Genomic DNA, 66,521 nt, shown 5'->3' with positions numbered 1-66,521 from the left:
CAAAGCATGCATTCATACGCATGCAGAGATAAGCACGTGCGCAGACCCACCGACTCGTGCATTCTAAAGTATGCAAGACCAGGCAGAGACATAATTTATAATTTTTTTTGGAAATAACAAATAAGTGAAGCCAGGATGCTCACGTGAACGTAAATCTATTAGGTTGAATCTCAAGTAAGATCAGACTGCATCGGAAACAGACGAGCATAACTTGCACGGTACAACCAACTGAAAAGTGAATAGCCATTTCTGTAAGAAACCCTAGACATTTGCTCCAACCTCAAAAAATATGGACTCTTATTCAAGCTTACGTGGCATATACTTTGGAAGAATATTTGTTATACTATCCTTTTGAACACGAATGCGTTTTAAGGTTTTGCAAGTTTGTTGTAGTTTATGTGAATCACAGCATATTCTGAAAGCATTCCTTGAATGTTATTACCGAGAGAGAGATGCTAAACTACCGATAAACGCTCATGAGCCATTTGAGGTTGTAGCTGTTTGATGTATATAGACATGCTGGGTGGTGTACCCCTACATAAGAAACAATTTTTAAGTGCCGTCCCTATTGTATGTGAGACTTGCTTGTACAGCACTGCTCTGCCACTCGCCAAACTAATTGTTCCTTGTATGTAACAAGACATGGTAAAATGTTGATTTCAATAAAAATTCGAATAAAAACTAAAGAGCGCCTTCATTATGCCTTCATTATATGCTGAATTTTGAGGTTGAAGTTGTTACGTAATATAAGTTATTATGTGATCTCCAAAATCACTCTAATAAAATCATGCTAATAAAGAAAAATAATATAGACTGATATGGAATCACATTAATAAAAAAAAATATTATGAACTGATATAGATTGTTACATGATTTCTGAAATTACGCTAATAAATATCTTCCTCTCTCATGCCCCATGATCTATAGTCCGTCTCCATCCTCGAATCTCTTTCAAGTCGGCTGGACTGGGAGCTTAAGTTAAAGGTTAGCTTGGTCGATTGGGAGTGAAAGCCAGAAGACCAAGTTCATCACTTGTAATGACTAGTTCTTCATCTGAAAAGGATACTCATAAGGTATGATTTGAATTCTTTGATTTTATATAAATATCCAACATTTCTCTAGTGCGTAACTGATGTGACCCAACACATATCTATATAGAGCTTTACGCACTCCCATCCATTTAAGTTTTAGCACCCTTGGAAGGCTAAAGGTTTAAATTTCAAATCATGGGCCGGCTTCGCCTTGATATCATTTGTAACGATCTAAGATGCCGCTAGAAAAGGCTAACAAAATAATTTATTTAGGTTCTTTAGTCCTTTATAACTACTAGAGATATTCTCAATGCACAACTAATGTGGAATTAAACACGTAGTCACACGGGCTCTCAAATAGATATTAATCTTGTATATTTTTTCTCAAAAAAATATCATATGAAAATAAGCATTATGCTTTAATTATACTTTTCAGTAAAGATTCTAAAGTATGGATCAAGCATAGATATAACTTAATAAGACATTCTAGCTAAATTAATCATGTTGTAAATGTATTAAAAGAACTAGTTAGAAGGGTTTCTCATGATGGAAGTATTTTAAATAAGATTGTTGAATTATGTGATGGTAATACGTTTGAAAGCTTAAAAGCATTTGGAAAATTAGAAAATTGTGTAACGCTAAAATTTGTGTTGCCCAAGCTAGCAAACGAAAAGGAGGATACATTGGTTTCTTTTAAAAAATTTAACTACAGTTAGATTATCTTAGATGCCATGAGTATAGTGTTGTAACGGAGCAGAGCAATGAAGAATTATGTAAGAAACAAACCAATGGAACGGTAAACAAAAGAAAAGAAAGAAGAGCCTACAGAGAACCCACAAAGTTTTATAGTGATTTGGAGCAACCCAGTTCTATGTTCACTCTCCAAACTTTTTCTTAAAAATTTTACTATGTAATTTACATGATTTCATAGCCAACCAACTTCAGAATATGGCCAAAGCTTTTATGCTAGAGTTTCCTTCCTGAAACTCTCAAACGTACCAGCTAATTTGCGAATGCTGGCCAAGCCTATCCCACGAGATCCTACCCTGAATCTTGTAGCTTACAACATAGTAAATAGACTACAGAGCAAAAGCTTCTCCGTAGAAAAGAAGTGGATATCTGCAGTATATGTTTGTCCCTCTTTTTGGCTTTAAGCGCTCTCGCAAATGTTTTTGTGTTCTTGATCTTTTCTTGCTAGTTCTCTTTTTCTTCCACTGTTTTTTTTGTTTTTCATTCTCTTTTTAAATGCAGAGGTTGCATGTACATATAGAGAAGGTCTCGAAGTAGCCGCCGGAGTATATTAAATGCCATGTCGTGCTTTCAATTTTTAGTCGACTAGCCGTTGAAATGGTCAGCGTGCTGCAGAAGGGACGACTTCGGTTGCTTGGGGGGCGACTTTTGTTGCTTGGGGGCCCCTGAAGTTGCAGTGCCGGCTCCCGATGCGTGATGGATCCTGGTCTTGCACAGGTCGACTCCTCGACTTGGGAGTTGACTCCTTTTGAACAGGTCCACTCCAGATTTCAGGAAATAGCTCCTAAGTCTTTACAGTTCGGCTCCTCTATTTAGAGCGTTTCCTCCTATTCTGATGATCAGCTCTTATGTTCGGAGATGACTTCTATGACTCTGCAGCTCAGTTCTCTTCATTAGAGATGACTCTTCTTAGGTTGGAGATGACTTCTTGCCAAGCTAGCTATTTTACTCAGCCCTTGAGACAACTCTAAAAATGTGGAGACTCCTGAGCCTCCTAAACACTATAGTACTTGAAGCATCCTGCATTTTTTTAATTTCGCTCCAATTTAAACTCATCAATAAAGTACTCAAACATTCTTTTATTATCAAAATCAATCCTTTATGAGCATCAATTTGTTTTAAATTTGGCATGGTTGAGGGACATCAGAGCCCTTCATCCAGATGATCCTGAGCCCCCGGATTGAGCCAGACCCGTTTATTTGCATATTTATTTTATTATTTTATTTTTGGGCTTATTTGCATTCTAGGGTTTATTTGTGGTTTATTTTATTTCTGGGCTTATTTGCATTTTAGGGCTTATTTGTGTTATTTGTGGGTTCATTAGGATTTATTTCTGTGTAAGGGGGGTTTATGCAAGTTGTGTATTTGGGCCCTATATATAGGGAACTATTTTCATGATTAGGGTTTAATGAATGATTAAGAATTTCTTTTCCCCCTAGATCTTATTCTTCCTCCTCCTCCTCCCCTTCTCTTCTTCCTGTGTCTCTAGAACCTCTTCTTCCTTCTTCCTCTCTTGTTCTTCCTTCTTCTCCTCTTTTTCCGCATTTGTGCGGCATCAACTTGGTATCAGAGCAAGGCTGGTTTTGCCCCTGCTGCCAAAGCCCCGATCCATCTCCCGGCTACTTCTTCCAAACCGAGAGGAAAAAAAAAAAAAAAAAAAAAGGAATCTCTCTCTTTCTCTCTCGGTTCAAACCAGAGGAGAAAGGAAAACCCCTTTCCACCGTCAAGCCGCACCGCCTCCATCCTCCGCCTGCGCCACCGCCAGACCTCACCCGAGCTCCAGACGTCACTCGAGCTCTTGTGCAACCTGCTCGTGCCGCCGCTCTCTTCCACGACCGCCTTCGCCGACGTCCCAGTCGACGCCGCCGCCCGCCGCGCTCCGCCTCATCTTCTGCACCACCGCCGCCATCTGTCGCCAAAAGTCCGCCACCGCCACCAGCCGGAGCTCGTGACCGGTTGCCGTCCGTGCCTGTGACCGCCTACCCGAGGTCGGCCGCCCCCGTCGCCGCAGAGCCGCGGCCGAGATCTCCGCTCCGCCCGCAAGCGCCGCCGCGAAGCGCGGCACGCCCTCCCGAATCCGTCGGGAGGTTGAAGAAGACCGGCGTTCACGGGTAAGAGCCAAACCCATTAGCCCATTACCCGCTAGCCCGAGTCCGGCTCCAACAAATCAAAAAAAAAAAAAAAGTTTCACGTGACCCACACGTGACGGGTCCGTAAAGGGTATCGGATCGGGTCAAACCCGTTAACCCGAATCCTAACGGGTCTGAGTTAAAAAAAAAGTAAAAAAAAAAAGAAAAAAAAAAGAAAAAAAAAGAAAAAAAAAGGAAAAAAAAAGAAAAAAAAGAAAAAAAAAAAGGGTACCTGTTCATCTTCCTTACCGTGAGCACCCTCGCCACCGCCTTCGTCCGCCGTCGCCGCCCGCCTCGCCGCCTTGCCACCGCCTTCGTCCGCCTTCGTCACCGCGGCCGTCCGCAGCTCCACCCGTCCTTGCCGCGACCGCCGTCGCCGTTCCACCGCTTTAGCGCCGCCTCCGCCGGGCCCTCCGCCGAGCTTTCCCTCCGAACGCCGCCTTCCCCAAGCAGACCGCCCGCAGCACTTCTTCGTGCCCTCCGAGCACGCCGCCATCGAACTACCGAGCCGCCCCACCTCTGTGCCTCTTTCTCAGCGCCAAGATCCATCTCCCTGCCTCTGCTCCGCTGCCTCGCCGCTTCTCGCTGCTTCCGCTCTCGCCCCAACCCGCGTCTGGCTCCCTTTGTCCCTCTCCTCCCCCACTTCCGCCGCCCCCGCCCCGCTCCCCTTTCCCCTCCCTTCTTCTCCGATCAAAACCCCTCTTCCCTTCAAACTCCCACGGGCCGACTCCACAGGGGTTTCATCAGGCCCCACACCCTCACACTCGCCCGCCCCTTCCTCAACCTTCGGGCCAACAAGTCTCAGGTCCGCGCCACCACCATAAGCATAATCCACCCCACCCCCTTCATCAGGCCATCACAAAACAGTATTCGGCCCATTCCTCCCCATCAGACCCAGCCTGGAAACCACCCTTTTCTTCGCAATCGGGCCACTGTCGCCAAGCACGCCACTCCTTTTCAGAGCCGCTGAGTATAGGCCTACTAATTAGAATTATTCAAGTCTGCAAATTGCTGAAGTCAAATTCGGTCCGCCAATTGAAGAGCCTACCAGCTGCATTCGTGCCCCTGATCGTCGCCCCAGTCCACAAGCACACGATTTTGGTCGACTACTTCACGACAGGTGATAGGTTTCTACTTTTTCTAGCTTGTTCATTTAATTATGTTCTAGTTCTCTTGCATGATAGCCATATTCTTGAAAATTTATATTGTTGTCAAAATTCAGAACATTAAACCTTTCACTTCCGAACCCATCCCATTACCCTTTAAATCTTAACATTAAATTAGCACACCCTAGTAACAGGACGTTTCTCAATATTATCCGATCAGATTACTTTAGGATCAGAACAACTGTACTACTTGATTGCAATCTAATTTCTTAAATTGAATAATCTTAATCCTTAATTCTGAATAACCGAAGTAAAAATCAGCAACATTTAAATTTTAAGTTATTTTGTGAAAACTTGCTGATTTCTGAAATCATAATAGATTGCATTAGTAGGTTGTCCTGCATCAAATCTGGTCCTGCATCATACTTATAAGGGTTTCATTAGTGACACTACATTTCACATCATCACCCAGTGTCATCAGTGCAAGCCAACCTGTAGTGATATGGAGCACTATCTCAATCAACCTAAAACCCCTGTAGCTACCATGAATTCCGACATTTTGAGGTCTCTCTTAGAACAGATCATTGCCATGCGGGCTGGATACAAGGAATTCCAACAAGAGATCCGTGAGCTCGTGCAAAATTCTAGGACCCCTAAATCGCCAACCCCTGTTACAGCCCAAACTAAAATCGGTTTGGTCGCACCACCTGTAGTCCTTCCCCACTCTCCTAGGCACCAAACTCAATACTCTAGGTGTCAACAATTCGGCCATATAGCGCCCCAATGTTCCACTAAGACCTACCCGATTACTGAACCAGAAGTTAGGAACCAAGAGGCCGAATATGTCGAAGAAGTCTATGAACCAAATATAGAAGACTATGAAGAAGACTTTGAAGACGAACCTACAGAATTAGACTTTGTCCAAAATGATTCCCAAAGGGAGACTAGTGATCTAAGTACAACCAAGCCACTTCACATCACAACTGTGGAAGAGGTAGTGACAGATATTGAGAGCCAATCATCTGAATTGGCACTTGTAGCTAAAGTTACCCATGCGGAGTCCAACCTTGAACATTCCCCGGTAGTAGTTTCCCTTCTAGAGGAGTTTCATGATGCACTCCCTGATGATCTTCCGGATGCACTTTCTCCAATGCATGATATCCAACGCGCAATCGATCTAGTTCCCGGAGCATCTCTGCCCAACCTTCTACATCATAGGCTCAGACCGAATGCATATGCTAGGACCTGGAATTTAATGTTACCGACAGTTGAGTTTGCATGTAATAGTTCGGTTAACAAGTCCATAGGTATGAGTCCATTCGAAGTAGTGCATGATTACAAACCTAGGCAACCCATAGACCTGTTTTTCATGTCTTATCAGTATAGAGTCTTTGAGTCTGCACAATCAATTGTATCACATCCACATTCATTGCATCGAGAAATCAGCAATTGTAGTCACTTTAATAACTTAAAATATAAATCCTTTGCTGATTTACACAGACGTTATAATGAGTTAAGTGAAAGAGATTACATCATGATAAGAATTAGGTTTGAACGACTTTCTTCGGAAACGTATAAGAAATTGCAAATTTGTAGTACAGAACAGTTCAAAATCTTAAAGAAAACCTGTTCGAATGCATATGTTGTGGATCTTCCTGATGACTATGGGATTAGTGCGACATTTAATATTGAAGATTTAGTCCCATACAAAAAGATAATATTCCTGCCTTCTGACCCCTTTATTGATATACCTGCCCATGTTGGACACCCTGCCCTATTACCTGCTGTTGAGCCACCACCTCCCAAATTTCATGCACGCAGAGAACAAATAGAACATATATTTGATGAGCAGGTTATTTCAAGCAGGAACGGTGGTTACCAACGTTACCTTGTTCGGTGGAAAGGTCGACCAAAGTCTGATGTGACGTGGATTTCCAAAGCACAGTTGCAGCGCATTGACCCCGATCTTCTGGAGCAGTACGACAGCCGGCCAGACCTATACTCGACGGGGTCGAGTTTTTCTCACCCGGGAGGAGTTGATGGGGACATCAGAGCCCTTCATCCAGATGATCCTGAGCCCCCGGATTGAGCCAGACCCGTTTATTTGCATATTTATTTTATTATTTTATTTTTGGGCTTATTTGCATTCTAGGGTTTATTTGTGGTTTATTTTATTTCTGGGCTTATTTGCATTTTAGGGCTTATTTGTGTTATTTGTGGGTTCATTAGGATTTATTTCTGTGTAAGGGGGGTTTATACAAGTTGTGTATTTGGGCCCTATATATAGGGAACTATTTTCATGATTAGGGTTTAATGAATGATTAAGAATTTCTTTTCCCCCCAGATCTTATTCTTCCTCCTCCTCCTCCCCTTCTCTTCTTCCTGTGTCTCTAGAACCTCTTCTTCCTTCTTCCTCTCTTGTTCTTCCTTCTCCTCTTTTTCCGCATTTGTGCGGCATCAATGGTACTTGTGAATTGGATTATGTGAGAGCCCATACTGGTATGTATTTAGTTCTACATCAGTTGTATATTAAGAAGATGTTGAGTATTTGTATAGAGAAGAAATCCAAATAATATCTTCGAACTAGCTTTTTGGTTAAAATTCTAAGGCTCCGTTTGGAGGAGCTTTTGGAGGGCCAAAAAGCACTTTCTGGCCCTCCAAAAGCACTTTTAGATAAAATAGAGGTATTTAGTAAAAATTTTGAAAAGCTGTAGACATATAATTTTCTCAATTTATTTATCAAACACATGTTAAAATGATACGGTATCTTAGAAATATATTTACCAAGCCTTTTCGGTACCGGCCAACAAAGACGTTACCATGGGGACCACCGGTATCAACCATTGCTGCCTCCTGCCACGTCAGTAAGTGGAGGCTTTTTGAGAAAGAGGATGACAGCACGAAGCAACCTCTATATTTTTTTTTAACTTTCATTAAAAAAAAATTTAACATCACAAGTACAAGTGCTTTGTATAATAAAAAAAATCTATGAGCCATATGATATCATATATCACATCCAGCACAAAACACCAAAAAGCAACCAATAAAAAAATAAAATAAATCTTTCTTAACTTGGTTTACTAACGCCTGAAGCAAAGCGGATGTATGAGCCCCGCCAAATTAATCTCTAAATTTATATTCTTGCTGCTGCTGTTGTGTTTGAAATTAGATAGGTGTGGGGGGAGTAGGACTGGATGTCTTACGCCTCTTATCTGTGGAGGCAACTTGAAGTGGGTTATCATTGGGGTCTCTAATGTGGAGGAGGACCCTAGGATTGATCGAGTGTTGGAAATCATCAAGTGCTATCTTGGTGGCTATCTTCACTTCTTTTCTAAAGGAGCTACAATCTAGAAGGGCATCTATGTTGTTTATGAAATTGTAACAATTCAGAACTCATCCAAAATAACTAGTCGGAAGATATTATTTGAATTCATTGATCCTGTATAAATACCCAAGATCTACCCAACGAATAACTGATATGGAACTAAATACATGTCCGCACGGGTTCTCACAGAAATAGCTTCTAGAAATGCTATTTTTGGCAACAATTTGAATGGCCGTTAATAGAAGGTGGAGAACAAATAGAGGAAGGGTGTTATGCTTGCAGAGCGAAGGGGGTTGACCCATGAAGCGCCAGTGGGCGGGCTTCGCTACATTGTAGTTGATCTCATGGGATTTAAATTAGACTTGAGAACCAAGCCCCTACAAAACCGCCGCGCAAGCCCAGCCTCAACAAGCCCACCTCTTAACCCAGCCCAAGACGCTTAGAAGCATCTCTCCCCCAAGAGGATTAGATGATCGATTGGTGAGGCAACGTTCAAATGTGAGCCAAACTTGTTTGACGAAATGCCAGCGAAAAAATAGATGTTCGGCTGGGCATGAACATGACTATTCATTCATGGGTGTGCCCACAGAGCTAATCCCTCTATATGCTCCAGCATGCAATGTTATGACCCTCTCACATTCGCCTGAACTCTCGCTCGGCAAAAGTTTGTGGAGAGAATTTCCCCTAATCGCCTTGATGGAAAAACATATCCTATTAATCAATCCTTGGTATTGCAACCACCCATTTCATATCTTCATATATTGGAAAGAAAATGTACACGGTACATACCAAGTACTCGTAATGGAATGATGATAAGTATGTATTGATGTTATGCTAGAAGCATGGCCTGATGGCCAGATGATTCTGGTGACTTTGATCTTTAGCAAGCTGCAAGGAAATTGCAGTCTAATTTCTTAGGATTCCTTGAGGTTTAATTAACTTGTAATCAGGTGGACTGCTAGATTCTTTATGTTAAGATGGCCTCCAAAGTACTAAAATATGATCACTAACCACGTTGTTTTCAGAAATACGAAATGAGGGAGCATAACTTGATGAATTCATCACCAAACCACCCCGAGAAGCCATGTAATGTTCAAGTTTGTTTGGTGGACCATGAACTTATTAAAAATGGAATCCTTTTATAATTTTGGGCGCAAACGAAGAACGTTCTCTGAAGTAAGTATTCTCTGATGTATCTAGATGACTGCTTACATTGTCTATATGTGTGTGTGTGTGTGTGTGTTCTTAAACATGATCTGCGCTTATTGCTCGGTCAAATTTTGACATTTCTCTTTTTCTTTTTCTGAAAAAAGGATGAGAAAATCCATCAGATTCGGTAAAAGATGGATGTCAAATTTTGGCATTTTTCTGGGCTTCTGGATGTAAAAGCAATTGATGCTGAAATCAATGAACGATGATTCCACGGGTTTTTTTATTTTAAGAATTTAATGAATTTAAAGGAATTAAATGGGTAGCTAACCTTTTTTTATCAAAAACCAAAAAATTATAGCCTGAGTTTTTTCTTTCACCGTCATCTTGCGAAGAATTGGATCAGAACATATAATAAATCTGATTGTTCTTTTCATGTTAAACTCTTAGAAGTCAAACTCCACTGCGCCTGCAACAATGACATGCCTAGGGGGTTAAAGGAATGTACGATTCCATTGTTCACCATTTTCTTTATGCTTCGGTTGGATGGTGGATTCCTCTTCAGAGATGACTTGACGTTTGGCCCTTGGTCGGAAGAAAAAAAAATAGAGAAAAAATATTATACTATAAAAAATATAGAACTAATTTCTATTTTTAGTATTTTAATAATAAATTTTTGAAAATATCCAGAAGAATAAAAGAAAGTTTATTTTTTTTTCATTTTCAATTAAAGAAAAAAAAAATTGATATCGAAGTATCAAAACTTATAGTAAATAAGTTTGTTAGATAATGCATCACAAAAAATATAAACAATGGCGGCTAGTGAAATTATATTGAGCTAAAGGTTGGACTCTTTTTTAATTTGTTAATATAATTTTAGAGATCACGTAATAACCTGTATCAACTCGTATTATTTTTTTTATTAGTGTGATATCGTCAGTATTATTTTTCTTTGTTAGCATGATCATATATCGGTCATTATTATTTTTCTTTATAGGCATGATTTTATTAGAGTGATTTTAGGAATCACATAACAACTTATATCAATGAGTATTATTTTTCTTTCTTAGCATAATTCTATATCAATCTATATTATTTTTTTTGTATAGAGTCTATGCATAAGTATGCATAATTTTGAGATATACCAAATGCAACGAAACAGAGAAATAAAATTATTTTTTTTTTAATTCACTATTTTGGTGGGATTACCAATAATTATGAAACTCAATTTTTTCAAAAAAAATTGGTGAAATTATTTATTTAAGCTTGAACAGAGACTCCATGGGCCTCGATTAGATCGGATGACCTAATGCAGCAAGACACGGTAGTCTTCCATGGCACTTTGAGCTCAGTTTGAAACCGAAGAAGGCTCGAAAAAAATGAGGTCGGCAATAGGTTGCATGACCCCAAGTCTTTTGCTTGCGCCTTAAGATCGACTACTTTTCCACTCAAGGATTTTTCCCAAGGTTTTCGCGGGAGGGCAGTTGTCAACGTTGAATTGTTCTTGCGTTTGAGCACCTTTGTTTCTCATGTTGCTTCTGAGCTTGGTATTCTTCTTTCATCTTACCATCTTGACCTAAATGGGACATGAAAGAAAATCCTTCACGGCTGACTCCTGCACGCTATAGGGCTGCAATCTTGATTAGCTGTTGTGTCCTTTTCTTTTCCTTTTAGGTTATCTCCTCCTCTCATACCAAAAGAAAAAAAAAAATCCTTCATATAAATAATGATACAAGAAGGAAGCTTCCAACTAGGTGAGGAGAAGGAAGGTAGATTTTGGTGATTCCATCGGATGCTGGTATTAATCCAGGTAAGTTCCTAAAATCTTTTCATCTTGATCGCTACAACATGCATTTCGCTCAACCCCCTCTTATCACTATTTTAACGAGCCAAATGAGCAGCGCATTTTCTATCATGCAATAACATATTTCATTCTCGCTCATCATTAGCGGTTCAATTAATAATTTTTTAAAAAAAATTGAAATGCATCTAGTAGAGTTCATAAAATCCTTTCTTCTTGATCACTGCTACAACATGCATATCACTCAACCCTCTTTTATCACCATTTTAATGAGTCAACATCCTCTCTAGTTCCAGATCAAACTAGAGGGGCCCAGTCTCTCAATCATAACAGCTGCACATACATGAAAAGGCTACAGCTTGTAGGGCCCATTCAATCATGGCTGCTGCATAACATGCGGACGATGGCGATTATTAGATAGACTGTAGAGAATTGGATGAAGCATGAATTGTAAAACAAAATTTGCTAACATCTGAGAGCATTAGTTTTGCTTGAATCATGTTAAAGCATGCAATTTATACAATTCAGGAAGGTCAAATCCTTAACGGCAGATCGAACCTCCAATCAAATATCGATAGATATTAATATGAAATGAAGGACAGCTTTTGAGTAAGATCACTGAAATGTCTCTCGATTGTTCAAAGCACGAGCGGATCTTAAAAGGATAAGCTCATTTAACCAAAAAAAAAAAGGATAAGCTCCCCAATTCTCTCCTTCCATTGCTCCATGGTGGTGGTCCGCAGAGAACCCCGACGTCGAACCCTTTCATGCATCTGATTCCCCACCACCTTCACCCCAATTACGAAATAAATTAAAAATAAATACAATCTAATTACATGAACAGTACAACATCCACCATCGCCATGATGATCGCAGCCTCCGAAGTTGGTAAATATAATCATCACCTCCACCCCCAACAAAGAAACGACGGCTGCTAATCGTCCACCATTGGTGCCGTCTCCCATGGAAGACCGGGACCTGCAGTTCACGAGGGCTTCTAAGGGGAACCGTCATGTGGGTGGGCGCGGCCGGTGGCTCCGTCCATGCTAAGGAGCTTGTTGTCGGCGGGGACGACGGCGTCGGAGGTGGGAGCACCCATCTTGTGGAGGCTCTGCTGGTGGTAGACTTGCCTCAGCCTCTCTAACTCCTTCTTCAATGCCTCTCGATGAGCTGCAACATAGAAAACCCATAAACACGTTCATCTCAAATTATTCCGACAAGAGAGCCAATTTTTCGCTATTTCGGTTAGTGTGCTCAACTCATTATTCCTTTTGCCCCCCTCAGTTCATGTCTAGATATGTGAGGTCTCAATCTCATACAATGTAACTACTAGTTTACCGCATTATTATACCAACAAAATTGAAGCTTAATTTAATCATAGAACTCTTGAGCACCCACCATCCTTAAAGATCTTATCCTGCGCAAGGGCAGCAATTCGCTGCTTGAGATGGCTGTTGCCCACGGTGAGAAGGGAGCGCTGGTGATCGAGGAATGCGACTCGCGGTGACAATGCCGATACCTCGGTCTTCATTTTGGGCACCAGAGAAAAGGATGGGTCATAAACAATTCATATATAGCTAAGCTGACTAAGGAACCGAACCTTGAATTTGAACACCGGAACGAAGTTTGAAGCTCGAAGTACCTGCAATGCTGTTACAGTGCGTTCGAGCTCGGAGATGTACTGCAGCTTCCTAACTCGGGATCTCTGCGCCGATTGCCTATTCGCCAGGATCCTGATCGAATCCGACCAGAATTAAGAGATAGATCTTCGAGGTGAATTTAACGTAAGGAATAGTTATTTATGCTGCGTTGTCGTGGTTTCAGAATGGTCGGAGCTCACCTTTTGACCCTCTTGGGATCAATTATTTGCTCCGGCTCTGCAGGCTGATGCGTGGCTGCCGGTGTGGGCTGAGGATCCACCTTGCACGTACTCTGCGCCTCCTCTGCCTCATTCCGCTGCCGCAGCTCCCCCGTCTTCTCGCCGCTGTTGCTGTTGTGATCGGACGGCGTCGACGTGTTCGACGACGAGACGGGTGCCGCCGCGGCCGACGACGACGACAACTGGAGCATGTCGTCGGAGAACATGGATAGCAGCTGGTAGTCATCGAGGCGGTCGAACTCATGGACCATGCGGTCATCGACGCCGCTCTCCGCCGGGGCCTCGAGGAAGGTGACCGAATCGCTCACCGTCCTGCGGTGGGCGCCGCGCTTGGCGGCCGAGAAGTCCAGGAACTCGTCCACCCAGGAGGGCTGGGCGCCGGGAGAGGGAGCCGCGGACGGGAAGAATGTGCCCATGGAGGGGGACTTCTGGTAGCCACAATTGGGCCACTCGGTAGATAGAGCAGGGATCTTGGGAGGCAATTGGGCCATTTCTCGGATTCTTGGAATTACACAGCCTGATCCGAGCAACTCAAATAACCAATGCTAGATTGAAAGAAAACGGTGAATTGCGCAGCGCCCAGACCGCCGTATTCCAGGACAATGGGAGACAGACAGTTGGAGTACGGGGCCGAAACTGCCAAATTTCTCTAGAAATTGGCATGCTATCTCCCTTCCCGTTGCTCTGACCCCCTCTCCGTTCTCGGTGGTGTGAGTGCCGTGGAATGGATGCTTTCCGTTAACGGGGCGAAGGGAGGGAGGTATTGGAGGGAGAGGAGCGGGATCACATGCAAGGGGGAGAGGGGGACAGCTAGCAACAGCTGTAGAGATGCAGAGAGAGATTGGGGGGGTGGGGACTGGTGAGAGGAAAAGAGGGGAAAAGGTGGGAGTTGGGGCTTTAACGGTTATGCAGGAAAGTCGCAGGAGCAGTTTAATTAACTGGCGGAATCAGCGACCACGTGCTGACATGACCGCGGATTTTGGATCTTCGGCCTACGGAGGACAGGCCTGTATTTATGAAACTATTTTATCATAATTTTGTAAGCTTTCAAAAGATAAGGCTTTAAATTCTGAAATATTGGGTATATTGTAGACTACTCAAAAATTTTACATTTTTATTTTATCATAAATAATTTATAATTTTTTTAAAAAAAAATTGAGTAAGGAGTAACCCTTTGTAGGATAGGTTTTATCGAACAAAATAAAATTTAAAAACTCCATTGATGATTTGATATCTCGTTCATCTCAATTAATAAGAGCGGTGAAAAAATAAAATTAATTAAAATTTTCTAGATCATATTTGGTATTGCAAAAACTTGATTAGTCGGCCTAACTCTAAAATTATCATTTATATTTAGATATTATTTTTTAAAATTAATAATCAAAAATATTAAAAAAATATTGGTTTATATATTTATATTATATTTTATTGACTTATATATGTTGAGATAATAAAATTTTTTGGTACAACGGCGTTTCACAATGATCAGATGTAAATATGGCCAATAAAATCAGAAAAAATGAGACAACGTAGAGGCTGAGGCACCGACGCGTAACTATCTCAAATGAAACCATCAAAGTGGTATGCTGCATATGAGACAATCCAGTCGGTAGTACCGTTCGCCTCCCTGTAGACATGCATCACCTTATACGAATTGCACTTTTTCAAAAGTCTGAAAACGTCATGGAGCAGCGATTTACCACCAACAATGCATCTCTGATTTCGAATTCATATAATCACAGATGCCGAATCTCCCTCAAATAATTTGCTGTCCGCACTCAAGATACGCCTCGCATAGATAATATCCTCCCATGCATGCAGGTCTGAGCTCAGCATTGCCTACGGCCATGTCAAGATTTTTTTTGATGTCATTTAGGTGGACATATAATACCAATACAAATTGATACTTCTTTATATTTAAGAAATTAAGATAAAGTTAAGTGTGGTGGTACATAGGTATCGGTGATTAGGATGGATGGGTGATGGGAGTTCCAACAAATTAGGAAATGGCAATTATAGCTGACCCACTAGATATCTGGTCCGACCCAATTTAAATGTGGATAGGTTTATCTGATTCATTTAAAACTCCGAGATGAATATAGGTTCTAGATAAAATAATCGAAGTGGGTTCGTGTTGGATGCGGATAATGATATGTCCTTTTTTTTTTTTTTTTGAATCCCACCTGATATAGCTTTAACCTAAATTTTTCGTTCCAAGGTTACAATTATTATAAAATATTTAAATAATAAATTTTTTTATCTAATCCGATCCGATCCAATACGACTCAATTTATTTTATTTATCTGCCCCCTAACATCAACTTTATCCGATCTGATTTGATCTGAGGTGGGTACAGGGCGGATAAAAATATGGAGTTTTTAATTGCGGAATGTATATGGGTATTGCCGACCCATCCATATCCGATCCATCGTCATCCCTGTCCCTATGAAAAATGATTGGCAAGCAAGGAGCTTTCCCAAAAGGAGAAGCGAAGTGGACTGCGTATTTAAATGATGCCTGGCCATGTGCGGTGGGAGCCTGCCATCCTAGCTTTGTCCCCAGACCTAGCTCTCTCTCTCTCTCTCTCTCTCTCATGCTTGCCTCATGTCTCATTTCTTTCCCATCTCACTTCTTTGTTTCTTTCGGTTTTTATTAAATTTCTTTCGTTTTTAATGACCTCTTGTAACTTGCTCCGATTAGTTGACAGCTTTGGGTTAGTCTCCTACTCGGAGAATTAAGAATAAGAGATGTTGAAGGTTAACCAGAAATAGAATATTTATTGTGTTGTTTGATGGTAATTGCGCAGTAAACTGAGCACTTGTAATTGTGTTTAGTATTTTGGATAGGGGAATATTTATCGTAACTGGAAAATATGTACTATAATAGTTCTGCCGACTTGTTTGTATTGGAATTAAGAACATTTATTTAAATTAACAAATTAGCTGACAGACGGTAGACTACCAGAGCCGCCAGAATGGTAAGTTCAGAAAACCATGGGAACCGCACGCTGGAAGCCATCGCTTACTGTGATCTGGAATGCACCATGGCCGCCTTTATCCTACCGGCAGCAGTAAACCGGAAGCGTACTCGAGGTCGACCTCCATGACACCTCGGAGCAATCTTTGGAGGGATTCACTAGGTCTACCAAGGATCGTGAGAAGGTAGTCATTGAGAAATTTGCTAATTTTAATGGTGATGTGACTCTTGAGCCGCATCTTGATACGCTGAGGGCTCGTTTAGTTCGTGAAAAAAGAAGAGAAAAAAGTATGGCCAACAGAAAAGTAATGAGATGCCTCTTGTTTGGTTTGAGTTTTCAAAAAAAAAAGACGGAAAAGTTGTATTCCCATGAAAATATGATTCTCATATTTCATGGAAAAGTCTTTTTCATGAAAAACATGAAAAAGTTACTTTTCCATAAATTGGAAATCGTTACATTTTTATGTTTTCCCAAAAAAACCATTCAGCATTAAAGAAGCATTAAAGACAATTTTTATTAAAGATATAATAGAAATTATATATAACTTTTTCAGAAAAGTAGATGGTCAACCAAACATAAGCACTCTGAAAATCTGTCACTTTTTCATGGTCAAACAAACATGCTAAAAATATTTTCCAGGTATTCTCTTTCTAAGAATTTGTTTTTCAAAAATTATATTTCCTATAAGAAAAAATATTTTCCACAAACCAAACGAGCCCTTAGTTACGAGTCCCATCATTCCGTACAGAAAACTGACACTCAAATTCTAATTCCGTCGCATAAAATAGATCGAAGCATCTCCCTCCAGCTCTCTCTGCTTTTCCACATGCATGTTCACTATTTGCGGGCAAGATTTTTGTGTAGATCAGGATAAGGCCGAAACAAGCGCCAAGCAATGCTTAAAAAGTGGAGCATGGTATCAAGATCCCTCGTATCCTTTGATCCTAAAAAAACTCCGAGAGGAGTATGGAGAGGAAAGGAGCATACGCGCACAGAGAAAGAGGCACTGCATGTGGGATGGTGCAAAAAGACGTACACGAGAGCGGCCATTCCTCTTCAAGCTGCCGGTGACCGGCTCGCCCAGACGCCAGCCACATGAGCTTGACAATCACATGTAATCCTGATGTTAGAATTTGTTGGCGGTCCCCTCGCATTTGCCCGAATGGTGTCGGACTGTTACATCGCTCTCTTGGCTATCCCCCAACCACGCCCCGTAACCATTGCTTATCCTACTGTCTTTTTTCTTTCTTTCTTTTTTCTTTTTCTTTTTTTTTTTTTTTGGTTGGGCTTATCCTACTGTCTTTGGGGCTGCAAATGACGCCGGGAAGGAAGGTATTATACAGAACTAAAAAATTAAAAAAAAATCTGTTAGTTTTCTTAGATGAGATCCTGAGTTATGTGAACTAGGAGACACTTGGCACATGCTTATTAAGGTTGACCATAGATCGATCATGATACTTGTGATTAGATTCATATGGATTTAAATCCTTAGTCTGATAAGGACATCAGGACTTAAACGGAAGAGCATATGAGAAGTCATGCAGGTTTGTGTTTAATTCTGCATCGGTTGTTCATGGAGGAAATCTTGGGATTTAGATATTTATATAAAACTAAGAAACACAGAAAAATATCATTTTGGCTAGTTTTTTTGGATAAAATTCTGAGTTGTTACACCAAAAGTCACAAATGATCTAACAACCTAGACTCCAACTTACAGCTGATGGGTGGATCCAACTTGAGCCAAAATAACTTGATCTAATTTTATAAAAAATGAACACTTCCACTCAGCCAAAAAGAGGCCCGAGTCCACTGACCCGACCAAACAAGACATGGCAGAAAATTGGATCATGGATGGCACGTCAAAATCTTGGGGCGATTCAAACTTCAGGCACCGAAAATTAGAATAATGGTAGTGGGCGCATAGAATAAACGCATAGTCGAGATATGATTAAGTGAAGAGAGCACTACAGTTTATGACGGTGAAACGAACAGAAACTACTGCTTATTTGCCAAGATATATACACAAATCTCAGACTAATGTTAAACAAGGGATGCTGAGCGAGGCGGATCCAATTCAGGACCACGGAAGGAGGGAATTGCAAATATCATTTGGGGTAGCCCGTGGATTCCCAAAGCCACATATGCTCCAGCTGTCCGAAATCTAAACTTAACTGGTGCATCATCAGAAGTAGGTTGGTCCCAAAATACCAACTCCCAGCTTGTGTGCAGATCTAATCTAAAAGTAGAACCGGTGAGATCTTGAAGTACCAAGTTTGGCATGTGACCTTGTTCATTGCATAAGTTTTTTGTCTAACAATTAAACAATGACTGTGAACGAACAAGTCTACCTTCAGCATTAAAGAATAAAGGGAAGCAGACTTCATGAATAAAAACAAATTCAAGAGGAATGGGGTTCAAAGACATAAGAGCTAAGTGGTTCTGGCAAGAAATCTGCTGGGAGGATAACAAGGTCTTGCAGGAAATCGCCCAGGAAAATAGCTCTGATTTAATACATGCTCATGATCAACTAACCTAATAAATTTCATAGGAATCATTCTGTAAATTTCTTAAAGAGGAAGTCTTCTGACATAATATAGAACTACCCTCTAACATTTGAGTTGGGCTCTTTGTTTCTCTTATTACTTGTCCGGCCAGAGATACAGAGGGCCAACATTCCACAGCTGGCAACATCTGACACATATAACATGGAAAGACATTTAAAAGGTATTTTGTTCTTCTTATTTCCTGAAAAACACAAATCTGTGGATCGAGGGTCACAGGCATGCCACATTGATTAGGTCGATCAGATAAATATGATCGATTAATGGAAGCAGTGCTTCCATAAAAGGACTTCAAATTTCTAAAGAAACGCAAATTTTGCAAAGAACGGGTAGTAACAACGAACATAGAAACAATGGTAAAGAGTACTTAAAAAAAGTATATACTTGAGTACACCGATAATTGTTCTCCAAATTGGAATGGCCATTGTTGTGGTTCAAATTTGGCCCGAGGGTGACCACGCCGGTAGAGCCGAGAGAGCCGCTGGTGCTGGAAAGGGGAAGACGGGATCCACCTCCTGTGCGACGGCCGCGGTCCTGCACAAAGCCTTAATGGTGCTCCCGGTGAGGGCCCTTCGATGATCAAGTTAGAGTGGGTAAATTTGGTCCAACCAAAAAGTCCCTTAGGAATTACCTGACCGAGCTATTTATAGCCTCAGTGGAGTGGCCTAGATGACGGAGGTACTATCAGTCCCCATTATGAGGAGATATGGCTCTGAGCCGGATGACGTGCAGCTCAGGTAGGCTGGTGATGTACAGTACAGCCTGTTCTTAAGAACGATAGGGCGTTGACAGTCACAGCAAGGGTATGGTCGGAGTAATCAAGATGCCGTCTGACTGCTGTTGGCCGATTATGGAGACACGATATGGCAGTGTGGTGGAGTACGGCCATATAGGTGGGCGTAGGCCCACATGTGGATGTAGTTGTTGGCGAGGCCGAACTCGTTAAGTAGTCGCGTCATGTGTTTGGTGAGGTCGGCTTGGTGGAGATTGGGAGTGGCTCGGTTTTCCGGATTCCGAAGTGTACTCGAGGGAGTGCTCCGAGCTCGAGGATCGGAGCCTATGTTGTGTATCGTTGGGGTTGGCGTCCCGAACTTGGTCGAGACGGGTCGGCGTTTGTCTGGAGGTACCCCGAACTTGGTCGGGGGAGTCGGCGAATGTCTGGAGTTGGTGGACATTAAGGCGGAGTTCCGAGGATGAGCTGCCTCCGAGATGAAGTGAAGATTCAGTCATTCATCATTGGTGTTTATTGGGCCAAAACTGGACGGCTTTTTAGTTATGGGCTGCACGATCCATTTTTCCTTCTATCAGCCATCATTCTAGATTATGGAATTGTGGAATCTTCTTGACCTCCATCTATCTCCTTCAAAATGGAATGGGACATCATGTTGGAGAACTTTGGAGCATTCATGGACACAGAATCATCTTGATACCCATTGTAGCAAATATGAGAGACATAAAAGCCTTATCTAGTGTCAAGGTAGCCATCTGTCCATGTGTTTAAAGTGGGAAAGAGTGAATGAAGCAATCTCTCTTTGTATGATATAGATTTTTAGTTGTTTTCAGCCATAATTACCTTTTTTTTTGGGCGGTTTCTTGTCTTAGTAACACACTCTTTGGTGGTTATCAATGGTTTCCTGCATGAATAATTATCACGATAACTTCTTTTACAAAGTTATTTCTAAAATTAACTACTCAGTATGGTCTCTTATATAAATGATAAGTGGTCAAACAAGTTTCTTTTAAGTGCCGAGCACAAATGATTAACTAAGTCTTAATCAACCTTATATTTTTGACCATTTACCATAATTGGCTGATGTTCGATTAACTTTTGCATGTAAACGATTCTATTAACTTCGAAAGATAATGCCACTTTTAGGAGGAGAGAGAGAGTAAGAGTATGTTATATTACACAAATACACCATCAACTAGTTTAGATGGTATCACCCTTGCCACTTGGGTAAAAAGGTATGGATTATATTTAGTTGAAGTTGGCCCTCAAGGATAGGGTAGGTAACTGGATCCAAAGTTCACAAAACTAGTAAAACAGGGCGTACCAACTTTTGAAAAGCCAGCACGGTACCAAGTACTGACACATAGTATGGGACACATAGTATGAGACTGTCCCAATATCGACACACTCTGTAGGATACCAATTTTCTACAAGAACGATACAATACTGCTCTTACCATTCCATTATCACAGTTTTTAAAAACATTATCAATCTGGTTCACGTTGACCCTTAGCACTTCCTAAAGAACATTAGAAAGGAACTAAAGACATTTAATCTGAGACATACTTGCATGTCGTTGGGATTGCAAGATTACTTTATCCCAAACGAAGCTTAAGTTAACATTTAACCATGATAAAGATTAAAAAAATCTTGCTGAGGCAAACAGACAATATTCTGGATAAGTGCGTTTTCCGAAACAGAAACCTGGTGGCTCTCCCTGTGCTCACGCAGTTTTAGTCCCACATAGTGGGGGCCCTCCCTGTGCTCATGCAGTTTTAGTGCCACATAGTGGGGGCCCGTTCAGTGCACATAATCCTCCACTCGGCCCAAAGAACATCGCTTGCTATAGTGGACAATCATGCATGCAGCACAGGCACCACCGCATAAAAACCATGCTTATTCTGGAGATCCTTTAGATTCTGGAGAAAAAGGATAAAATGTAGCTAAGAATCTTCTGGGGAGCCTCACAATGCACTTATATAAGAGCAGCAGTAAAAACACAAGCACTACATAGCACTGGGAAATCTGAGCATAGATGCTACAATATATTGTGTATCCCAAAGGAGGATTCTTCATTTGCAAAAGGACTACCAAATCATGACATAGCCATAGGCTATTAGCTGAGCAAATTGCCCCTGGAGGAGGTCCAAGGTTCAAACCTTGCTACTGGCAAATTGCCAATGCATTGCTCAAAAGACAAAAAGGAAAAGGAAAAAGAAAAATTAAGATATGTGCAGGCAATGCAAGGCTTTGCACTGAGGGTTTTTGCATCCAAAACAATGGAATCAGATTCCTGCAAAATATCAGCAGCTCATATACTCTAAGATAACTGGGGGTTTATTTCAATTACAAATTACTCTTCTAGAAAAACAGATTCCCCTATTGGATGGCAATATGTATTGATTGCATGACTCAAGGACAAAAATGATGAACAAGCTGACAACAAAAAGAAGCCTGATATATGCTCATTTTGCTGTCAATAGCACTTGCCAGAATTCTCAGAACTAAAGGAACCGTATGATGTGGCCAGTTACCAAAGCACCCAGAAAGTGAATAAAATATGAGAATGAAGGAGCCACAAGACCACAATTTTTCAAACCAACACAACTTCAGAATCAGCTGCACCTTAGACATGTCTTACAGATTGTTAGTTTTCTCTGGAAGCTGCTTTCAGGCAGTAATGTAAGTGTGAGCAGATTGCCAGTCTCACAGATTTGATATGAAAGGTATTATTGTGGAAGAACAAATCTTTAATCATGAAGAGATTCGTAAACTGGGACAAACGATAATTTTGATCGAGACACAAAAAAATTAAGTCTGTGATAGACATGCTAGAACTTCAAAAGGTAATTTTGCCTAGGAGCATGATAGACTTCATTTTTAGTAAAAAGTCTAAAGACTCTTGCCTGCTTTGAAACTGATATGTGAAATCATGGTAATACTTAAATCTCTAAGCCAGATAAATTACTCCTCTGGGAAAGTTATACAACATTAAATTAAATAAGTTATCCGGGTAAAAATATCATGCAGATGAATCATGCTCAAATTTCAGTGCCTGCTTGTATTATTAGGGGCTAATGACTCCTTGACAAAAATGTTGGCATAATCCTTGATGCATGTCCAATAGATGATCTCTTAAGCATACAATTCAAACACCTTTAATTTGAAACAAGGTCACTCTGGTGGCCTCTCAAAGTTTCTGGACCAAGATAGTACTTTCCCATTGGACATTATATTTGTTAATGACAAACTCACAAAAAGTAGCTAAAAAGAGTGCAAACCTCTGAAGATACTATCAAAAATAAACTACTCATCTTGATGGAGGAAACTTACAAAAGAGTGCAAATTTACATCTACATCTTATGCGAAGTGCCAAAAAGTCTCATAAAAGGGTGACATACGAAAGAGAAAATTTCCTCATAATGATTCGTACTATAGAATCAATGCCCATGTTTTTGATCTTTGAAGAAATCCAAATGAAATCCACCTTTTTCAGCTTCATTCAACTTTATTTGTCCAAACAATTTTTAAGCAAAGAATAAAACGTCAATAACATGGGATACTTTTAGGATCATAAAAAAGTTTTTTTTTTTCTTAATTAGCAACAGCCTGGGCGGAGAGAGGTCGAATAGTTTTACTTGATTACTTAAAAATATTTATAATAAAATCATTTAACTATACTAATTAAACCTGTCTGTGACCCAACAAGGAGCCCAATTTTTCTCATCTTCTATCTCATCTCTTCCTATACCTGATGGCAAGGTCTGTCCGCATAAACTCGGACCGAAAGACCAGGCTTGATCTGGTTCAAATCGGGCTAGAAATTTGAACCTGCTCTCAGAATGTTGGTGTGGGCATCCGGATTTAGGCCCTATCTGGAAGAGCTGCCAACAGTAAAACTGTTGAAAATAGAGTTGTTGGAAGTAGGACGGTATGAAGTAGAAAATCTGTTAAAAAATTATTTTTTTTAAAAAACTAAAATAATTTTAAAATTTTTTACTAAATATTATTTTTATCTAAAAAAATATTTTTTATCCAAAAAAATTCTTTTTTTAGGCCAGAAAAGCTTCCTAATGGGCAACCCGGGAGCGTCGACGCGTCCTCGTTCTCCCGAAACATTTCAGTTGTCCGCCCCACGAAGCACCGTGATAGATTGGAGAGCGGCGATGTCCAAGTACTGGAAGCCAGGCTCCGAGAGGCCTCGGACGGTTCTCGTCGACGATGAAGAAGGCGGAGTGCTCTTCCTTTCCTCTCCTCCCTCCTCCTCTGGGTATTCTCTTTTGCTCTTCTATGTTCCTTTTCGATCGTTTTTCTTCTCAATCCTTTCTTTCCTCCCCGCATGGCTTCTGTTCCCCTCGCAACCTTAATGCGTGAGCTATTCTTGGATCGAATAGGTTCGGGCATTCAAGTCTGGAGAGGCAGCGGCAGAGGCTTCCGGTGTATAAATATCGGACCGCAATTCTTTATTTGGTAGAGAATCACGCCACAACCATAATCGTTGGAGAGACGGGAAGCGGAAAGACCACCCAGATACCACAAGTTCGCATCTTAATCCTCAATACTCTGCTCAAGAATTGGGTTATTTGGAGTTTTCTTGAAATCTTTGGGTTTTCAATTCCTTTTTACCCTCAATGCTTTTGCTATGATATTTAGGAATTAAGTTCTTGGTTTTTTTTCTTGAGATATTACTTTAAATAGAGTAGGGCTTTTTTGTTTTCATGTCCAATGCTTCTCGCTACCCTATTCAAGAATTGGGTTCTTGGAGTGATCTTGAAACCTTTTTGAAGCAGAATAGGCACTTCAATTTCTTTTTTGTGCTCGATGCTTCTGATATCTTCTTCAAGAAATTGTAGTTCCCTTGAAATCGTTCTTGCAATGGGGCAAGGGTATCTTAATTTCTTTTTTGTGTTCCATGCTTCTGTTGATGCATAGGCGTATCCAGTGCCAGCTAACTAATACTTTTTTTTCTTCAATCTCACTGTATTTTTTCCTTGAAATTCCTTATGATTTAAAGGTACTTGCTGGCTGATGCGTAGGGCGTGCTTTATGCATGCCATGGGATGAATAGGTAGCAAGTGGAGGTCGTTGGATGAAATTGGAGATTGTAACCCTAAAGACTTTTGTTAGAATGGGAGTAATATGAAATAATTTTTATGTGATGCGAGTGAGATATTATACAAGGTGAGAAATAATTGTTCCAAATCAGTGCTATGGATGTATATTAAAGCTTGGAGCGGGATGTAGAGTTCTACTCATTACTAGTTGATCTTTTTTCATGTTTTCTTTTTTCTTTCTTTTTTCATTAAGATTGTTAATTTAATTATTATCATCATTCATAGTTTATTGGTATTTACTGTTTAAATGCCTTTTCAATAATGTGCTTTTATGGTTTGCATTTCCTAGAGGAAATTTTAATCCCTTTTTTATAATTATTTCGACAATTTTATTCATTTTTAATATATTCAAGTGTAACAAGATGCAATGCTTGAATCTCATTTACTATTTTGTGAATATTATTCATTAGTGTAACTTTGTTTTCTTTCTGCCATGAAAAGAAAATTTAAGCCTTTGAGATATAGGCGGGTGTGCGGTGTTTTCAGATCAGTAAAGTATACCTTTAAAGACTAATCCTGCTAAATTTTATGTGCACTTCTTTTCTCAGTATCTTAAAGAGGCAGGTTGGGCTGAAGGTGGTCGAGTTATAGCTTGTACCCAGCCAAGACGATTGGCTGTTCAGGTGACTGTTATAACCATGTTTCTGACCCACTGTTCTATTACTTACGTTCAGTAATCTCATATTGATGTTCTGCATTTTCAACATATACATTCGAAGAACTTCTACACGCAACTATTAGTACCTAAAGAAATAATGTTTTCTCTGCTGGCTGCTGGGAGTGCTATATTGCTGAAATTCATCTTTTGTCTTAAGTATGTAGCATCATGTTTTTCAGCCTCTCCAATGTTGTAACTATAAATTTGTCAGATTATTTGGTTTTGATAATTTGTTAGAGTATAGAGAAGCATGCTTTCTTTGTTGGGTCACTGCTTGTACTCTATTTTTTGCTCTGTAGGAATTTTTGCCTGCTTTTTTTGTTTTGTATTATTTGACAGATGACTGTTCTTTATTATATAAAAGATGCCTCAAATAAGTATCTGAGAGCTCGAAAAGATTGTAGATGCTCTATTTGTGATACTTTATTTTCTTTTGCACCATAAGACCTGCAAGATACTCCATGAAGGCTTCATTTTGTGGAACCTAGTGCATGTTATTGACCCTTCGATCACCAAACTCTCAGTAATTAGAATTAAAACCAATATTTCATTAACAAGACATTACAGATACTTGATGTTATAGCATAGGTTGACTGGTCGTATTTCATGGAGATTCTTTTTTGTACCATAAACTAATAATTCTTTGATGTGTTTTTACAGTCCGTTGCCTCACGGGTAGCTGAAGAGATGGGTGTCAAACTTGGAGAAGAGGTTGGGTATACTATTCGTTTTGAGGATCAAACAAAACCGGTATGACTTAGCGTTCTCTGTAGCTAAATATTGCTTAAAATACGGCAGCATCTAAAATTTTTTATAGACCTTTTCAAATGGACATGGACACAAGGTTATTAGCTTTCTAGTTCATTTGGATATGGTTGAGTGACAAGTTTTCTCCTAGATTAGGTGGCAATTAACTGATTTATTGCTCTCTCTCTCTCTCTCTCTCTCTCTCTCTCTCGCCCTCCCCCCCTCTCTCTCCATGTGTATTGTTACAGAATGTAACCAAGATCAAATTTCTAACTGATGGGGTCTTGCTTAGAGAAATGATGGATGATCCTCTGCTGATCAAGTACAGGTATTTGTTACCATTCAAATAAGGATGCTTTCCTTTCTCATATATATTTAGTTAAGAGAGAAATTTATTGTTCTGATTCTTTCTCACTTACCTCTGTTAAACAAAACTTATCCCAACTATCATGGTGGCTTTATGTATTCTTCTTTACCATAGATTTCATAAAAAATGCACATGCTGTCTTTTTTTTTTTTTTAATATAAAAAAGAGTAAACAAATACACTTAATGCTATTTTCTTTCTGTTAATATGAACGCGGGCCACCTTCTTACGATGATGCCCTCATTTGGATGCATTCTCAATCAGTCTAGCTCCAGATTTTCCTGAATTATTGCAACTCGATCTTTACAAATGAACATTGTCTAACATGTAGCATCAGTGTGTGCTTCATATTGTAATCACCAGTGTAGACATTTTTTGTAGACTAACATTATGATTCACACAACAGTTTGGCTCTTGTTACTGCACCATAAGTTTTCCCTCCCCCCCCCCCCCCCCAAAAAAAAAAAAAAAATTGCACAGATCTTGAAGGTACTGACTGATGACATAATGCTATGGGCATCTTTAACGTTGCTATTTTCTTCCCTACATGAACTAAGTAACCATACAAGTTTTTTATCATGCTAGCAGTGCCATGATATAATATTTTATAGCTCTATCTATGTTTCTAGATCTCTTCTTTTACCAATGTCTTTTTATTTCAGCTTTTTAAGAATATGTACTACTCCTGTTTGGCTTTGGCATGAATATTTGGATGAATTAACAGTTTTCATACATCTTTTTGGTTTTGTTTTTTGAGGGTTTTGAGCAATTTTTAAGAACTTTTTTCATCAATGTTCAATCTTTTTATGTTGTCTTGTATTAGTGTCATAATGGTAGACGAGGCTCATGAGAGATCCCTTTCAACAGACATGTTACTAGGCCTCTTGAAAAAGGTACATATTCTAATATCTTAATAGTTCTTAATTTTACTAGTGCTTCTCGTCGTACATCTTCTTGAAGCTAATTTCTTGCATGGATGTACCAGGTCCAACGCCGTAGACCTCAGTTGCGTATAATCATTTCATCTGCAACAATTGATGCAAAATCCATGTCAACCTTTTTCCATATTAGGTCTTATTCTGATTGAGTTAGAATTGGATAGCTGTTTATTTTGTCTTGTTTGCTTTGTTGTATCACTGCTTTATGTTATATTGTTCTGCTTCAATGAATAAATAAGTTTTCTGGAGGCTTTTGGAACCGAAAGCCTTCACCTTTTCACCGATTTCCTGACCCAAACTTGGTCTGGATTAACTTCTGTTGTAATTATTCCATAATCTTTTTGTTATTCTTTCTTTTTTTATCATGTAGTTTTATTTTAAATGCTGTAATATTCAAGCTTGTATGGTTGTTGTGGTAGTGCTCTAAGTTATGACCTAGTTAGTCATGATGATTCACCAAAATAATGACTGGTTTTTGGGAGTCTGAGAAGAGCTGATCCAATCTATATTTAATTCTCAACACAATTGTATGCTAGTTTTTATAAACAATCTGACTAAAGACAAAGATCCAAAATTTGAGAAATATGCAAAATAATTTTGAATTTTGAGTGAAGCAATTACATAGCTCAAAAAATAAGTTTGAATTTTGAGTAAAGTTATTACCTAGCTCCAGTGCTCAGGTTGTCAAAGGGCTTCTTCCTTTCTTCAACGGGTTGACACATGAATGTATATTGTTACACCACTTTTATCTGTACTGGTGTGAAAGTTGCTAACAAGATGGAATATAATGAGCTATGTTCTTTTGGATTTAGGTTTTGTCGTAACATGTTTTTTTAAGGCTTTACTTCGAGCAGCTATACAATGTGATGTTTGTGTAGATATTCTTTCAGCAGACTATCTTTAAAGGTGTCATCTATGGTTCCATTATCATTCATCTATAGTGACCATGTGCCAAAACTATATGGAGAATTGCGAGGCAAAATTTGAATAAAAAAATACTGTCCTATTAAATTAACTACTAGCCATCATAACATCTAATTTGGATTATAACATAGATAGAACAATATGATGAGTAATTTACGTTAGGATGATGTTTTTTTTTCAAATAACTCTTTCATAGATATACTTTAACTTGATATTGTAAATCAAATTTCCAAGAAAAAGGATATTATTACTTGTAAATTGAGATTGCTGTGACATATTAGGGCCATTCTTTATACAGTGTTGTCTATGTTGAAGATAAAACCTCTGCGCCCCTCTATTTAAAACCAAGATGTCATCATTAGGATCATTGTTCATCGTATCAGACTGTACTACCTTGCACTGAGCATACTTACTGTATCAATAGCAAACCAATAACACGTGCAAGATGCGTACTGAGTGTTGGTACCACGAACCGACCCATATTGACACTATACTAGAATGGTACCAAAATTGGTGCTACGAACCATGGTTAGGATACACTAAGGCAACAGTAAATGGCAGGTATGTCATCGGAATATGGTTCTGGCATAGGTATGTTGAATGTCACTGTCACAGTCACTCCAAATCCAAGGTGTCATCATTAGAATACATTAAGATAAAAATAAATGGCAGCCATGTCATCTGAATTTGGTTGTGGCATAGATCCTTTGAAGGTACCAGTTTGGAGGAGCAAACTTCTTTCTTTGAGGTTTGTAAGGGGAAATCATATGGGACCAACATAATTAAGTATCGTCAACAAGCCTTTTATACTACTATTATTATCTGCAAATATTTCTTGACTGTAATCATAACGTATTCTACCTCTTTCACTATTTGATAATCTCCCAAGCTTGGATTCTGTACATTCCTTTGATGCATGCTTGTCTTAGACATTGACTGTAGCCTTAGCATGTGTTTCTTGGTTTTTGCTCAACTTTAACTTGGCGTTTTGTTCTCAGGAGGAGGAATATAGGACAGGCTGCAGAAGATCCCACACCTAGTGAGCTGCCTGCCATACTTTCTGTTGAAGTATGTAGTGAAGAGTTTTATGATATTCAACACTACATATAAAGACAAGGCCTTTAGCAACACCTTCAAATTGTGAAAATGAGCTAATCAGCTTTCAATTCTACCAGGGAAAAGGATACAATGTGGAAATTCATTATGTTGAGGAGCCTGTCTCTGATTATTTACAAGCTGCTGTTAATACCGTGCTATCAATTCATGATAAGGTAGACTGCTGCTCATAGGAGGTGATATTAATCTATAAAAAGTTGTCTTGATGCCATATTAGTATACTTGACTCCAGTCAGTTGTATCATAATTTGCAGTAACCTCCTAGCTAGATGCCGCACCAGTTCTGCAACTTGCATCCTGGTTCTTATGCACTTCTGGACTTCAAATTCTTTTTTTTCTTCCTCCAGTCTCCACATTTTAATGTAATTCCATCGAGGCCACCAAAGTACCAATGTTTAATGAGAGCAGTACTGTTTGTCATTTTTCTTTTTTGCCATTTTTGGATCCGAGATGTAATTTTTGTTCTGCATGTCCTCTTTTAAAATTCAAATTTGTTATGCTTTTAAGATCTCTCCCTTTAAATACATTAAGGCATTTTACTTTATTTATATTCTCAGATAATTTCAATCGATGTGTTCCATAATTCCATGTTTTTGATCACTTTCTCTTTTTGCCTCAATTTAGCTTAACTCAGTTTGCTTATTATGTCAATATTTTTGCAGGAACCACCTGGTGACATTCTGGTCTTCCTTACAGGTCAAGATGATATTAATGCTGCTGTACAGTTACTTACAGAAGATGCTCAAAACAATGGTAGCTACTCTTCTGATATTATTATATCTACAATTTAACACCATCCTTTTATTTTTGATCTAAGAAAAATTGAATTAATGAAGGTCGTAGCAAAGTACATTGAGTAGAAATAAATGAAATTCCAGAAACCTGGGCAAAAACACTTAGAATATGACCTCTGCTCTCTTATTCATGTAGACTGAAATATAGAACACTTCTAATTATTTGTCAGCTTACTTGTGTGAGCAAGCTAATTATTCAGCTGGCTTTGGTGTTTGGGCATAACATCTTGTTCGATATATCCCTTCAACCAGAGAAAGACCAATATACAGTCAATTGCTTTGTTCTCTTCTAATATGCTTTATTGTTACTGAATTTTGAATGGGATTGTCAGTTATATTTTCATTCTGGAACATGAACCCAACCGCCCAAGAGGCAATCTGAAACACCTTGAATGACTAATCTGTTTTATTGCTTGAGTGCACCATGTTCTACTTTTATACTTGAAACTATCAGTGGTCCCTTATTACTGCTTGTTTTCACATTCTGTTTATAGAAGCATAATCATAAACACAAGCCTTTCTGACATAAGCATATGGTCTTGCTATATAATATTCTTTAAGCACCTATTGGCATGCAACTCATTGAAATGATAGACTATTACAATGAGTACTTTAGTACATTTTAATAGAGGCTAACTGTTCCTCTGTGGAACTTCCAGAGGAAGCACTAAAGTTAGGAGCCTTCTAACTTATGCTATTTTTGCTTCTTAAATTCTTTTTTATTGCAGTTCTTAATTAACCTATTAAATAAGGTCCAAAATTTTGAGATTTGATTGAGTCTCAGTGTTCTTGTGTCTCTACTTTGTTTGGTTAAAGATTGGAAGTTCTGAAGCAAACAGGCTGAAACTGAAATAAATTTATTAAGCTAACTTTTTTGAGTGAATTATAAGAAAGAACTGCAAATAAAAAAAAAGAAAAATTAAGAGCACGTTTGATGGCCTTTTATCATGGTTCTTTTTACACATGACATATCATCATGTAAGCAAGCATGCAGGGTAAGCACCATGATAATTTTTTTATAATGTGTTTCCAGTTCAAGTAACCATTTTGCAAACTACCATTATTTTGAACATTTTGAAATCTGTAGGTAATCTTTACATGAACTGAGAAAATGTAAGTATACGAGACTAAACTCCTGTGGAGTTTGTTTTAATTATGATTTTTAGAATCATGAGTTTTGTCCTTTTCTTTGAATGAAAATTTTTAAAATAGAGAAAGAAAAAGATCATGAACTTGAAAATCTCTGCTTGAAGTAGAATTTTACTTAGAAAATTTGCATTGAATCTAAGTAAATTTCTTCCTGAATCTTACCTGCTGGTTCCATTAATTTGCTTCAGAGTTCTGATCTGTCAACACGAGGCATCTTTCTAGATCTTGAGGGGAAATGATGAATGCAAAGAAACAAAAGAAGAGAGTGAGGGAAGACTAAAAGTACACAGAGTTGCCTCGAAGGACATGGCTGATCTGTTGTGCTGAACCAAGTTAATTTTTATGAGAGTCTGCCATCTCTGAGGTGGCTTGCATATGACAAAACACTCTTCACTAATGTTACACGTATGAGAAATTTACTATAGATTAGATCTTTTATTTACCATAATATGAAAAGTTGCATATACACAAACTTATGAAGTTCAGCAATCTTTTCTAGCACATTTGATTTACATGATCCTTTTTGGTTGTTGTTTGCAAAATGAATGGTTTGTAGCCATATGCCCCATAACTAATCGTGGGTGCTGGGCTTGTATTTTTTAAGCAAATCTCGGCCAATTTTGTCATTTATAATGCCAAACAAGGCTGAAAGCACTATATATTACAGAACTGTATGCAATCTAGTAGTAAACAACCAAAATGTTTTTGGACCATATAAGATGATCTAGAAGATACATCAAGCTCTACTTTATGAAGACCTAATATTTTGGTATATGTCATGTTTTTGCATACTTACCATACTGTGAGCAAATTGTAGTAGTCATGCTATTAATGCTATGACTAATTTTTAAGGATTTGATTTTTATAGATTTGCTAATATCAGTATGTCACCATGTTGAGGCTGAAGAAACCCATGAACATTTTTTTTCATTGATACATTTAATGCTGCTTTATTTCCAGGGTTGTTAGTTTTGCCACTATTCTCGGGGCTTTCACGTGCAGATCAGGTAAGTGGTAACTGATGATTATCATGAAACCTACCAACTTTTATGGGACTGATGGAAGAACCATCTATATATGCATTAATATTTTTTTGTTTTAAGGACCTCATTTTTTCTCCCACTCCCAAGGGAAAAAGGAAAGTTGTCATATCAACTAATATTGCTGAGACATCATTGACTTTGGAGGTACAATCTTGCATTTTACTAAAATGTTTATAAGACATAATAACAAAAATTTTTAGCTAATCTTTTTTAATTTTATGCAGGGAATAGTGTATGTCGTGGATAGTGGGTTCTCAAAGCAGCGCTTTTATAATCCAGTATATATCCACATTCTTTATTTTCATTACAGACTTTATTTATTGCCTAAGTTTCTTGGAGTTTGGCCACAGATAATCAAATGCCCTGCTAGATATTATCAGTAATTGATATTAATCATGACACTTCGAATTGTTAGCGCATGCCTCTCTCAATATATTGTATTTGGAAGGTTCGTGCCACTGAAACTTGAACTTTTGGATTAGTTTGACAGTGGGGAATGACACTGCTGCTTACGTTTGAAGGGCCTGTGGTATATGGAAGGCACTTTCATGCATGCCTTCCCATCCTAGGCTGAACTTGTATTTGAGATAAAGGCCAATGTGTCCATTTTTTCTGGAAAGTGGAGACTATCTGACCGTATGTGTCCTTATTTAGGGAATCTGGATTAGTGTCCTAATTCAGAGAATCTGGATTAGCAGACATTTGTGGATCCAGCCAATTTTCTAGGAACACCGAAAGAAGCAAATTGACCCGACAGGTTTGGTAGTTACAGATGAAGATGAAATTTTGATATGAAATTCAGTGCAATTCTGTGTTTTGTCTGGTTTGGCGGGCACGTTCACCATCATGAACTTGTCTTGTTACAGGTAAAGCTTTTACATGGACTATGTTTGATGCTGATATGTGAATTATGTTTGATGACAAGTCTTTTGAACTCCTCATGGGGAGGAAATATGCCAGAGTTCTTGCTCTGCAACTCTTGCAAGGCAAATATGGAACAGCTGTTCGTTGGTTTTCCTAAACTTTTCTTTCTAGTCAGGGAGAAATAGTTTGTTGAGTAGCTTGTAGTTTGGTTGCTTTAATATGTATCTACAGTTTGGCAGGTCTAGCTTGTTATCACCTTTTTTATAATTTTATCCCAAGTTGTCCTCTTTTTGGCTTCTAGACAATCATCTTTGGCTTTTATTAATAAGATCCCTGATCTTGTGCTTCTCTTCTGAATTATATAAAAGGATACATGAGAGAGCACTTAAAAGTTACATCTTTAGATTTTGTAAAACACCATTTGTTCCGATAAGGTCAAGATTATTAGGTGGGTCATTTGTGTTCAGGTGAAAAATTGCAGTGATAGACCAAGGAAGAAAATTGTAGTGCATTGATGAGGTCCTTAGGAAGCATTCTTTGACTTAAGACATGGTATGATTGGCACATTAGAAGCAAGATTCATATGATAAGCTAAAATATGTGGTTTGTGCTTGAATATTCTGCTTTGCGCTTTCTAATAGCTCAATAATGCAGCTTTGAATTTTATTCTGCGATAATTGTTCTATTCTGCACTACACATTTTTCATAAGTAGTTAGTATTGTTTTTTCACACCTTTGTTATTATTATTTTGAAGATCTAGTTGGAAAAGCTAGTCACATAAACCAACAGAGTTTCTTCCAAAATTTTGCATTATCAATATGGCTATGATATTTAAGTTCCATCTGTATTCTCTCTTTTTGAATTCTTGCTAAAGATGCTATTATGCTTCTCTTTCAAACTATGCATGCCTAAAGCTTTGGGTTTCCTTAACTTTTGCTTTTATTGACCAGATGACTTGCAACATTACTTTGTGATGGGGAGCAGAGTTTTTTGCATCAAATCAAATTTAAAATTAGTTTTTTTTCTTCTAAGCAATTATAAAACAAGGTGGCTTTCCAATTTTTTTTTTTTGAATAACAGAATCTATTAACAGTTTTGTAAGTTATATTAATCGGAGGTTTATTGGACCCTAGTAATCATATTCTTTTTATGTATTATAAATTGATTAGTTGTTCTCACCTGCTATGCCTTTTTAGCACATATAGTTCTCCTTGTAGAATGGATGACGCATATCAGGGGATTCCTTTTCTAATGTTCTAGTTTTTGAAAGAGTTATGAGGCATAAATTGTAGCCATTTTCTTGTTAGATTCCTGATATTGAGAACTTGGTGGTGGCACCAATATCCAAGGCTTCTGCAAGACAAAGGGCAGGCAGGGCTGGAAGGGTACAGCCAGGGAAGTGTTTTAGGTATATGCATATTGCACTTATGAGTTGTTGGTATTAATTTATTTCTGTCAAATTTCTTTTAGTATTTGTAGATAATATATGTGAGATATTTATCATGTATCTACATGCCTCAAGTATGAATTTTGTTTCTCAAACCATCTTCATCTTTCATCCACCATTCTCAGATGTTGGTGGACTACACCTTGGTCTGTAAATCCAATCCCACATAAGTGAGAAAGTAGTTGCTGCTTAGGGTATCTATCATGGTTTGTCGTACTGGATCGTACTGCCCCTGACCGGGCACACAGTATGGTATTGGTGGCGAACCGATACTTGAAAATTCAGGGCATACCGTGTGTCAGACTGTCAGTACTATGTACCGACCTGTATTGACACTATACCAGAATGGTGCTAGTACAGGTATTGAAACTGGTACGATGAACTTTGGTATGTATGTATGGTGCTTCCTTGCATCAGCAAGTCTGAGTCTTTTGTGCGTGATAAGTGTGTGGCCGCACTAATTATATATTGTAACATGAAGAGCAACTTAAGGGGCCAATGCTTGAGAGTTGAATTCTCGTGATGTAACCTCTCAAAGGGGAAGTTGCTCGACATTTACTGTTGGAAAGGACCATTTCATCTCACATTTAGTATATGAAATTAATATAAATACAATCTACTCACATGATCCAATAATATGCTATATCTGTTATTAGTGTCTTTAAATATCAAGCTTGTAACAGATCAAAGAATAGACTATGGAGTTTGCTTCACTAGATGACGAAAGTATGCAGTGTAGTACTACAAAATATAGCAACCTACTCAAATAAACTGAATGCACAAAGTGATTGAATATGTATGAAATGGGGTGAATCTTTTAAATTAGCAGTGTGTGGGATTAGGAGCATTAACTGCAACTTTTAGTTTAAGGTAAGGTGAAGCAACAAAACTCACGTGGTAGCACTCTGTCATTGCCTACTACCTGGCCTTGTTGTTTGTGTGAGTTGATATTTTGCTTCTTACTTTTAGAATTTAAGTCTCCATCCAACACGTCAATGCTTACAATTAACATTAATTAATGTTCTATTTAAGTTAGCATATATATAAGCTTTCAGGCAATATGTTGGGAGAGATTATGTGACAATGAGCGATCATCTGTTGAAGGTAGAAGAATGCTTAAGAGAGTTTTGTCCAACGCGATGTCCATACTCCATAGTAACTAAGTTGCCAAAAACCTTAAAGATTATGAATATCTTTGATAACCATTTGTATTATAAATTGTAGTCATGTTATGCTGGCATTATTAATATAATTTTGCAAAGCAAGACCAGGGTTTAGAGTTCAGAAGGTTGGGATGGATTAGAAATCACCCCCCCCCCCCCCCCCAGACCAGGGTTTAGAGTTCAGAAGGTTGGGATGGATTAGAAATCTTTCAATTTGTTTTACCAACACCCTCCCCCCCCCCCCCCGCGTACAAAAAAAAAAAGAGAAGAGAACTGAGGTATAAATGTATTCTTTTGGATTGCCATTTCTACTATGGTGATATAATGATGTCTAGAACGTGTTCCTTTCTTAAGCTAAACCTTTGTTTTCCTTTAGATTTAGGCTCAAACATTATTCTGTAGTTTTGATGAGTTTTCTTTAAATTCTAGTGCTTTGAACTGTTGGATATGCTTTATTTCTGAAATATTCTATAACTGGTTAAAATTTGCACCAGACTTTATACTGAAGAATATTTTGTCAAGGAAATGCCTGCAGAAGGAATTCCAGAAATGCAAAGGTCAAGCCTTGTTTCCTGTGTGATACAAGTATGTATATCATACTGCAATTTGCTGATTCTTTTTTAATTTCTTATTCATATCTTGCTTTTCTTTATTCTTTTTACATCACAACCAGAAAGTGTACACTTTATTTTTCAATATTATCTTCTTCTGTTTTGATGTTGTTAGGTGCTGAATTTATTTAGTTTACAGTTGAGCAAGGGAAAAGCTTTTTTTTTTTTTTTTGGGCTGGCTGTATTAAGTGTCTTTTTGGAAACATTCTTAGGTTTCTGTATCTTGGCATCATATGTTGGAATTTAGAAATGCTATTTTTAGTTTGCATGAAGTTGTGCTGTTTGGAAGCTCATCTTTTCTCTAACTTCATTTTCCATAGTAAAAAAAGGTGTCTTAAGATAATAATAGATTCAGCTATGCTGCAATGAGTTGAGCAGTAAGCAACTAGCATGCTACGGCTGCCTTGCCTTGAGGTTTGTTGGGATAAGATGAAAACATGAGATGGATGTGGACCAATAGGTTTTAATGGATTTTTAATACAGAGCAGGGCAATAAGGGAGAAAGTGGTGGGCTGAATGATTTAAGAAGAAACCAAAATACCCAGAATGAACTCAAGGTAAGTGGTTTAAATATGATTTTTAGTTTCTCTTTGTACAAAATGATTGTCTTTACAAGAAATAGTGATGGTATGACAGATGAAAGGGTATATGGTAAATGAGTTTTTTTGGTGCTAGCATTTCAAGTTGAACCAGAAATATCTAGGTTTAGTTGATTGAGATAAATTTTATGATAAGATGATGGTCGTGGTTGTAATCAATTGTCCCGTTTGGGCATCTAGTGTTGAATTTCCTGCTTTCATTAGCCAGAGGTATCCACATTTAATGCAGCCTTTTGGAGCATGGCTGTCAAAGGACACATTGATTATGATGACACTTCAGTTCTCAATAATTTAAATGTCAGAACAGCTATATTAACTCATCATAATTTGTTTATTTAAAACTGTGCTGTAATATCGGATGGAAACAAGTTCTTTAGCACAGAGTACCACTTACTAATTTAATTATGCACTTAAAAATTTGTATTTTTTTGTGATGTATATAAGTGCCCATGCATTGATTGTCTTTTGCTCCCTTGGAAGTCGAATAAGTAGACTCTTTGGGGCATCTTGACATTCACTGTTCCAAGTATCTAGATAAATAATGCTTGTGGAGTTAGGTAAGTTAGTCTGATGAAGAACTCTGTAAAAAGATATTCTTTACCTTGTCACCAAGTATTGGGAAATTAGCGAGTGAAAAATAAATACTTAACATGAATGACAAGTTTTTCTAACTTTCCAACTGTACCTAGATAAGTAATTTCCAAAATTGTGAGTACCTCGATGCGAAGGACAACAAGCAGTGCTGTACCCTAATTGATTTTTTCCTAGTCATTAATTCGATTCACATATCTCTTGATTAGATATGTTGTCAGTAAGTTTCTAGTTTCCACGAAGTCTTCCCTATACAAAACAGAATGTTTGTTTGTTCTCAACTCACCTCAACTAAGCCTTAATCCCAAACTAATTGCGGTCGGCTAAGAATGTTTCTTGTTGTAGTCATTTATCTCACTGTAATCACTAATCATTTTTTTAGCGTGGTATGCATGTCATTGCTACTTCACAATAGTATATCTTGATCAATCACCATACCCATTTTATTGCGTAACAATAACCGATTAAATGTATTTTCTTGGTGTGCTCCTGTGGAATATGATTGTGCAAACTTTTCAGCAATCTTGAGTTTGAGACTGCAGAGGCTAAATCAACTCCTAAATAGACTATCCTTGGAACATTATAAACAATGTGCTCCTTTTCTTCAATCCTGATTAAAGAGTAATTCATGCCAGGCGAATAAACATTTGAAGGGAAATCAGTAATCTTTAACTTATGCCAATATTCAATTCGCTCTAACGCTTATTTAGGAGTGGAGTGAAACACCCCTTATTGAAGTAGGGTGAGGCCTTACTACACAAGCTCGTAAGTCAAGTACGGAACGAGCCTTGTTTATGAAGATTCGCTTCCTCGTATAATAAAATTCACTATTCCTCTTTATTTAGAGCAAGGTAGGCATACCGGTATTGGTTGGCGTACCGGCATCGGTAGACGTACCGGTTGCCTACCGGACCGGTATGGTTTTTGTTCGGACCGGTTTGACGGTACCGAACTGGCAGTGCGCTTGTGGAAAAAATTTTGCGAAGCATGTAGTGTGCGCGGGCGCGTGCCCGCAGCGTTAAAAAATTCCACAGGCACGCGTTGCATGGGGAACTGCGCCCGGGCGTGGTGCCCAGCGCGGGGAACCTTAGATGATTGTTGAGAGTATTGAGCTGTCATGCATCAAATTATCAGCCTATGCAAATCAATGTATGCTGACATTATGTTCCCTTACAATAGAAAAGGTATAACTTCAAAGTGAGACAATGCACCATAGACAAATATGGTAGGATATCGTAAACCTTGACATTGAAGAGAAGGCGAGCCAGTAGTTTATTTATAGTTTATTAAATGGAAGGATTTAATCAGTAAGTTAACTCTTAGCATTACCTTGGATGTTCTTTATTCTTGCATAACACTGGAACAAAATTTAGTTCATTAACGCATGGTTATTTCATTTCGTCATTTCTTTGCTTTATTCATTTCATTTGATCCCTTTAATAGGGTGTTAGCAAACCTACAAAGGCAGCAAGTGTCTTTGATGAAGAGCAAAATTGGAGGCTTTGAAGCAAGATATACCATCTTGGTACCGGGCCCCGTTCAAGTGCCACTCTATTATTACATCGGTGCGCACGGTATTGGGGCCGATTTGGCATACCGAATATTGGTACGCCCTTTGTATCACATACCGGTACCAAATTGGTGTAGTACGGTATGCTTTGTATTGCCCGGTTCAGTACGACATGCTTTGAAGTGACATATTGTTCCTCCGTATTCTTTATTTGTCCTTTTTTCTGGAGTCTTTTTTCTTGGTGTTATTATCATATTAAGTATCTTTGAAGAGTAAAATTGGAGGCTTTGAAGCAAGGTACGCTAGCCTGGTACCAGGCTCCGTACCGGTGTTACCCTGTTACTGTATCGGTACGCACGGTACGGGGGCTGATTCAGCATACCGAATATCAGTACGCCCTCCGTATTGCATACCGGTACCGACCGGTATGGTACGGTATGCTCTGTATTGCCTACGATATGCTTTGAAGTGACATATTGTTCCTCCGTGTTTTTTATTTTTCATTTTTTCGGAGAGATAATCTTTTTTCTTGGCGTGTTTATCATATTAAATATAGATAATGCACAATATTACAGTGAGGGCAGGAGAATTATATCAAATTAAAGACTTCTTGAGTATGCAGTATCTCTAGTTAATTTATCTATACTATATTGGTATTCCATGATTTTTTTGTTTCAAAAGTAAAAGAGATTTATTACTTGAAGCCAATATTCTTTTGTTTTCTCATGTTTATCATATTAAATATAGATAATAAGCAATACTTACAGGGAGGGCAGGAGAATAAAATCAACTTTTAAGTGATGTTCTTTTATCCTTCTTGAGTACCTAGTCTCTCTAGTTAATTTATCTATTCTCTATGGCATTCCAGTGATTTTTTTATTTTTTTAAGTTAAAAGTAAAATAATATTTACGACTTGAAACAATGCCACTGGTTTTCTAGTAATGTCTGCGTCAAGGAATTTCAATTAAGTTCATGTCAAGATATATGAAATATTTGACGCCAGCATGATGATTTTAAAGCTTATGCTAGACCCTTGCACGAGTTTATTGTTGATCAATTATGTCTGTTTCTTCCTTTGTAAAACCCCACTTCCAGCAGGTGTTCATCTTTTATAAATATGCTTAATTGTCTGTAGCAACTTACATGCTTGTTCCACTTGACTTCGATTTTTCAATTATTGAGAAGATTAGTTATCTTTCATGTGCTTGTATGCATCCTTTGACTTGCTTATTTCAATTTGTGATTATCTTTTTGTACAGACCTTGTGCTTTTGTCTGTTTTCTAATTGGTTTGTCATATTTATGTAAAGACGTTCGTGGCCTGTCATTCACAGTGAGTATACCACATCTGGGATTAAATTAACTATGTTAATTTTTATTTTCTTTTCTTTGATCTCCTCTATCTGTCCTCAATGATCATATTCCCTTGTTATCATTACTAAAATTACTTTTATCTTGATCATTTACCTGTATATTATCAGAATGTGAAGAATATTTTGAATTCATTACTATGAGCGTATTTAGCTCCAGAATTGAATGCTCACATCGTGGATGCTGATGTTTTTGATGCATAGTTGAAAGCCTTGGGCATAGATAATATATTGGGCTTTGATTGGCTAGCTTCTCCATCGCCAGAGGCAATGATCCGAGCACTTGAGGTTCTCTACTCCCTCGGAATTCTTGATGAAGATGCCAAACTTACATCACCTACTGGTTTTCAAGTTGCTGAGATTCCATTAGTATGTTTCTTAACTTGATATCTTGTTCTTTCTATGTGTTGCTAGATATGTTTAACTTATCTGGTTTGCATTGATTTTTGGTTTGTTGAATTTTTTAGAGAACCATATTTTTAGGCTAGATCTAGATAAATCCATATGTCATGTATTTCACAAATAAGTTTGCCTCGAAATGAATATAAACTATAAATACCAAGAAAACTTAAGAGTTCTCTTTGAACAACAATTGTATACCCTTCTATCTGGATATAATTCCCATTGCGCTCATGTTTTGTTCTATTCTGGTGACTGTATTCTTGCTGGATTATAATGTGGATTCTGATGCAAATTTTGTTAGACAAGAAAGCCAGCAAATGTTATTTTTACCTGAAATCAATTCACAAATAATATTCGAGGCTAGTCTGAAATTGCTGTGAATTCCATGTAATTGTATTTTGTTATCTGTAATTTTCCGCAAGTGTGAGACGCATATTGCGGCGACTACAAAACAACCTGAAAGTGCCTTAACAGTACATCCATCTTCTCTGTTCGAGATCCATGCCTGAATTTATCTACTTGTTTGTGTTGAAATCAATAATTTAGCAAATGCGATTCAGGGACTAACCAGAGACACGAACTTGTGGTGCAAATGTGCAAGGATGTAGTCGAGTATTGCTCAAAAAAAAGTATGTAGTTAAGTCTCTATCCTGGTTATTGTTTTTATAACCCAGGACTTTTTCTGGGGTGTCAAAAACTTTTTTCTCCATCTTTAGTGTCAGTGCTAGTTTGTTAGAATGTATTGTTCTATCCCCTTTAAACAAATATACTTCCGCACCTTTTGAGTTAGTACATTCAGACATTTGGAGACCAGCTAGGATCTGAAATATTTTTGGATTTTGTTATTCTATTGTATATTTGATGATTAGAAGTATTTTTGGATTTTGTTCTTTTGTTGTATATCTTGATGATTAGTCTAAAATAGCACAGCTTTATTTTATAAAGAATGTTTAGAAATTTTGCTATTACTTCAATTCTGTTACAAAGAAATGCAAATTGTTGTAAGAAGATTTTTTTCCTTTTTTATTCTATACTTTTGGTCAAGGTTCATCAAATTAGTAGTAGGGGTCGTACTGGTCCGCGATCGGTTTGGTGTGGTATGGGTCTATACTAAGGACCACCGAACCGGTACCCGGATCCGTATCGGTCAGCGGTCGGTATGGTTCGGTACCGAACCGGAATCGGTACAGCTAGGGCATGTCGATTCTATACCGGCACGGCCATTTGTTTTACTTTTCAAGTATATTTAATTGGTAATCACTCTTTTTGAAGTTTTTCCATAATTTTAAGTATAATTTTATGTTTTTTTTCATTTTTTTAAATTTTTTTTGATGTTTTTCAATAATGCCATAGTGCCCACAGTCAACCCGGTTCGAACCGATTGGTTTGCACCAAGTCGGCATTGAACCGACCGGTTCCGGCTGTTCCCTTTGCAGCTCCAGTCTGTAAGGGCCAGAACTGAATTGAAATGGTAAACCGACCCGATTTCGCACCGGGTCAACTCGGTACTGCCTGAATCGGGCAGTTCGGCCCGGTTCTGCAGACCTTGGTGCTTGGTCTATGCTATGCCATCCAAGGCATACTGAGAGGGAGAGAGAAGGGGAGAGAGGAGGATAGAGGGAGAAAGAGGGAGAGGGAGGAAAAACCCTAACCTTAACCCTCGAGGGTCGGAGAAAAGAAGGGAAGAAAGAAGGATGTGGCGAAGGGGGAGAGGGAGAGAGAGATTGATGTGCCTGTTTGGCCATTGCTGTCGCACGGAAAAGGAAGGCCATCCCCGACGAAGGAAGAGGAGACAGAGGCTAGGGTTCTTGGGGGCGAAGATGGACAAAGACGTCGATCAAGCAGGAGACGTCAACAAGGATGCCGGCTAGCTGCAGAGTGTGAGCAAGGAGAAAGAGAGAGAGAGAGCCTTGATGGCTCTCGAAGGCCTTCAATCTATCAAACCATGGGGTGCGGGGGAAATGTCGACATCAAACCGTTAGGGCAGGGGTAAAATCGATATGTTCGAACCACAAGGGGGGGCGAGCTATTCAGTTTTGCTCTTATTGTCTGTCGAACCGGCATAACCCTAAGAACCATCCTGACTTGGCATCGATTCGGTATAGGCCGAATTGTTCAGTTCGGATCGGTTCGACAGACCTTGCTTTTAGTAATGTAAAAAAAATATTATTCATGCATATTTAATGAATATTTTGCTTAATAGGGGCTTAAAGAGTGCGCACAATATATAAATGGGGCGACTGAAATAAAGATTAACTAGCTTATTAAGGTTTCTCCAGTTCTTTTCTTAAACATGCAATTTTCCACAACTAATTTGGGGTTGTAGCCTTTACTGGGTGCTATCTAATCGCTTATATGCCTTATTTTATTTAAACTATGTTGTCCCTTGTACAATGTTATTGCTTAGAAGTAATTTTTCTCTTTTTCTCTTGAAATATTTGATCATGTTTACTTGTATGCGTGTGGGGGAGAAAGTTAGAATAAGTAGGCTTTCAAAATTTCCGATCTTATCTCTGTAGGCTATTTCCAAACTATGTATAATTGAGAAACAAAAATTATCTTTAATTCATGCAACACTTTTTTCCTTCGAAGTCCGGCTTCTCTTCACAAACATCTTTGTAAAATAAATCCACTAGGGTTTACATGTTATAGAAATGCAAGGAGTGTGCCTGCATCTCAGCTTGCTGAATCAATTGTCAAGTCTGCCAGAGAAGTATGCTTTTATGCAGCCACCTTCTTGTGTTAAATATTGTTTCTTTCGAGCACCTTTGTTACTTCATGCTTCAATTTGTCTTCCAAAGTAGGCTCAGCTTGATGTTTGGTGGAAGCAAACTTTGAAAAAGGAGTAGTTTACTATCAAAATTAAGCAGATCTAGGACCAGTTGAATGGTTTGATGGTTAATAGACTATGAATGTTGCTGAACATACATAACTGAATGCTTGGCATGTTACCAAAGGTATCCACGAACATACAAATTGGAGCATGTTGAAAAGGATTATGGTAGCTATTGTTTTCAATCAAGGGTAGCCAGTGTTCCAGTTTGGTGTCAAAGATGCATTCCTTCATGGTGATCTACGATAAATGTGTATAGAGCATCCACTTGGTTTCATTATTCATGGGGCATCACCAAAAATGTGTACCCTGTGGAAGGCAATGATGGTTTGAGGCAGATTCTTAAGTTTGTTTAGATAAACTTGGTGGCAATGTCGGCGGAATCGGTACTGGGCATCGTATCGGTTGTCCGGCAGGATGAGTCGATACGGACCTGCACCGTGCCATGCCAGGCTCGTACCGACACAGTAGAGGACGGGGAAGAGAGGAAAAGAGAGAATGGGGAGAGAGGGAGGGAGGACGGCGGAGGGCTGTCGAAGGCTGGCGACCCGGGCAGGAGGCGGAGGAAACCTCTGCGGTCGGAAATAGGCGGTCTCCTATTTCGTTCGAAACAGGGGTCTGACGCTTTTTTTTATTTTGCGATGTTTAAGTGAAGTCGGCAAATTGCTTGCCGACTTCACTTAAACATCGCAAAATAAGAAAAAGGGTCAGGCTCTTGTTTCGAACGAAATAGGGGACGCTCTCCGTTTTCCGGTTGCGGAGCCCGGAGGAGTGTCCTCCGTGTGGCTCGCCGGCTGGCCTCCACTTCCCTCTCTCTTCCTTTCTCTTCCTCTCCCTCCCTCCCCTGCTCGCTTTCTTTTTTCTTCTCCTTCTCCCTCCCCTACCGGAATCGTGCCGGTCAGCCACTAGGGCGGCTCGAAATTGCCCTGTTCGGGACGGTTCTGCCAACCCTACTTGGTAGCCTATGATAATTGAGGGGTTCAAAAGGCAAGTGGATAGCTTCATGTTTATCTAGCTTTGTGTGCTAGATATGTCATTACGGTTGTGTATGTAAATAGGAACAGAATACTAGCCGTAGAAAAATTTGAAAGTGAAGTAGTGTCCTCAATCCTCGTAAATCTTTTATACCAAAGATTTAGAGCCATTGAAGTATTTTCTAGTCATTTAAATGTTTGGATCTAAGGTAGACGGGTGTATGTCTCAAGGAAAGCAATGCGATTGATATTCTAATTGAGACTAGAGTAAGCATTACTAGTAAATACTTCAATAGATCCATATAGTATGCGAAGCTTGTGCTGAATTGAAGAGATTTGTATAGGAGATTGGTTGGGATTCTTATCAATGATTAAGTCAGATGCAACATTTTCTTTGTTAGGTTGGTTCTCTCTTGTCTTGGACTTCACACCCTACTAATATATTAGAAAATGCTCAAGAGAAGGGTTTCTTCTATAAACCTGTACGATAATCATGCATCAAAAGCTTTTAGGAGGCAAGCAAGATTGCATCCTAACAGAAAGCCTTCTTCAGGATTTTGTGTAGTTATTGGAGGAATTTTGTATTTAGGGAAAACAAGAAACAAAGATCATTGTTAGATATAATTAGAAGCTGTACATAAAATGATATTTCATAAAGCTTGTGAGCCTGTATGGCTGGGGATACTGTCAGGAAAAAAAAAAGGACTCTTGATGAGTGATGCAAATAAAAAAGATTGTTGTGATAAGCATGCAATGATCCACCTTCCGTTGTGTTCTGGAAGCGAAAAAAGCATCTAAAAGTCGATTATCATTTTGTTAGAAATAATATTGAAGATATGCAATTTCTCACACCCTATGTGGACACAGGGAGTCAACTAGCTGTTATTCCCACACAACTCCTTATATGGCTCTATGTTCCATGTTGTGCATGAAAAATGTCTATGCTGTAAACCATGGTTTGCTGTATTGCCCGATACGGGACATACCGTACCATATCAAGAGGAATGTACGAAACTTAACTTCGAGTTGGTACAAGCTCCGTACCGCCCCGTGTCGAGGTGTACCATTCCGTACTGAGGTGTACCGAGGTGCATATTGGCCTGTACCGAGGTGCATACCGACCTCTATCGAGGCGTACCGAGATAAAAATTGAGAAAAAAGATTAGAGGGCTATTTTGGTACATGGGTGTACTGTATCGAATGGATAAAGTACCGAAATGGTACTTGGTACCGAGATTGTAGACCTTGCTGTAGACTTTTTCCGAGAGTTGAGAACTGAGAGGAAAAGTATAATTTTTAGTGTAGATGAGTTCTTTGGTTTATCTTCAATTGTGTAAGTCATAGCCTATTGTTTTTTACCTGTATTTCTAGGGAAAGTTAGTTTTGATAGCCTTGAAAATAGCTAGATGGTTGCCCTGATGTTGTAATATGAAAAAATGTTTGCACCTGGCTTGGTATTCTGGTCATACATCCTCGACATTTCAATATTTCAATTCTTTCTTCTTCTATTTCCTTCTCTTCTCCCCTTATTAATCTCTTGTTTCTTATTTTTTTTTCCAGATCTTTCCAAACATTTGTATCAATTATTAAAGACCTAAACCCTTGTCTTGTGACTGCTGATTATTATTGAGAACTTGGAGCTCATTAAGCTTTAAGTTTTTTTCCTGCCAAATTATAAAGTCGGACAAAAGTCTTGCTTTCTCTATATGTTATTGCCTACTGCAGACACCTCATATGTTATTGCCTACTGCAGACACCTCATATGTTATTGCCTACTGCAGACACCTTATATGTTACTGCTTACCATTATTGGGAGATATTTTGTTTAGCAGATGTCATTTTCCTATATCATGTGGACTGTTTTTTATTTCAACACCATGTTCAATGTTGATAGGATTTCTTTTCCAATTCTAATCTTAGGATGCACTGCTCTTTATTTATGTTGATGAGCTTGCCTGAAGCTTTATTGTTTGGGTTTATCATAACCTCCCTCATTTTGAAGTCATCCTAAAATTCTCAACGAATTGGTATATTCTAGGACCCTATGATCTCCAAAATGATCTTATCAGCAGATACATATGGGTGTTCGGAGGATATAATAACTATAGCAGCAGTTCTTTCTGTTCAGGTGAATCTTTTGCTCCTTGAAAATGCAATTTTTTTCTCTTAATTTTACCTTTAAATCTACTGTATTGTTAGCATTGTGCTTGATGTATATGGGTGATCTTTTTGCAGTCTATCTGGATTTCTGTTAGAGGAGCACAGAAGGAATTTGATGAAGTGAAGCTGCGGTTTGCCGCTGCTGAGGTTCTCATCTAGGTTCTTCTACATAAGCATATATTATTTTATGAACTTCATTGTATCATCTTCCTAATTTTCACACTTGTGTTCAAGGATTTCCATCTTGGTCATGCCAACAGTACCGCATTGGACTGGGAAGAAATTGGGTCTTAGAACACATCCAGGACCCTGAGTCTCTCCAGACCGGTTTGCCCTGGGCCATCCTGGCCTGGATGGTTGCCCTGACATTTCGGATGGTCTGGCATGATCAGACACCTTTTTTTTTTTTTTTTTACTTTTTTGTTCTTTCTGGGGACTGATCCTGGACCATCCTGGTACTGCTCTGACCCTGCCCCTAAACAGGATAGGCTCTAGCACTAGGGCTTAGAGCCGGGCTTGTGTCCTTCACAAATTTCTTCATTCTTCCATCTAATCCCATTGCTCAATTAAGTTTAGAATCACAAAAATGGAGTAGCTTTATGGTTGCTAAGTGATTCTAGATGCATTCTTGTGTAAGAACTATGCTTGTTGCAACTTTTTCCTGCTTTACTTAGTATTGAGCCAGCAACATGGATTGTGTTGAAATATGTACAATCTTCTGCTTCTTCTCTCTCTTTTTTTTTGTATTTTATGTGTAAATTGGGTTTTAAGCTTCAACCTCAAGGTGAAATTTGACTTATAAAATAAGTCACGACCCTGAATTCCTGTATGTTATGAAAAAAGAATTAGTTTTTGGGCAGTGAGGTCCCTTATTGTTGGTTTCCAATTACAAGCGGAGCGGAGAGGAGAAGAGAACGCAGTTAGGAGAGGGGAGGAATAAGTAATTTTATTTCTCCAAAGGCTGAAGGTTCTGCCTCAACAAGGGTGAGGGCGTCCCCTTAAATAGCCGAAAAACAAAGTTGAATTCCAAGCATTCTTGGCGTCCAAAAGTTAGCTCTGCCACTGGCCGACATGACTCAAAGTTAGAAAAGGAAAAGACTAAAAGCAATTTGCTTTTCATAAAGTAAAGCATCTTGCTTTTACAAAAGCAGATTCCTTTTCTCTGGCTTGGAGGGATTTCTTCCGCCTGAAGAAAGCTGACATTGACATAAAGCTCCTTTATTAAAGTAGCTTTATGGGAAGCAGATTCCTTTGTCTGTAGGAGGGAGAGGCATCTTCCGTCCGAAGCGATGTGCTGACATTAAGCTGATGGTGACGTTGATTTGACTAAAGTAGCTTTATCAAAGGAGATTTCCTTTGTCTCTGAGCTGGCTGGAGAAAAGAGGATTCTTTGGCTCCGAAACAATTGCTGTGCAAGGCTGATGTAGACTAAATCAACTTTATTAAAGTTGATGCGACTCAAAGTAGGCGCCAAAAGTGGATTTCTTCTGATAATGAAAGTGGATTCCTTCTGGTGATTGTCTAGTGACTCATCTAGTGATTTGAAGAGTCGCATGTCTAGGTCTGCTGCTGATATGATCAGTTCGAGTGGGCAGGCTCTGTCTTTGTCCTCTGGTCTTGATTTGATCGCTCCTTTGCGGGGTCTGCTGGCAAGAATTTTTTGTTAGATGGCTTCTGTTCTATCCTCTGCATGGAGGGACTGTGTATCTTCTTCGTTGGGGTCTTGGAATTTTTCTGCTAAGCGTTTGTATTTGTTATGGTCTTCTGGAGTTGATGAAGACGATGTCCTGGATTCAGTTGACTTCATTGAGGCAATTACAGTTGGATGTATCTCGAATTTGCAGTAGAATTGCTGCTTCATATGGTCAAAACACTTGGCCATCATTTCCTCATTGGTGCAGTGAGGATGCCTCCTGGAGAACTTGTTTTTTAGGTTAGTAAAATAATTATCATCAAGATCAGCTGATTGCTGAGTTATGGCATGTTCATTTGTGCTCTTATAAGAAATTAGATTGGTTTTGATAGTGGTGATTATATCCTGATATTTTTCTCTGGGCATGCCTAGCCACCACTTATATAAAAATTATTGATTCTGGGCATGCCTAGAGAAAAATATCAGGATATAATCACCACTATCAAAACCAATCTAATTTCTTATAAGAGCACGAATGAACATGCCATAACTCAGCAATCAGCTGATCTTGATGATAATTATTTTATTAACCTAAAAAACAAGTTCTCGAGGAGGCATCCTCACTGCACCAATGAGGAAATGATGGCCAAGTGTCTTGACCATATGAAGCAGTAATTCTACTGCACATTCGAGATACATCCAACTGTAACTGCCTCAATGAAATCGTCTTCATCAACTCCAGAAGACCATAACAAATACAGATGCTTAGCAGAAAAATTCCAAGACCCCAACGAAGAAGATACACAGTCCCTCCACGCAGAGGATAGAACAGAAGCCATCTGGCAAAGAATTCTTGCTAGCAGGCCCCGCAAAGGAGCGGTCAAATCAAGACAAGAGGACAAAGGCAAAGAGCCTGCCCACTCGGACTGATCAGATCAACAGCAACAAATCTAGCCATGCGACTCTTCAAATCACTAGCTGAGTCACCAGACAATCACCAGAAGGAATCTACTTTCATTATCAGAAGGAATCCACTTTCGGCGCCTACTTTGAGTCGCATCAACTTTAATAAAGTTGATTTAGTCTACATCATCCCTGCACAGCAATTGCTTCGGAGCCAAGAAATCCTCTTTTCTCCAACCAGCTCAGAGACAGAGAATCTCCTTTAATGCCAACACATCGCTTCGGATAGAAGAAGGCTCTCCCTCCAGCAGACAAAGGAATCTGCTTTCCATAAAGCTACTTTAATAAAGGAGTTTTATGTTAACCTCAGCTTTCTTCAGGCGGAAGAAATCCCTCCAAGCTAGAGAAAAGGAGTCTACTTTTGTACAAGCAAGATGCTTTACTTTATAAAAAGCAAATTGCTTTTAGTCTTTTCCTTTTCTAACTTTGAGTCATGTCGGCCAGTGGCAGAGCTAACTTTCGGACGCCAAGAATGCTTGGAATCCAATTTTGTTTTTCAGCTATTTAAGGGGACACCCTCACCCTTGTTGAGGCAGAACCGAGCGCACCCCGCCCCGCCCCCCCCCCCCCCCCCCCCACCCCACCCCACCCCACCCCACCCCAACCCCAACAACAACAACAAAAAAAGAAAAAGATGCTCTGTTTGAGACAACAATCCGTGACAAATTGCAGATGGTAGGGCTCTTTAAGGGAGATGGGAGAATTCTAGGATTTATCTGGTATCATTTTGGAATGGATAAAATCCTTATATGGCCCCAGTTTGTAAATAGAATATCATCTTGTATTGCTTATGCTGGTGTGTGCTTGCAGCTTATGCATTGCTTGAAACCTTGAATCATCAGTCCTGCTGAAATAATTGCATAAAAATCAAATGGTTTATTTTATTATTTGAAATGCTGGGTTAAGTGGACGCCACCTGCCTTTTCAATAGTCTGTTGCCATCCATTTTTTTTGTTTGAGTTGGTGTTTATTTCCCCTTTTCTTTCTATCCGTTGACCACATGCTTTCTCATTAAATCTAGACCATGTTGCAACTAGTGGAGCTACCATGATTCAAAATTTAAAGTAGACTATGGAACAGGACAGTTCTGTCGGTAGACATGTTGATGTCGACACCGCTAAAGAGAGATTAGTAGTTTAGTACCATGTGTGGGTATGGTAAAGTACTGGGAGGCATACATTAAACATTGCTCTCACAGTATGGTATGGCGGGTATTACGCAATATTTAAATCCATGCCATAATCATTTTGTCCAGAAACTTGTTGGAGATAGAATCGATTTGGCACTGCTTGCTTTATTTTTCTTTGGTATAAAAATTGAAACATGAAAGGTATAAACTCTTGTCCCATTAATTCGGGGTGGCTGTGCCTTCTACTTAAAGTCCTACTCCATTGATTTGATGTTGGTTATGTGTGTCTTACAAGATCTTTGAATTCTGTATTTACTATCTTTCCTTATCCATGTTCAAAATAATCCATATCTGGTAACGTGCAGGGAGATCATGTAACATACCTGAATGTCTACAAGGGATTTATTCACTCTGGCAAATCTTCTCAGTGGTGTTACAAAAACTATATAAATTACCATGCTATGGTGGGTATCTATGCTATAGATTATCTGTATATGGTCAATCTTGACCATATCTTTTCTTTCAATAATGTTCATAATATTTGTGCAGAAGAAGGTTATTGACATCAGGGAACAACTCAGCAGGTTATTGAGGCGGCTTGGCATAGTTCTGAAATCTTGTGAAAGAGACACCCAGGCATTCTATTTAATTTTATTTATTGTTTTATATTATGGTTGATTTTTCTGTTTTAGTTTACCTATCATTGGCATAATATCAATTTATCAGTGTTGTTAGAGATTTTCTTTTCGGCTGCTTTTATTCCCAATAAGCCTCATTGTTTGTGGAGTAACCATAGGCTCTGTACTGAACTAATAGAATTTATTGCAAATTTCTTGAATGAAGTTACATCTTAAAATTTGAAAGACAGATCTTGATTAAAAGATAGATCTTGATCAATTCTCCTAACATCAAGAGCTCAACGTACTGATATTGAAATCCTGGTTTCTAGTCACTTTTGAATCTAGAGTCCAACTAGCTTAAATATTGATGACCTTGTTTAACTTGCTTAAGCTGGTAATCTCATCACAAAGGTTTAACTAAAAGGGAAAAAAAGATGGTAAAGATGCAAAAGGTAAATGTGTTGAAGCAGCACTGTGTTGCTCTTCCATGCTTCTAAAATCAACACTCTTGAACCTAGAGGAGACAATGAAGTTGCAACCACCAAAGCTTTAGGCAACAAATTGATCTCATCTTGTTTTCCAAAAAAAGTTCTTGTCTAACTGCAGTTGTGCATGAGTTGATATCTGAAAACATGAAGACAATCTCAAAATGGTGGGACCATCCTTATCAAGTCAGAGGGGAAAGAAGCATCTTATTATTACAAGAACATGATGCAAAATTCATTCGTCCCCCTTCGAATGAGCTCAGAAGAACCCAATCCATCCTCTTAAGAGATAGAACTGGTATCAAGTGTCTGTTGATACCAACAGAACTATAAGTATCACACTTCTGACCCATTTTGCATGAAGGAATAAACTAAAATAATTCTTTAAGTAAATGCTTACCTGAAATTTATTTTCTAACCAATGCCACAGTTTATTTTCCAACCAATGGCTTGAATTATGACTGCTCCATCTCTTTTCAAAGATTCTAATATTTTATTTGCAGGAAGTGCCTCAGAAATAGAATTGTCGCCAATATTCCATTTTTCACTTTGAATGATGGATTTGCTATTAACCTTTATCCAACAAAATTTTTGGGAATTTGGGAAGTGGTAACTCTAGAGCATAATTTCCAGTATGGCTCATGCTGTTCTGTGCTGGCTGGCTTGTACCATGCCAGGTAAGCACACACACCAGGCACTGGGTCAGTATTGGGTAACAGGCAAGCCGCTCAGTATGAAGTGGTCTGGCTTGTAATAATCCATATCCATTAAGCATGTGGATGTGACCCGGTAATCTTGATACTAAGCCAAAAGAGCTTGAGTCCGTTTTTTGGTCTGGCACAGCATATTATGTGTCTCAACATGCCATGTCATGTTTGGTGTCATACCCTGTTCCATGGTAGCTAAAACCCATTCCAGAATTTGCCCTAAAGTCAGGTGCCTTGAAATTTTCCCTTTGTTGGGCATAGATGACTATCAATAGTGATCGCCTTCTCTTGAAAAACCTAGGACAATACTGCTTCATGCAGCACTTTGCACTTAAGCTGAATATTAGGAGCAGAATTAATCCATACCTCGTTCTTTGTATCCTACCAATGATTAGACAGTTAGATGGTTAGAGGTCACAATAAACAACCATGAAACATTTCATCACAATGTAACCATCAAATGAAACATCAAACGGCTGTAAGTGGGCCGGGCCATGCCCCTACCCGAACCCGGCTTGATTTTTTTGCGGGCTTCGGGCCGGGCTTAGGCCCGAAAATTTTTGGATAATTCAAGCCCGAGCCCAGGCTCAGGTCCAACCCGAATCCGACTGGGTTGGCCTGAATTATCCGTTTGGGCCAAAAATAAGTCTAGCCCGAACCCGATTGAAGTTTCATTATATTACTTCACAAGTAAATGAGCTAGCTAAGACTGAGCTCTCTCATATAACACAAGTAAATGATACATAATACATTATTCTAGATAAACCCATTTTAATTTGTCCTTTACTTCCTCATCATTCTTTCTAACTAACAATATACAAAATAAATTAATTCGGGCTTCGTTTCGGTCCTTGTTTGGGCTCAGGCTCAGGCCGGGCCAATGACATACCCGAGCCCCATCCAAAAAACAAATGAGATCTACATTTAAGCCCAAACCTGGCGTGACCTCTTTCAGGCCTAGCCCGAAGCCCAGCCCGATGAGCCTCGGGCCAGCTTGAGCTCATTTTCAGCCCTATAGCAGCCTATAAGGAAGCTCAGTAGGAGCCATCAACTTAATAATAGTTTTCATGCTCTAAATTTTTTTGATCTTCCAAATCTATGTTAGTATTCAGCATAGTGCCAATGTCAGCTTTTACTGTGTTCTTGAATTTTACTGTACTATTTATTCTTTATAATAGAAGGCCAGCTGAGTCCTAAACCTTATGCATTCTCATTGTTTTCTATAGCTCACAGAAAAAGATCTCCAAGAGTAAGATGCTGCCAAATATAGAATGTATGAGTAAAATCATTGCTATTTTAAAACATTCATAAAGATTTTGTAGCTTTATTCAGACAGAGAGGGGGGGGGGGGGACCTTTAGATCTATTGTTAATGTTGTAAGAAACCTTTTAGGACTTCTGATTTGATGGAAAGTTTTACTAGCCCAAACTATCAATTTCGAATTATTTGACATGGTTATGAGTATGAGATATGGCACAGATGTGGTCAGGGTAGACAGCAATTGTTGGGAACATAAACTCACCAAGGTCATTTGGGTGAGTGGGTGGCAATGCAATACATAAACTCACCAAGGTCATTTGGGTGAGCGGGTGGCAATGCAATCTTACCCTTAAATTTCACATCTAAAATTAGTCAAAAATGATGCCAACACCAGAAGATCTTGGAAAAAAAACTTGCTTTTTCTTGTGAATTGGGGCTTATTTCAATGGTCACATCCCTCTAATTAGCAATCAGAGGTTCCGAGTTCGAGTCTCGAGTGGTGCATCCCTGGTCCGTCCCCCCCTCCCTTATTTATCTGGTGAAAAAAATAACAACAGACAAATTAAAACTTTTCAATAGGCTTGACCTCACAACCTAGCTGAAAATGATGTAAAATAAAACCCGCAGGGTGCAGGTGCAGGCTGGCTCGTTGACATTCCTAATTATTTATGTCAATTTTGTCTCCTCTACATCTCAGTCATGGATTTCTCTGTACCACGAGTGATATTGAGGCCCATGAATTTTTGTAAGGCTGTCACTTCCACCGCTTAGTTCATTCTTTGTGAGTGCTAATGATTCTGGAACTTGCAGAAGCTAACTAGAGCATATTCGCATGTGTCGTTTTGGGCATCACATAATTGAACCGTATACTGCAACAATTCATCCTATTTGATTCAGTATAGTGAATCAGAAAAATAATTGAAAATAAATATAAATCCCTGAACAATTATGAAGTCTCTTAATGACTAAACTTGATCTAATCTGTATGCTGTTTTGCTTTCCTATTGAAAACTCAATTTGTGATTCTACTAACTTCAATAATTTGGTTATTTTTCTCTACAGTGATATTTCAAATGATATGTTTAAAAAATATGCCAATGGACTTTTTAAAGCTGGATTTGATTTTATAAGTTCATTGTTTCATCTCCTTGGTGCTCAGTGTCATTGATAATTTACATGATACTTGATCTGAAAAATTTTAAATGTTAAAGTATTTGATAAATGAAGCGTAATATAGTTATTTTTGAATTGGCTAGAATTCATCTTCTATGTTTTGTAGGTGCTAAGAAAGGCAATCATTGCGGGTTTTTTTGCCCATGCATGCTGCTTGGAGGTAAGTAGCCGTTTGTATTTTATTCTAATTTGTGGATTTGATATGAAACATTGTTTTTAGGGCACTCATATGCTTATGCTTCTAGGCATCTGCTTTGACTTGCAACTAATTGTTCATTCATATGCGTGTTTGTTTGTTGAGAACAAGAAGAGGATGAGGTTTCGATATGTCATCTCTTTACCAAGTGCATTGATAACTTGATGTGTGTAGTGTTATTTTGATGTGGATATTTAAATATACTTTTAGAAAGTGAAATATACAATTCCCATACCTTTTGTTCCTTACTTATTCCGGTGTACCAATGGTCCTCTTCCGAAACCTATGCTTTTGCAAAGCAAGTTCAGTTGATCTTCCTTGTATGTTGACTAAGCAACTCACGCATTAGATTAGATGCATCAACTTGAGAGCTAATTTTCAATTTCATCCTTTGTTTGAATGGAAAATCTCTGTAGTTTTGTTCAATGTTTTAAATATCCACTCCAGGCGATCATACCAACCTGATACATGCTGTATTGGCCACTGCGGGCAATACCATACTGACTTTGGTACAGACTGTATGGTAGCTATAAGGTAAGGAGGCTCAGCACGCCCCCATACCAATGGATGGTATGGGTGCTGCACTGGCTTCAAGAATGTATCGTGTCTTGAGACAGTCATATTGTATTGTATTCGTTCTAGTAAAGACACTGGTACATTTGCTGGTACCGAGACTAAAACCATTGGTTTTTGTAACATTATGTTTTAAATGTTCTTTTAAACATGTCATAAAATTAACCTGTTCATGATTTGCTAAAGATGTCATTTGAAATTTGTCTTTCATTTGTCTTTGAAATTTCTAGGATAAAATGATATAATTCTTTAGAGCAAGTTCTTTAGTACTGACCTGTACTAGGTGGTACAGAGTACATCATACCTACTTGGTATAGTGGCTTGGTATGCCCCCTGTATTGACACATGGGATGGGTGCTATATTGACTCTAACAGTGTGCCATGCATCAGCACGAGGGCATACCAGACATTACTGGTAAGGTACTCCTTGAGGGCCTGCTACCGAAACTTAAAACATAGATTGAGAATATATACCTAGTTTTGCTATCGTAGGAATGTTGTATAGCTATACATAGACTTACATGCCTATCTAGAATGTTTGAATCTGACTATGGAGCATGGAATGCCGTACCGGCCCGTACCGGCCGGTACGGGCCGGTACGTACCGGTCCGGCCGTGGACCGGTACCGGAACGGATAAAAAACCGGTATTTTCCGATTTTTTATCCGAACCGGCCGGTACGGGTGCGCACCGGCCGGTTAGGAGCCGGTACGAGGCCGATACGGTTCGCACCGGTACGATTTTTTTTTTTAAGAACCACAGCGCCGCGCGCTGTGGTTTTTGAAACCACCGCGTACCGGCCGGTACGGGACCGGTACCAGCCGGTACGTACCGGACTGGACCGGTACCGTACCGGTCCGGCCGGCCACCAGTACGCCGACCGGTACCGGTACGGCGGACCTTGCTATGGAGTTTATCATATTTATCTGGATGGCCTCAGCATTGTCTGATCTCACAGACCATTACTTGGTCCATTTATTTGATATCAAGATATCTTTCATACCCTTGCATCTAGTTTAATGCCACAATCTGGTTTTCTTAAAATTATCTTTATTCCTTATTTATATTCTTTTTAGATGTCATTAGCCGCATTGTAATGATTCTTCTCTAAAATTGATTGATACCTCTTACTGTGCGTTTTTGTGTTACTTTCATGCAGTCAAGAAGCCAATATAGTAATCATGATATTGTTTATTGACTATATTGAGTTGGATTTCTCTGCGTGAGTCTTGTTAACCTACTGTGATTTACTTGTAGGAGTTCAGTCCAAACGGTATGTACAAGACAATTAAGAGTTCCCAAGAAGTATACATCCATCCATCTTCCGTACTTTTCAGGTTCGTGTGATAAATTGAAGGGCAATATTTATGCCAGGCAATCTGCATTTTTCTTTGCCTATAGTTTGTCTTTTGTTATGTGAGGTATTTAGTTTCAGTGGTTGAAGAGCTGGATTGATCCCATGGCCTCATAATTGCAATTTTTTGATATTAATAACTGTCTAAAGATCAGAACTGCTTAAATGTGATAAATATTGAGGCTCATACGGCAGGGAATGAAAGTTCCAAGGGTTGGTTCATTTGGACCCAGGAAAGCATCTAACAGAAGGAAATCTTGATGAACAATTTGTAGGACAAAAAAATGTAATATTCTTTGGTTTAAATAAAATATGAATATTTTAAAATTTTAATTTGTTGACGATGATTAGGGGTTCATCATACAGGAATTTTGGAGTTTTGAGTTTCAGTAACAGAGCAAGAGAGCAAGAAAATATTTTTTGGTTTACATCTAAGATGCTGCTCAAATCTAAAGAGGCTGCTTAAATATATGCTCTTATGTATGCATGCATGCATGTATGTAAGCATTGGGTGCTACCCATATAGATGCCTTTGATTTCTTATTTTCTTTTGTATCTTGTGTTTGGTACAATACAAGTTAGCATTCAACAGAGTAGGACAACCTAATTTGATCAGATGGACAATCTAGCCTCCCCTGTTAATTTCAGGAATGTTCTGGTTATTTCAAAGGTGTCTGGAAGGCTACAAGACTGAACTTATGAGTCTGTAGAATATTTTGACTTTGTCATTAGGGTATTTGTCCATTCTAGGTCCATTTCATAGCTAAACCTCTAATTTTTTTTTTCATGGATAATTCCAATTGCAGTATCTGTAGATGGTTTCAAACTATTGTTAAAATGTTTGAGGTATCTTCCTGAGATGAGCTTTTATTAAAGTAGGAATTCAATATTCTTGAAACTTTATAGTTTATGCTGGTAAACTAGATTCTTATTTTATAATAATCACATATAGTCAAAATGGATTGCCTGTAATTGACGTATTTGTAGTTTGTGATACAACATCATCCAAACTAACTGAACTTTTTTTCTGTGTAAAACCTTCCTACCCTGTTCTCCACCTTAACTGACTTTTCTTTTAATAAAAGTGGATTTAGAATGAGATGAATCATCAAATTGAATTTCTTTAGTTTTTATGATTTTTGTGAAATCCATATTTATATTTTCTTTCTTGCAAATGAAGAAATAAAGAGAGCTTGAACAGTGATAAATTTTGGGTTTAGTAACAAATACATTGATCTATGCTTGAAAAGTAAAGATCTAAGGGATATATTGCATTCTTTCAAAAAATTTCTGGAATTTGAGAACTGTCCAAACAACTCGAACTTTTACAAATGTACTTTAAGTATAGATTTTGAAATGTTGTCAGCTAATGGCCTATTTACTTTATGTATTCATCTTTTTAGTGTATAACCAAATATTGTAAAAATGTTGTTTTAAACATAATTATTTCCCTCATTTAAACAAACTGAAACAATACCGATTAAGCTTTTCCAAATTAATTATACTGCTTTAGTGAATTTTTTTGGAGTCGTTTATGGTTATAATAAAATGCTCAATTTTTACAGATCTGATTGTATTTTCTGTATTGATGCATTATTAGGTTTACCGACATATTTGTTTTTTACTGAATATGTGTATCTATACTTTTATGAATGCACCTTGCCGACCTATCATCTCAGATAATATTTTGTTTTGAAATTCAGCGAACTTCTTGGAATATAGAAGTCGTGTTGCTGCTGACCATGTTTGTGTAAGACTGGTAAGTATTTAAACAGAGAAAAACCAGCTTCCTACGTCCTGTCCTGTGGAAAAGGCAAGAGTAGTTTTTGTATCCATTATGTACTAAGAAATGTGAACGTGCTTGATATCAAGCAACATCTTAGTGAGGGGGAAAGGCTTTATCCTGCTATTGGAGAGGTCATGATTTCAAGCCCCATGAGGTGGTTTGGGGGATTCTCAACTCCCACCATTTCTTGGTGATCCTAGTTAGTGCAGTCTGAAAGAAATCGTGCCACTGTGGTGGTGTGGATTGGTGCAGTTGCTGGCCGTTGGGCAAGATTTATATGACATAGTTAAACATTCATGATTTGTCAAGTTTTTGGCTATATATCCTGGTCCATGTAACAGTTCGGCAGATGGCCCTGGCATCTATTGTTTCACTCTATTGAGCACTTTGTTGGGGGATGAAGCTCATTATTTGCCCTGGTTGTTTAAGCTATTAAACAGTGAATGCGGCCTAGAAGGAAAACAGTGTTTCAGTACATAGTTCAGACTTGTAGAAAAAAAGAATCGCCGAACCGGTACCGGTATGCGTACCGGTCGGCGCCGGTTCGAACTGGTATCGAACCGGCCAAAAAGACGCACGTTGTGGCCTTTGTGCATGCAACGCGCTATGGCCAAAAAGGCCACAACGCACCGTAGCATTAAATGCCACAGATCGAACCGGACTCAGTGCCTTGTACTGGCTGGTTCCGGCGGCCAGAACCGTTTTCTGTGTCCGAACCGACCTGGTCGGCGCCGGTACCGGTTCAGTACGAGCTGAACCGGCCTGTAGGCGCCGATACTGGTTCGGTACGAGCGGAACCGGCTGTTATGGGCCGGTTCAGCATTGCTTGGTAGAAAAGAAAATTATGGTTAAGATATTTGGTTGTCCAATTTGTCGTTCGTAGTTATAATACCTTTGGAGATGATCAATATGAGAGAATAACCCAAACAAAGGAACAAGAATACATCTGTTGGCAAAAATTGCCGACATCCGTTACCTTTTAGTTGATTACCTGATAGAAGATTCTCTCTATGGTTGCTTTGGTCTTATAGTCATTTTGGTTGTGATTTGCTGGCACCATGGTATAGAGGTGGTATTTTTTTAAGAAAAATAATAGCTTGTCCATTTATATAGCCATAATTAAGAGTTGAAATATGTTTCAGAAATAAGTGTATAGCTCCATCATATTTTGTGTATGTTTATAGATTACAGGTGTTTCTAATATTTAAGCAAGTATGAATACTGGTGATCATGGGATATTATATTGATTAAACTAGCATGATCAGTCAATGTTGGTTGGTTTGATTGACCTTCTTCACTTAACCGAGGCATACCACCTAACAAATTTCATGTTGAGCAGATCTTTTACTGTTTATTTATACATTATATGCTCATTGTTAATTTTAATCTTCCATTCTTGCAAAAAAATTCCTAATCTTCCATGCAATTCTATCAGAGTCCGTGATATTATGAAAGGAAGATGCTAAACTCATTGCTTTGTCCTTGGACAGAGTCAATCCAAAGTGGGTGGTCTACCATTCTCTTGTTTCCACCGACAAGCATTATATGCGCAATGTAATTGCTATTGATCCATCCTGGCTTATTGAAGCTGCACCACATTTCTATCAAGTCCGGAAGCCCAACCCTGCCCCCTACTGATAGCTGTATTTATCGAAACCTCTTCTATATTGAAATCAGCAGGGCACCATGAGAGGGCAACATCAACAACTTCATTGAGAGGTGTCATGATTGTGGATTTCTTGCGATCACACTCCATAAAGTGATTGTAAGGTCATTTTCAAATCAATTGCTTGATGAGTTGTCATAAGCATGGGACTTCAAGTGGGATCTGGAAGTTGGATTGGCATGCAGATAAACTCCAGTTTAGGAGGAAATATAAGACAGTCTTGTCAGTTGATGGGATCACCCCTTGTTCTATCCACGAGAGCTGGGTATTGGGGATTGGGAAGAGAGAGCTGATATTTGACGTGGTCTTCTCTTAACCAGCTCAGCGTGAAGATGATAATTTTCATTTTGGTGCATATGTTAAACCTATGTTAATTTAGTTTTCTATAAATAGTTTTTAGGTGAGAAATATTATAATGATGCTAATCAGGTGCCATTTTTTGCTACTAGTTGGCAACCAAAGTTTTGTATGTAATATTGGCAATATCTCGCTCTAATATTCCTCATCTTTTCTTGTCATTTCCTATGTTGGTATTTTGTTTCTGCAGAGGTCGTTTGTTCTTCATGGCATTGCATGCTGGGAGAATGGATTTCACTTGGTGAGGTGACTTCATTCATATACTATATTGACCTGTTTCTCTTTGAAAAACAGGAGTGTGGGATGATGTGGTAAGTTTGTTTCCTAATATCAAGTTGAATGTATACACAAACTTCTATTCTGAATTTTTTAGAAGCAAGTTTATAGTGGCATGATGCTGTAGCTTCTAACTTTACTGTTTTAAAGCTTAGCCCCGATGCAACCTGGCTAGTTTATATCCTATATGCCTTGATATGATGCAACCCCTGTTTACTCCATTTCATCATCGGTCCCAGATGTCAATTATTGTGACGGACTAATCCATTGGCTGCCTCTACCATTCCTTTCGGAGGGCCCTTCCATGTCTTTAAAGCGAAATGTGGGCCGAGTCTACGTGCCCCACACGTCTCTTCATGGTTGGATAGATCACTGTGTTAGCTAGATGTTTCTAAAAGTAAGCAAATACAAAACTAATCGCAGGTATGTCATATTTGCCATCTCGTGAGAATGGCTCAGCTACACTGCTGTGCACATGCAATAGAATAGCTAGGGCAAGTTGCTAGCTTATGAGCTGGTATGGGTAAGGAATGGCTCAAGGTCAATAATACCGAGCGTGTGTATCAATTTCCATTTGGTAATCATATATTGGTTAAATCTTTTTTTTTATCATGCATGAATGGTTAGATAAAGATGCGCATGAAATAATTTAGTTTGAAGAGGAATGTTAGCTTAATATATAAGCTGATATGATATACCCTTTGTTAGTCCGCAAGCTAAGAGTGAAAAGCTGCCACTAAGGAATCCAGATGTCCAGGCACGTTACGCACATATGGATTGGTGGGACGGGAATCTGCTGCGTGTTATTATTCGAATTCTAATGCAAGCAGCATGGCTACTTACAGTACCTGCAGATGGAATCTGGATGAAAACTGTAGCTGACTTGCATGAATGTGTCTATAGCGGGAAAAAAAAAACTTTACGAAAAAATAAGAAGAAAAACAGGACAATGTGTCAGATTACTCTACGTATAATTAACTTCCTTGAACCTGTAATGGCGTGCATGTGCGCGCATGTTCACAAGTCTATTTGTGTAGGTGAATGCACTAATATGTGAGTGATAAGAAAACAAGGTAAGGTCGTTAAAATAAGAAAAGTTTACAGTGTCATCCTTTCAGATTTGGGCAATTGTCCGAGATGTTCATCTTCAAAAAAAAATTTAAATTGGTCCTTCTAAACGTTCCGAGATGGTTCTGCCGTTCATCTCCGTATGCGACCATCGCATGATAAATCTATTAGTCGGTGTTATCTTTTGTTCGGATGGCTTCCCCGTCAACAACGGCTACACCTCCGACGGCCGCTGGTTTATGGACGTCTTAATTCCAAGAAACTGACTCTCTCAGCCGCAAGCTCATGGACAACTCCATCGTGTTCGACATCGAGCACTCCTAGAAGAGAATAAACAACCTCCATGTAATTTGAAAAGGAAATCTACATAAGGGCGGAATCATGAAGGATTGATTCCTAGAGAAGAATGAAACTGGTGAAGGAAACGGGAAAAGAGACTAGGAGAGGGGCTCATATGAAGTGTATCTACTGGAGAAACCCGTTATTGTGGCCAGAAACCCAATCCAAAAGAGGCATTTGCTTCCCCTTCCTCCGTCCCGTCCTATACCACAACAGACGAACCCCTGTTTCCAGAACCAACTCAAGCCCTCTCTCTTTCTAATCACAGCCCCGTTGCGAAAACATAAAAAAGGGAAAGGAGAACACATTAAGAAGAAGAGAGAAAACAGAGCAGGGGAGTAAAGTAGGAGGTTCGCCCCTTTTCCTTGTCTGCTCTCCGGACGTATAGGGGAAGCAAAAGATTGTGGGAGGAGATGGTAAGAAGGAGGTTCCCAATCGAGACCTACAGAAGGGCATGACACATGGCGGTATGCCGAAGAGAATCTAATTATCAGCCAAAAAAAAAAAAAAAAGAACATTAGTGGATCTCGACTCTGGTCCTCTTCCTTGCCTACGATATTTTTCTGTTTTTGGACTACATCTTTAACGATCTTTTCTGGCACTTCGGATGCGTGATGCGGGAATGAAGTCAGTTCCTTTGAGATGGAAAGAGTAAAGACCTAAATGCTTCTTCATCCTAAATTGTCGTCATGTTTATACTGGAGCAGGCCAAAATTCTGTTTCTCCCTCTGAATTGAAAAGTCTCCGTCTCTCGGTTGCTCCGTCGCAACCCTCACCACCGCCCATGATCGAGTCGCCACAACCGCTACCAGTCAACACCTGTCTTTTTTTTTTTTGGCTGGAATAAAAAGGAAGGGGGGAGGAAGGGACAAACCTACCCTGCGCAGCAGCCCTACTGGCCCCATCTCATCAGGAGAATGTTCAATGCGGGCAGAAATGACCGTGTGTTAGGCACCCCGGCCGGTTTTACTCATACCCTCCTCTCTCGTGGGGCGGCTCGGTTACCCCTCTGGGCTCCGTCGCGAACCCTCCGTGTAAGTACGTCACACCTGACACCATTAAGGCTATGAGCCGACCAGTAGCGCTTCCAGACCCCGTGACCAGACGTGGAGCATCCGATCCCCGATTTAATCGATGTCCGCGCGTTTCGAACCTGAAACCACTTGGTTGGAAGCAAACGCTCTGTTTCAACTGAACTACCACCTTAGTGGCGACACCTGTCTCTTCGCGCGCTGCCTTCCTCTTTCCTTTCTTTTATTTTATTTTTCTTATTCTTCTTTTCTTCTTCTCTCTTTCTTTTCTCTCTTGAGGTAAGAAGACGAGCAGTCTAAAGTGCAAAAAGGATAAAGTTATTTTTTGAAATGATGGGTTAATAGCGTGGGTTGGCTGATTGAAGGATTACCTTAGAACAATTTGGTAATTTGAAAGATTATTTGAAAATTTTTAAAGATGAAAAAGTATTTCAAGTTCATTTTTTTAAAACTCTTCTTATTAGTTGCATTATCAAAATTTCACTTTAAATTGTACTTAATAGGAAAAAAAAAATATGGTCATCATGTAATTCTTTGAAGTGTCGTATTTTTATGTGCATGTTTGTACCCATCTACTAGAGAGAGGCGGGGAGGGAAGGAGTATTCAAATTTTTAATCTCACTAGTACATATGCAAATGCACATAGCAGTTGTTAAAAATTTTAGATTAAAAAAAAATATTTTAGCAAGGATTTTGTGTAATATATAAATTGTTCATTATTGTTTGATATATAATGCTTAGGAAAAGAATAACATGCCTCTGTAATTTTAAATTTTTGAATGTGAAAAAATTACTATGCAATTCTAAGGATATTAGCTTCATGTAGAGTTTGGCTATGCAGCAACTCCATTTTTTAAATATCAAAACCAAGTCAATGTTCAATTCAAACGGGTCTATTTTTTTTGAATACTTCTATAGTTTCTTTTTGTCCTTTTCATGCATCAGCTCTATGATCCAGATTATCTCCAATAAATAGAATGCCAATAGATAAAAATTGCAACTCAAGAAGAGTTTCCTCTTTAGACTCTTCCTTCTAGAAATCCAAAAACATCGAAATACATTTTATAGAAGTTTAGCTAAATCCTCCATGAAAGTTATTTAATTAAGGATATTATGGAAATTAAAATTTATGAAATTTAACTATTTTTTTTGTGATGTTAGGATAAAGATATAAAAATTTATTTAGATCATATTAATTCATGCTAGAATAGAACCACAAGAGAGGAATATTATATTACTGCTGATCAAAAACCATTCTTATGTTAGATTAAAAAGACAATCATCTTTTGAAATTAAAATTTGCATCATTAGGTTATATAGAATAATGCCGAATGTTATCTTTGTTGCAATTAATTAAACTTTACTCCTTATACGGTAAGCTATAAATACCATTAAGATGCAATTGGTTGAGAAACTTATATTTGACACGATATTTTTAAGCAAAAATAATTATATCGCGGTGCCTTAATCCACTGCCCTATTTATTAATACTAGCAATGACAAATGCGGATAAAGAATAAGTGATGAAGTCCAATTTATGCAGGAGTCGAGTTAAAAAAAGAAGAAGAGACGTAGTCCAAATTGTTTGTGAGTATAATTAATAGGTTTGATCTGATTAGAAAAAGAAAGAAGTCGCCTTTATCATCTATAGTTTATTATATATATATATATATATGGTAGGGTTCCTTTTCGTTTGAAACTTGGACTCAGATAGTTAAAAGGAGGCCACAAGTCCGGTTCTCCGCAAAGCTTCCCGACACAGACCACACATTACAAAATAGGGACTTCCCGCGGACGCTTCGACGTCCGAAACGATCTTCTTGATCCGGCGCCGTAGAAGGGGCCCGCCTGTCCCGCGGTCGTTCTCTGCCGCCCACGTACTTCCACGCGGCTCCCTCCACCCCCTCGATCCGTCTCATTCGGACCTGACGAAATTAACTAAAATCGTATATTTTAGTACATCCAGATCCTGCCGACTAAAAATTGAGTTTGCGTCTCTTTCGCGCAAGATATAGATTCACCTTCCTTGTCGTGAGGCCACCGTTCGATCGCGCAATAGACGCTTCGAGATCTGTGCTGGCGGATGAATGGAGGAGTTCGAGTGCCTGCCATCTCCGCGAGGCGCCCTGCAGCGGCCGATATCGCGAACGAAGATCGATCATTCCTTCGCGCCAAAGATGCAACCCGAACCCTTAAAGCCTGCAAATTACTAGGGGTATTTCAGGAAAGTTGCATTTTCCGATTGGAAGAGACCCGAACCCGATCATTCTTTGTTATCATCCTTTCCCTTCGCCTCCCTCGCCTCACCACACTTCTTGTTGTAGATGGCGAAGCGACCGGACGCATTCCCTCCTCCCCTCCTCCTTCTCTCTCTTCTCCTCCTCCTCCTCGCCGGTCGGGGTGCCCACGGCCGCCTGATCTCGACCTCGGCGGCGGCGGCGGCGGACGAGGAGGAGCATCTGATCTCCGATGGAGTCACCCGCGACGGCGCAACCCGGTCGGACCCTGTTCTCCTTCTCCGGCGGAGCGCGGGATACTCGAGGCTCTTTTCCGCGGAGGAGTGCGAGCAGACGTACGGCTTCCTCCCGTGCACCACGACGGTGGTCGGAAACTTGTTTCTCGCGGTGGCGTACGGGTTCTTGATGTTTAAGGGCGCGACCTATCTCTCCACGGGGAGCGAGCTGCTGCTCGAGATCCTGGGTCCTGGCATCGTTGGCGGTCTCTTCCTCCCCATCCTCGGCGCCCTCCCCGATGCCATGCTCATTCTCGGTAGATTGATTCTGATCTCTGTTCGCTTCTCGGCTTTCTTTTCTGCAGCTTTTTATGGCCGTTGTTTTCTCTTTTTTGTTTTTTTTTAATTATTTTTTTCTGATTTCGGTGAGTTTTCCTTCTTTGTTAATTGGAATTTGGAATGGATTTGTCTGTCTTACCATGTTTCGTGCCGTCGCTCTGACGGAACCACGTTTGGTGTTTCAATGCCTCGATTGGGGGTAGGCGGGTTGTTAGGGAAGACTGAGAACGACGAAAAGGGCCGTTGGGCTATGGATCTTGGGGCCAATCATATTGATGTAGGAATTAATATCTGAGTCAGGA

At 39.1% G+C, this 66,521-nt stretch overlaps 3 protein-coding genes across 6 annotated transcripts in view; 2 read left to right on the top strand and 1 right to left on the bottom strand.

Moving 5' to 3' along the window:
• Window positions 1-11,805: 11,805 nt before the first annotated feature.
• Window positions 11,806-14,052, bottom strand: LOC103703019 (basic leucine zipper 61). The gene is made up of 4 exons (XM_008785712.4): window positions 13,132-14,052; window positions 12,934-13,024; window positions 12,690-12,816; window positions 11,806-12,461 (listed from the first exon to the last, which is right to left on the bottom strand). Exons 1-4 carry the CDS (start codon window positions 13,659-13,661, stop codon window positions 12,289-12,291), a joined length of 921 nt encoding a protein of 306 aa, XP_008783934.1. The 5' UTR covers window positions 13,662-14,052; the 3' UTR covers window positions 11,806-12,288.
• A 9,469-nt stretch (window positions 14,053-23,521) lies between these two features.
• On the top strand, window positions 23,522-60,880 carry LOC103703018 (probable pre-mRNA-splicing factor ATP-dependent RNA helicase DEAH9). 4 transcript variants are annotated; one of them, XM_026802971.2, is made up of 25 exons: window positions 23,522-23,708; window positions 23,833-23,977; window positions 25,101-25,175; window positions 25,871-25,960; window positions 26,206-26,285; window positions 27,147-27,216; window positions 27,309-27,394; window positions 29,184-29,253; window positions 29,361-29,456; window positions 29,964-30,054; window positions 32,205-32,251; window positions 32,348-32,431; window positions 32,512-32,565; window positions 34,460-34,560; window positions 36,257-36,347; window positions 36,862-36,930; window positions 40,648-40,812; window positions 46,691-46,780; window positions 46,888-46,959; window positions 50,903-51,001; window positions 51,087-51,173; window positions 54,889-54,942; window positions 56,809-56,888; window positions 58,609-58,664; window positions 60,182-60,305. In XM_026802971.2, exons 1-24 carry the CDS (start codon window positions 23,605-23,607, stop codon window positions 58,625-58,627), a joined length of 2,019 nt encoding a protein of 672 aa, XP_026658772.2. In that variant the 5' UTR covers window positions 23,522-23,604; the 3' UTR covers window positions 58,628-58,664; window positions 60,182-60,305. The 4 variants fall into 4 exon arrangements, 3 of the variants coding, with proteins under 3 accessions (XP_026658772.2, XP_026658771.2, XP_008783931.2); XM_026802970.2 differs by lacking the exon at window positions 58,609-58,664 and having other exon boundaries at window positions 60,182-60,880; XR_003384864.2 differs by lacking the exons at window positions 58,609-58,664; window positions 60,182-60,305 and having other exon boundaries at window positions 46,888-46,971.
• A 4,753-nt stretch (window positions 60,881-65,633) lies between these two features.
• The window catches only part of LOC103703017 (sodium/calcium exchanger NCL1), an 8,526-nt gene continuing 7,638 nt past the window's right edge, over window positions 65,634-66,521 (top strand). Inside the window, exons 1-2 of the mRNA XM_039129177.1 lie at window positions 65,634-65,652; window positions 65,753-66,197. Coding sequence (XP_038985105.1) covers window positions 65,753-66,197 — 445 coding nt within the window. The 5' untranslated portion in view covers window positions 65,634-65,652. The remainder of the gene's footprint in view (window positions 65,653-65,752; window positions 66,198-66,521) is intronic.

This window comes from Phoenix dactylifera, chromosome 8, assembly GCF_009389715.1.
Source record: "Phoenix dactylifera cultivar Barhee BC4 chromosome 8, palm_55x_up_171113_PBpolish2nd_filt_p, whole genome shotgun sequence".
Taxonomy (NCBI): Eukaryota; Viridiplantae; Streptophyta; class Magnoliopsida; order Arecales; family Arecaceae; genus Phoenix; species Phoenix dactylifera.
This window is presented reverse-complemented; position numbering and strand designations above follow the sequence as displayed.

What these genes read in the sequence shown, in the direction of transcription:
- LOC103703019 (XM_008785712.4), bottom strand. Translation starts at nt 13,661, where the DNA reads ATGGCCCAATTGCCTCCCAAGATCCCTGCTCTATCTACCGAGTGGCCC. An exon ending in GCACTGTAACAGCATTGCAG is followed by an intron (nt 12,817 to 12,933) that starts GTACTTCGAGCT and finishes CCCAAAATGAAG; the next exon opens with ACCGAGGTATCGGCATTGTC. An exon ending in GGATAAGATCTTTAAGGATG is followed by an intron (nt 12,462 to 12,689) that starts GTGGGTGCTCAA and finishes TCTATGTTGCAG; the next exon opens with CTCATCGAGAGGCATTGAAG.
- LOC103703018 (XM_026802970.2), top strand. Translation starts at nt 23,605, where the DNA reads ATGTCCAAGTACTGGAAGCCAGGCTCCGAGAGGCCTCGGACGGTTCTC. An exon ending in GGCTTTCACGTGCAGATCAG is followed by an intron (nt 32,252 to 32,347) that starts GTAAGTGGTAAC and finishes TTTTGTTTTAAG; the next exon opens with GACCTCATTTTTTCTCCCAC. An exon ending in CAGCAGTTCTTTCTGTTCAG is followed by an intron (nt 46,781 to 46,887) that starts GTGAATCTTTTG and finishes ATCTTTTTGCAG; the next exon opens with TCTATCTGGATTTCTGTTAG.